The sequence below is a fragment of the Stomoxys calcitrans genome, chromosome 2, assembly GCF_963082655.1.
Source record: "Stomoxys calcitrans chromosome 2, idStoCalc2.1, whole genome shotgun sequence".
NCBI classification, from domain to species: domain Eukaryota; kingdom Metazoa; phylum Arthropoda; class Insecta; order Diptera; family Muscidae; genus Stomoxys; species Stomoxys calcitrans.
In genome coordinates, this window is record NC_081553.1 from 64,741,691 (window position 1) to 64,813,779 (window position 72,089).

General features: G+C 39.1%; 1 protein-coding gene across 1 annotated transcript; it reads left to right on the plus strand.

Annotated features, from left to right (window-relative positions):
* Positions 1 to 19,731: 19,731 nt before the first annotated feature.
* LOC106085424 (uncharacterized) lies at positions 19,732 to 58,626 on the plus strand. Its single transcript, XM_059361477.1, is given in 9 exon segments — positions 19,732 to 20,235; positions 32,444 to 32,908; positions 33,194 to 33,299; positions 33,379 to 33,946; positions 42,963 to 42,982; positions 43,199 to 43,782; positions 57,723 to 57,819; positions 57,904 to 58,202; positions 58,274 to 58,626. Coding segments are annotated over 9 exon segments (2,610 nt in total). The 5' UTR covers positions 19,732 to 20,117.
* Positions 58,627 to 72,089: the final 13,463 nt, after the last annotated feature.

Below are 72,089 nucleotides of genomic sequence, written 5' to 3' on the forward strand. Positions count from 1 at the left end.
GATATCGACAGACAGACGGACGGACGGACATGGCTAGTTCGACTTAGAATATAGAGAGGATAAAGAATATATATACTTTATGGGCCCTAGATCAATACTTCGAGGTGTTACAAACGGAATGACTATTAGTATACCCCTATCCTATGGTGGTGGGTATAAGAAGAATTAAGTTTGGCCGAGCCAGACCTTGGATACCCAACACCACGTATTTTTGTATTAACCACATTTCTCAAAGTCTGGTAATATGCACTATTTAGAAACAAATAGCAGCTACACCGAAATTAGTCTCGCTCAAGGCTAAACTCTGCACGAAAGTCGGGGGTTGTAACACAACTCACTGCTTCAAATTCAGCAAAAGCGGGTAGTAAATAGATCTTTTACGGGATCCAGACCGTGAGTTGGGAGATCGGTATTCAAGTAAGCTATATCCAAATAAGGTCCATATTCGTAAAGGATGTGGAAAGGTCTAATACAATTAAATGTGCAAGTTAGCATGCTCTTACTTGTTTTGTCCTTTGTACGGTTGAAATTGGATAGATGAAATAAAGGTTCGATTCTCAAATGCACACAAAAACGTTTCGCAATCTTTGTAGAAACTGTGCACTAGATGTTGTCAGAATGTGAACGGCTGTGTACAGTTTCGTTCGCAAACCAAATGGTGTTGATTTATGAACATTTGTGGTTGATCTTATAACATCTGTGTTTTGATTCACTTTTATGAACCAATGGGGTCGTAATAAACCCCTACTGCAAAAATCGGATAGCAATAGCGTTTTTCAGGGGCTCAAGAAGTAAAATCGGGGGATCGGTTTGTATGGGAGGTATATCTGGTTCTAGACCGATTTAAATCAAGTAAAAGCCAGCTTAGTTCGGCCGGGTCATTTTGGGAACTCACCACCGTGGATTCTACTACAATTTCAGGAACATAGTTAATGGTCATAAATGTACTTTAAGCACCAAATTTTTGCCAAATCAGGTTAAAATTTAAGCTACTATGGGCCGTAGAAGACTTATTGGGAAATCGGTTTATATGGGAGCTATATTAGGTTTTAAACCGATTTGTATAACTTTTACCCCCTGCCGAAGGTAGCAATCTTGACTCAATGCAGGGACTTAAACTCTATTCTTTCCACTTGGTATTCCATGGGTATTAAGGCATCAACAAGGCTCTGCAGTTTTTGCTGCAGTACGTGGGGCTATGCTGCGGTAGCCCTTTTTTCCTCTATACTCGTGGGACCAAAAATGAATGAAGACAAAAAAAACTACAACTGGATTGGTCGTGGGTCGAGTTTACGGAGGTAACTCCGTAAACTCGACTTCGAGTGGACGATCGGGGGTGTTCCGTCAGCCATAACGCACCGACAAGAAGGTTTCAACTCTCCCATTTTCGATGAAAGCAAATTGTGGTGGCTCGTCTAACAAGTGGCCTATCGAACGGTTAGGTGGAGGTGGTGCCTAAGCTGCGGACAGTGGTCTTTGACCAATCGCAGCAGCACCAGTGTTGGCAGGGTTAAATGAGAGGGAGTCTGCCAGCAGGCCAAAGACCACCTTCACTACTGATGTAGTAAAATTGGTTACGCATACAGTCTCGACCTGGAGGTGTACACTGCCACTTTCCTACCTAGCGGCAGGCTTTTTCTCTCTCGAAATCTACCTCTTCACAGACATCTGTGAAGAGAAATAGATCAACCGAGGTGAATCTGCCAGCGGCGAAGATGAGACAGAAAGAAGTCCCTGGAGGAATGATAGGGGTTACCGCGATCATCCGGCAGGTGTCAGGTGAAAAGGGCACTTCAGATGTCAATATTTCCAATGTGGATAGGCCACAAGGAAGACGCATGGTACCGGTTGGTCGACAGCCATTGTGGCATAGCGAAGGCGTAGGATAATGAGTTTTGACGCCCTAGTCATTCTAGACTTTCGTAAGATAGAGGGATGGGTGAAGGGGCGGCTTTTTAGTCGGTGAGATTTTTTACATCTCTACGCCAAATTTCAGCCAAATCTCTCGCTTTCTCTGCCTATTTTCGTCTCTCCCCTATTTAATTTCTTTTTACCCCTACGTGCAAATTTCAGCCGAATCGGAGCCGCAATTTTCGTCCGACTTGGCTAAAATGTTGCACATAGTATTCTGTTATGACTTCCAACAACGGTGCCAAGTACGAATGAAATCGGTCCATAGCCTGATATAGCCCCATACAAAGCGATCTCTCGATTATACGTCTGGATCCCCTGGGAGCCTCAATTTTTGTCCGATTTGGTCTAAACCTGATGTAGCTCCCATATAAATCAATCTATCGATTATCCTTGTTCGGTTGCTAGAAGCTTTCATTTTTGACTGGTTTGACAGAAACTTGGTAAGTAGAGTAAAATTATTTGTGTAAATTCTACGCAGAGTCCATGGTGGTGGGTTTCAAAGATTTGGCCCAGCGGAAATCGGGCGATATACTCCCTTAAGGCCCAAATTAGGGCGGCCACTCAGTGATTTGGCCCTGAAAATATATATCAGATTCGTGTTTCACTCTACAATACCTCTTCCTCCCCATATTGCAATGATCAGCAAATATGCCCTTTTTGGGTGGTGCTATGGGGGTGCCTTAGACACTTTTCCCGAATATTGATATTAGATTCGTGCTTTACTCCCAAAGGTCGTAAATTTGTACCCTTTGGGGGATGTTTTTGGGGAGAGGCGGCCACCAAACACTTGGTTCCATATTTAGATATCAGATTCGTATTCTACACTCAAATACCTTTTATTTAAGCCTCATATTCCCATGATCAGTAAATAAGTCCTGTTTGGGGGTATTTTAGGGAAGGGGTGGACGCCCAGAAACGTGGTCCCACATTTGGGTAATAGATCCGTATTCTACTCGCAAATATAATTGGATATCAGATACGTTTTTTTATCCTAAATACCTTTCATTTGAGTACCAGGTAGAGCCTTTCCGATCCGATTCTTCCCAATTTGACAAAAAATTTGCCTTGAAAAAGACCGCCATGCGTTTAGTTTTGACCAAACTTGCCCTAAAGAATATAACAAGGCCTGTCACAAGAAGAGTACCTTTACCCCCCTACTCCCTGTGAAAGCCCTGCCATTTCCATAGAGATCACTAATGGCCAGCGCAAGCGAGATAGATCTAGACTGCACGCAATTGTCTATCAGATCTCCACCCCTAATACGAGTGCGATCCTTGTGCATTGTGGCCATGATAAATGCTCAAGATGCAGTTGATCGTGATTCTTTCAAATTCCGTATATAATGATTTCTTCATCCTTACCTTGCAGACCTTTGCAATTGAATTAAAAAATTTATTTCCGCTGGCACTGGTACGGCAATTTTCGGGGCATGGTGTTGCTAAGCAACAGTGAAGACTAGCTTACTAAATTAGAGGATATGGAAATTTTGAAAGTAATTATGTTTTTCCATTATCATCACTTTGTTCTGAGAATCAACGTACAACCAAATTCATATCTCTGGGTGTGTCACTTTTATAAAAGATTGAAAAAGGTAATTCCAAATCTAAATGACATTTTGATTGACAGCACGCAATTCACAATAATCGATTAGCAATTGTTCTAAGCGTGTAATAATAGAGTGTCAACATACGATTTATCATTCATAGTCGTGTCTAGTGAACTAGTTCATATTGTTTTCATTATGCCAATACAAATTGCGATGACTGGCAACATAAATGACAACCCCACAAATTAGATCCGCAAAACTCCAACAGTGGCAATATTAATGCCGCTAAAAAACTTTATGACACCCAAGGGGGCGACAATAAAATGAATTGCATTAATTAAAGAACATTGTATTGCCCCAATATCCGTATAATGAGCCGCATGGTCACTCGGTCAATTAAGGAAGCGGACTAAGAGTAGACTGCCTAGCACCATGTACTCTTTCAAAATACCCCAAACAAAAAAAAAAGCCATTTAAGGAACCACATATCAAAGCAAACCAGTTCAATGTTGGATATAACACCTCACTCATCAGCATCATTGGTGGGGGAGAAAAATCCGTGGGGAATGCTAAGAAAATACAAAATTCCAAACAAGCTACAAATGGAACACGACAAACTAAAAATAGCTACGAGAATACTTTGAATATTCAATACAATTCTGTTTTGTTTTGGTTTTTTATTCGAAATTCTGCTTAAACGTCAGAAAGAAACGAAACGTTCAACTAAATGGGCAATGACTAAGCCTCACTTGGTAGTGGCATAAGCCACAATAGTTGGCTCAGGGCAAAGGTATTCCCCAATTATTTGAGCTGGAACTGATTGTTAATGGAGTGAAATCGTTTCAATGTGGAAGCGTCACTACAAAACGATTTCAAATGAAAAGCAAACAACGTCACAATTGAAAGCTTAACTTTTAACATAATAAAAATTAATGAACAAGATTGTCATTATAATTGAAATTTTTTTAATATTAACGATTAACTTTGAAGTCGCTAGTTGCTTCGTGTGAAGTCAATTAGAAATCAACTGGAACGCATGATTTTTTAAATTTCACGTCATTGATTTGTTATGATGACTCTGCTACATTGAAGCCAAAGTTCATTGAACTACAACACTTAACCACCATTCAATGATAAACAAATAAACCAAGATATCAATACCAAATCTATGAATAACTATTGATGGACGCATCTTTTTTGAAAGAATCTGACTGATGGGTGACACATTTTCCTACAATGTGGAATCTTCTACTGGATTAGAAGAAGGAAGTTATAGGAATTGCTGTGGGTTTTATTGAAAGTGAAAACCAAAACGGAATCATCAATGTGTTATGATCAATTAGATTTTGGAAAATTTTGTTAATATTTGTCATAGTCACTAAACATCACACAATCATTGAGGCATAGTTCATTGAACTTTAAGCTACTGAACCTAAGAAATTAAAAAGAAGTGTAAATGTTATGAACTACTTCCGAATGGTTGCCTTCAATGTTGAATGGCCAATGAGTAACTCACCAACAACAAATTAAACCACCTTAGGTTTGGCCGAACTGAACTGAACTTTTGATGTTCACAACAATGATGTACACGAACAATGCTTATTTTAAGCTGCATAATAAATTATGTCCACCTATAGATGACAGAGCTGACAAACTATCGATAGTTGCAACATTTGATATTTTCGATAGTTTTAATACTACATATCGATAGTATCGATACTATCGTTAATATCCCATCATCTTTATTTCAAACGAAAAGTCAAGATCAAGAAGTCAAGATCCTAGATCGGAAAGCTATACCAGATTATGAACCGATTTGAATCATATTTAACACAGTTATTGGAAGTGATACCAAAACACTACGTGCAAAATTTCAGTCAAATCGGACGAGAATTGCGCCCCTAGAGGTCAAGAAGTCAAGACCCAAGATCGGTTAATATGGCAGATTTATCAAAACATGGTCCGATTTGGCCGATTTACAATCTCAGCCAAAATTTCTAGCGGCTAGCTAAACTCCTTCGAAAGTTAGCGTTCTTTCGACAGACAGACGGACGGACGGACATGGCTAGATCGACTCAAAATGACATGACGATCAAGAATAATAATATAATTTATGGGGTCTCAGACGCATATTTCGAGGTGTTACAAACAGAATGACAAAATTTGTATACCCCCATTCTATGGTGAAGGGTAAAAAAATCAGGAGATCGATTTATAAAGACGCAATATGAATGCACAGACCAAATAAAACCAAGATTAATAAAGTCAGTTGGAAGTTATGAATCTGTAGGCGCAAAGTATTTTAAAGGATACATTCAGTGTCGAACCGCTTATTATACCTACCTATACCATAGGATGGGGGTATACTAATTACATCATTCTAATTGTAACTCCTCGAAATATTCCTCTGAGACCCCATAAAGTATTGTGTTGCCCAAAAAGTAATTGCAGATTTTAAAAAAGAAACTAAATGCATTTTTAATAAAACTTAGAATGAACTTTAATCAAATATACTTTCTTTACACTTTTTTTCTAAAGCGAGCTAAAAGTAACAGCTGATAACTGACAGAAGAAAGAATGCAATTACAAAATCACAAGCTGGGGAAAAATTTGTCAACGCCGACTATATGAAAAATCCGCAATTACTTTTTGGGCAACCCAATATATATATTCTTGATCGTCATGTCATTTTAAGTCGATCTAGCCATGTCCGCCCGTCAGTTTGTCTGTCGAAAGCACAATAACTTTCGAAGGAGTAAAGCTAGCCGCTTGAAATTTTGCGCAAATACTTCTTATCACGTGCTTAGTACGGTTGAAATCGGTTCATAACCAGATATAGCTGTCATATAAACCTATCTGGGGTCTTGGCTTCTTGAGCGTCTAGAGGGCTCTATTCCTATTCGATTTGGATGAAATTTTGCACTACGTGTTAAGTTAGGAATTCCAACAGTATAGCTGCCATATAAACCGATTTGAGATCTTGACTTCTTGAACCTCCAGAGGGCGTAATTATTATTCGATTTGGCTGAAATTTTGTACAACAGCTTCTTCCATGACCTTCAGCATACGTGTCAAATATGGTTTGAAACGGTCTTTAGCCTGATACAGCTCCCATATAAACTGATTTCTCTATTTAATTTCTTGAGCCCCTAAAGGGTGCAATTCCTACTCGAATTAGCTGAAATTTTACACAATGACTTCTACTATGGTCTCCAACATTCAATTCAATTATGGTCCGAATCGGACCATAACTTATATAGCTCCAATATTATAGCAATATTTTTCTTTTAACCTTTGTTTGCCTAAAAGAGATATCGGAAAAAGAACTCGACAAATGCGATCTATGGTGGAGGGTATATAAGATTCGACCCGGCCGAACTAAGCACGTTTTTATTTGTTTTTGTGTAATATTGCAAAAAATTTAACTTCCCGATACCTACACCATAACTGTGGTACAGGGTGTTTTAACTTGGTGCATTTGTTTGTAACACCCAAAAGGAAGGGTGATAGACCCATTGATATATTGTATATATACAGATAGACTCAGAATCACTTTCTGATTCGATTTAGCTATGTCCGTCTGTCTGTCCAAGTTATTTTTTAGTACAAACTACAGGTCGCAATTTTCATCTGATCGTCTCCATATTTGGTATAGGCATGTTTTTCGGCCTAGAGATGAAGTCTTTTGAAATTGGAAAAAATCGGTTCAGATTTGAATATAGCTCCATGTATATGTTCGTCCGATTTACAGTAATACTGCAAATGGAAATGGCCATTTGTTTACCGATTTTCTCGAAATTTGGCAGGAGGCATTTTCTAATGACTCTCGACATTACTCGTGAATTTCATAGAAATTGGTTCAGATTTGTATATAGCTTCCATTTATATGTTCGTCCGATTTGACGTAATAATGCAATGAAATGGTCATTTGTTACCCGATTCTCTCGAAATTAGGCAGGAGAGATTTTCTAATGACTCTCGACATTATTGGTGAATTTCGTGGAAATCGGTTCAAATTTGGATATAGCTCCCATATATATGTTCGTCCGATTTTCAGTAATACTGCAATAAAATGGTCATTTGTTAACCGATTCTCTCAAAATTTCACAGGAAAGATTTCCCCATGACTCCCGACATTAAAAGTGAATTTCATACAAATCGGTTCAGATTTGGATATAGTTTCCATATATATGTTCGTCCGATTTGCCGTAATACTGCAATAAAATGGTCACTTATAGACCAATTCTCTCGAAATTTGGCAGGTAGGATTTTCTCTCGACATTACTGGTGAATTTCGGGGAAATCGGTTCAGATTTAGATATAGCTGTCATATATGTATATCGCCCGATTTTCACTTCTAGAGCCATTGCAATCACATTTTTCGACCCATCTTCGCAAAATTTTGCACAACCCTTTTCTTGACGATTACCACATTATCTTAGAAGTTTGCCCGAAATCGGTTTATATATGTTCGTCAAATTTTGGATAATTTGCAATAATGTTGTCATTTGTGAACTGTAAATATTACAGTGTGAACATATTTGCTCGAAATGTGATACGGATTGTTTAACAACTCATCTGAAAACTGACTTTGTACCGATAGGGTATGTGTAGGGTATTATAAAATCGGCATCGCCCGACTTTTGCTTTTCTTTACTGGTTTTTTTATAGAAACCTTCAAATGCACCAAGACATTTAAACGAATTCCAGATATCTCACTCCTAAGAATTTTGAGAAATTTATTCGTTTGATTTTCAGGATATAAAAAATTTCTGACTTTTCACAAGCCATTTTTCCCCCAAAACATGACGGAAAACTTAAAAAAACGTAACTGGTTTCAGTTATCTACTTTACGCCAACCCAAATTTCATTACGACACCTCTTTTCTAACTCGAGCTAGAATTTTTCTAAGGCAGCTTGGGTATTTTTATTTTCGTTAATGCGAAGCTGGACACACAGAGCAGCAGAAAGTGCCGTTGCCGTTTTCTAGCGTTCGAAGCTATTAATACAACTTCCAAAAGGTAGTTGCACTGTGTTGGCAATCAGTATAAAATTCAACTCTGACTTTATGACCAAATGTCACCGCCGATGTGTCAGTTCATGCACCCAATAGCGACCACAATAAAAAAAAACAAGTAAAAAGGCGTTAAGTTCGGCTTCGCCGAACTTTGGATACCCACCACCTCGGGTATATATGTAAAACATTTTTCATCAAAATTCGGCGAAAATTTCATACCTTATGTCCCATATCAGTTATATCAAAATATATTCCGATTTGGACAAAATACTATTAAGTATACTAGCTATATCTAAAAATAAACCGATATGAACGATATGAAATAAAACGATATGAACGACACGGATGTCGAAAAGCTTAACATAAGTCACTGTGTCAAATTTCAGTGAAATCAGATTATAAATGCGCCTTTTATGGGGCCAAGACTTTAAATCGAGATATTGGTCTACATGGCATCTATATTCAAATCTGAACCGATTTGGACCAAGTTGCATAAAAATGTCGAAGAGCCTAACACAAAGCACTGTCCCAAATTTCGGCGAAATCGAACAATAAATGCCTCTTTTATGGTCCCCAAACCTTAAATCGAGAGATCGGTCTATATGGCAGCTATATTCACATCTGGACCGATCTGGGCAAAATTTAAGAAGGACATCGAAGAGCCTAACCAAACTCATTGTCTCAAATTTCAACGACATCGGACAATAAATGCGTCTTTTATGGCCCCAAAACCTAAAACCTAGATATCGGTCTATATGGCAGCTATATCCAAATCTGGACCGATCTGTGCGATATTGCAGAAGTATGTCAAGGGGCTTAACTTAACTCAATGTCCCAAATTTCGGTGACATTGGACAATAAATGAGCATTTTATGGGCCCAAAACCATAAATCAAGAAATCGGTCTATATGGCAGCTATATCCAAATCTGAACCGATGTGGACCAAATTCAAGAAAGATGTCGAAGGGCTTAACACAACTCACTGTCCCAAATTTCAGCAAAATCGGACAATGAATGTGGCTTTTATGGGCCTTAGACCCTAAATCGGAGGATCGGTCTATATGGCAGCTATATCCAAATCTGGACCGATCTGAGCCAAATTGACGAAGGATGTCGAAGAGCCTAACACAACTCACTGCCCCAAAAGTTCAGCAAAATCGGATAAAACATGTGGCTTTTATGGGCCTAAGACCCTAAATCGGCGGATCGGTCTATATGGGGGCTATATGAAGATATAGTCCGATATAGCCCATCTTCGAACTTAACCTGCTTATGGACAAAAAAAAGAATCTGTGCAAATTTCAGCTATTTTAAAGACTGTAGCGTGATTTCAACAGACAGACGGACGGACATGTCTAGATCGTCTTAGATTTTTACGCTGATCAATAATATATATACTTTATAGGGTCGGAAATGGATATTTCGATGTGTTGCAAACGGAATGACAAAATGAATCCTTCGGTGGTGGGTATAAAAATTGAGGTATCTTTACCAATTTCACAGTAACACGAAGTTTGGCAATTTCCGATTTTGAAAAAATTTGGGGGTATGAATTCTTGGCTACGTCGCTGTGGTGAAGGGTATATAATATTCGACCCGGCTGTACTTAGTACTTTCCCACTTGTTTTTCCACTCTATCCCACTGTGCATTGGTTCATTATTTGACATTTATTTTTGGCACGACACTATTTTTTCAAAATATTGAAAAGTGATAACTTAGTGTTCCTCAGCCTCAGCTAGCAAAATAGATATGAATTCAAGAAAACATTCAATATTTATGAAAATTCCCATAGTTGTCTTTTGTGGTTATTGTTGTGGCCACATGTTTATATGTGGAGTTGGCAATCTTCGTCTAGTTTCTATAGGTGAGCAAGCTCCGATTCAAAGGACCAAGCTCCAGCCTCCATTGTGGTGCTCATAGTTATCCCATACCTGGATCTTTTATGGTGTAGAGATGAAGTAACTTGACTTAGTTCCCACTTTAATATACAGCATATGTTGCAATCAGCAATCAATTTATCAATATTTCTGAAAAATTTTAATTTCTCTCTTTCTTTTCAAATGTTCTAATTCAGTACTTTATGCAATTCTTTGATCTGTTCCGATTTGTTTAGTCCAATTAAGTGATTTATCACTCTATTCCCCTAATGAATAAATCCCAAATTGTAATAAAAATGTTCATTATTTTAAACGATGTGGTTATCCTCCTACATGGAATTATATTTTGCTTGAGTAAATGTCAATTTTCATTTAAATTTGTGAAGTTTATTTTTAAAGAATACCTTTTGTTTATTGGATTTTGGCTTTGATCTTTATAATTAATCAGTTTTTATGAAGCGATATAAAAATTTATCAAAGTTAATAAATTTCAAGGCTATTTAAAGTCCATGCCATTTTAATTTTTATGATGGGAAAAAAGGCGTGTGAGTTAGAATAAATTAAACCTAATACAATAAGAAAAGAATTCTAATGTTTAATGGTAAACGGAAGTGCGTTTTAAAGTAAAAGAGCAAAGGAGTTTTCAAGAAATTTTTTTTGTTCTAACTTTTATTTGTAAAAATAGCAAAGAAAACATATAAGATAAATGAACGAATGACTATAAGGGTGATGACGTTTTTACAACCTCATATCCCTGTGTCATATTTTTATGAGTTTTTATTTAAGATTAAACAAAATCTTACATTTAAGGTGGTTTGATGAAACAAATCTCATGCTCAAAATGATTTTAAACTTTTTATTTCCGCATTTTGGGCAATTGTAACAATAATAATTTCAATTTTAGACCTGAGTTAGCAGATGTACGTTGGAAATTCCTTAAAACTTCCAAATAAATGTGGTTTCTGTAACAAACTTAACCCCAACAGGTAGCCAACGGAATAACACAGATCAGTAAAAAATGCACTTTACTTTTCCTCCATAAATTGAATGTAAACGGACTATAACAAAACGAACCCAAAGAGCAATTCTGCATAAATTTATCAGAGTTTATTAATCATAAATAGTAGCCAACGGCTTTTCCAAAGCTGATTCCAAAAAAGGTACCTCCACTTAATTGTTAAAAAAGCGAGGTATGCAAACCGATTTTTAGATCAATATCTCATTTTGTTCATAGGTTATGTGGCTTTTCGTGCAAGTTATAACAATTGACACATTTTTCCGTTATGGAGGCATCATTTTTTTTTTCCATAAGGGCATAACTTTATTATTTTACATACAAAACTTCAGACAAACTAGCAAAACATAAAGCTTCTAGGAAACGAACAAGGATGATCGAGAGACCGGTTTACATGGGAGTTATACCAGGTAATTTGTGGAAGTCATAACGCATTACTACATGCAAAATTTCAGCAAAATCGGACAAATAATGTGGCTTGTAAGGGCTCAAGAAGTCTAATAGGGAGATCGGTTTATATGGGAGCTATATCAAGTTCTTGACCGATTCGGATCGTACTTGGCACAGTCGTTAGAAGTCTTAGGAGAATACGACATATAAAATTTTAGGAAAATTGGTCAAAAATTGCGGCTTGTGTGGACTTAAGAAGTTAAATCGGGGGATCGGTTTATATGGGAGCTATATCGGGTTATATACCGAATCGGACCGCATTTGGCACAGTTATCGGAAGTCTTAGCAGAACACTACATTCAGAATTTCAGTCAAGTCAAATCGGGAGATCGGTTTATGCAAATTGCAAATTTTGCCCGTGAACATTCCACTAAGGAACAGGGGCAAACTACTCACATATCAATGAGTGCAGCCCAATGATAAGGGGCCTCCTTTTTATAGCCGAGTCCAAATGGCGTGCCGCAGTGCTACACCTCTTTGGAGAGAAGTTTTACATGGCATAGTACCTCACAAATGTCGCCAGCATCAGGAGGGGAAAACCACCGGTGAAATTTTTTTTCTGATGATATCGCCAGGATTCGAACCCAGGCGTTCAGCGTCATAGGCGGATATGCTAACCTCTGCGCAACGTTGGCCTCTATCGGTTTATATGGGAGCTATATCAGGTTATAAACCGATTCAAACCGTGCTTGGCATAGTTATGTGAAGTCATAATAGAACATTGCGTGCAAAATTTTAGCCAAATCGTAAGGGCTCAAGAAGTCAAACCGAGAGATTGGTTTATATGGGAGCTATATCAGGTTATAGACCGATTTTGACCGTACTAAGCACAATTGTTGAAAGTCATAACAAATTACTACATGCAAAATTGCAGCTAAATCGGACAAAAATGTCAAATCAAGATGTCAAATCGGGAGATTGGTGCTATAAACTGATTCAGACCGTATTTAACACAGTTGTTGGAAGTCATAGTGGAACACTGCATGCAAAATTTCAACTAAATCGGACAAAAATTGCAGCTTGTAGAGGTTCAAGATGTCAAATCGGGAGATAGGTTTATATGGGAGCTTTATCAGTTTATAGAACGATTTGGACTGTACTAGGCACAGTTATTAATAGTAATAACGGAACACTACATGCAAAATTACAGCCAAATCAAACAAAAATTGAGGCTTCCAGGGGCTAAAGAAGTCAAATCGGGAAATTGGTTTATATGGGAGCTATATAAAAATCTTTCTTTTAAAAAATCCGCAATTACTTTTTGGGCAACCCAATATATCTACATCTGATCGGATATGGACCATTTGCAATCCCCAGTGACCTACACCAATATTAAGTTTCTGTGCAAAATTTTAAGCGGCTAGCTCTACGCGTTCGACCGATATCGTTACAGACCGTATCATATATAGACCGATCCGCCTATTTGGGGTCTTAGACCCATAAAAGCCACGTTTATTATCCGAGTTTGCTAAAATTTGGTTCAGTGAGTTGTGTTAGACCACTCGACATTCTTCTTTAATTTGGCCTCGATCAGTCCAGATTTGGATATAGCTGCCATATAGACCGATCTCTCGATTTACGGTCTTGGGCCCATAAAAGGTGCATTTATTATCTGATTTTGCCAAAATTTGGGACAGTGAGTTGTGTTAGGCCAATCGAAATCCTTCTTCAATTTGCCCCCGATCGATTTAGATTTGTATATAGCTGCCATTTAGACCGATCTGCCGATTTAAGGCCTTAGGCCCAAAAAAGTTACACATATTACCCGATTTTGCTGAAATTTAAGACAGTGAGTTGTGTTAGGCCCCCATATAGACCGATCCACCGATTTAAGGTGTTTTTATATTACCCGATTTTGCTAAAATTTGGGGCAGTGAGTTTTGTCGGGCCCTTCGACATCCTTTTTCAATTTGACCTAGATCGGTGCAGATTTGGATATAGCTGCCATATAGACCGCCCTCGATTTAAGATCTTGGGCCCATAAAAGGCGCATTTATTGTCCGATTTCGCCGAAAGTTGGAATAGTAAGATTTGGATATACCTGCCAAATAGACCTATATCTCGATTTAAGGTCTTAGACCCATAAAAGGCGCATTTTTTGTCCAATTTCGCTGAGATTTGGGACAATGAGTTGTGTAAGGCCCTTCGACATCTTTTTTTATTTGGGCCAGATCGGTTCAGATTTTGATATAGTTGCCATATAGACCGACCTCTAGATTTAAGGTCTTGGCCCCATAAATGGCGCATTTATTATCCCATTTCGCTGAAATTTTTCACGGTGACTTATGTTAGGCTTTTCGAAATCCGTGTCGTATATGGTTCAGATCGGTCTACATTTAGATACAGCTGCCAAAAAGACCAATATTGAAAAAAAATTAAATAAATGGTGACTTGTATTTATTAGACCACTTAATGTCCCTGCCGAATTTGGTCCAAATCGGACCATATTTCGATATAGCTGCTATGGCGGCATAAATAATGCATTTTTCACCGGATTATGACGCAAGGGGGTTGTATATTTACCCGAGGTGGTGGGTTGCCACAGTTCGGCCCGGTCGATCTTAGTGCCTTTTTTTACTTTTTATATATTTTGGAGCAAGATGGACAATGTTAGAAAGCAGCGGTGGAAATTGCAGGGAAATCTGAAGAAAACTGGATGATAATCTACTATCATTACACTCTTTGGGAATCTTTTTAAGCTGATATTTTTCCAGATTTACAGCTTTACATTTATTAAGTAAGTGTAGGTGCTTAACTAAAAAAAATTCATTTAAATACGCTTAACTATACCCAGAGTAAGTGGTTTAAAAAGGCATGTCTTGCAAACATGTTCTTGTAAACAGCTTGTGGTGTAATAAGCTATTCGCATAATTTTAATCAAATTCTACTAATAACTACAATTTGATCGGGGACATTTCAAATATTTGCTATCAGGCGAATGCATGATTGAGTACTATTTCAAATGGGTTAAGAACACCTGTTACATGCTTAACATACTTTTCTGTAATATATTGGAATTTATGTGAACACAATCAAATCGTAATAAAACGAGTTAAAAGGCGTTAAGTTCGTCCGGGCCGAACTTTGGATACCCACCACCTCGGGTATATATGTAAACCACCTTTCGTCATAGTCCGGTGAAAAATGCATAATTTATGCCCCCATAGCAGCTATATCGAAATATGGTCCGATTTGGACCGAATTCGGCCCCTCATTGAGTGGTCTAATAAGTACAAGTCATTGTTCAATTTTGTAGAGCAAAATATTGGTCCTTTTGATAGCTAAACTCAAATATAGACCGATCTGAAGCATATACGACACGGAGGTCGAAAAGCCTTGCATAAGTCGCTGCCTCAAATTTCAGCGACATCGGATTATAAATGCGCCTTTTATGGGCCCAAAACTTGAAATCGAGAGATCGGTCTATATATCAGCTATATCCAAATCTGGACCGATCCGGGGCAAATTGAAGAAGAATGCCAAATGGCCTTACGTAACTCACTGTCCCAAATTTTGGTGATATTGGACAATAAATGCGCCTTTTATGGGCCCAAGACCTTAAAACGAGAGGTCGGTCTATATGCCAGCTATATCCAAATCTAGACCGATCTGGGCCAAATTGCAGAAAGATGTCGGGAGGCCTAACATAACTCGCTGTCCCAAATTTTAGCGAAATCGGACAATAAATGCGCTTTTTATGGGCCCAAGTCCTTAAATCAAGAGATCGGTCTATATCCAAATCTGAACCGATCTGGTCCAAAATGCAGAAAACTGTCAAAGGGCCAAACCCAACTCACGGTCCCGAATTTCGGCGACATCGGACAATAAATACGCTTTTTATTAGCTTAAAACTTGAAATCGACAGATCGGTCTATAATGCAGCTATATCCAAATCTGAACCGACCTGGGCCAAATTGAAGAAAGATGTCGAAGGGCCTGACACAACTCACTGTACCAAATTTCAGCAAAATCGGATAATAAATGTGGCTTTTATGGCCTTAAGATCTTAAATCGACTGTTCGGTCTATATGGGGGCTATATCAAGATATAGTCCAATATAGTCCATCTTCGATCTTAACCTGCCTATAGACAAAAAAGGAATCTGTGTAAAGTTTCAGCTCAATACCTCCAGTTTTAAAGACTGTAGCGTGATTTCAACAGACAAACGGACAGATTGTCAGACGGACAGACGGACGGACATGGCTAGATCGTCTTAGATTTTTACGACGATCAGGACTATATCTACTTTAAAGGGTCGGAAATGTATATTTCGATGTGTTGCAAACGGAATGACAAAATGAATATACCCCCATGCTTCGGTGGTGGGTATAAAAATAGACAAAAAGAAAGGCAGTTGATCTGGTTATTTGTATAGCTTATATGACATGAGATAGGCTTCATAGGCTATCCAGATAGGGCTGCACTATGACCGATGACATAATGTGCCTCAGGCAGAGAAGCCACATAGACATTGTTTGGGCGTACTTTCCGTCCCCCTACGCATAAGTTCCGGAATCGTTGTGCCTTAATCACGTCTGTTTTACCATAACTGCTAGAGTTTTTCCCTTTTCCCCAAACACAAGAACGGATAGATATTATGTCTCGCAGACAGGGAAGCCACATGATCAAAATGAGCTATGGTAGAACCCTTGACGTTCCTACCGACTTTGAGCCAAGGCGGGCTATATTTGGATATAACTGCCACATATCTTGCGTTTTAAGCTTTTCGGTCTATAAAAGGTGCATTTATTAACAGATTTCCCTGAAATTTGGCACGAAAAGCCGTGTTAGGCTCTTCGACATTCATGCACTGTATGGTCCAGGATCACTATATGATCCAGATTTAGTATCCCATTTTGATTTAATTTGCCACCATGAGTTGTTTACAACCCTTGATGTTTGTGCTGAATATTGCTAAGATCGGCCTATATTTGGATATATCTCCCGATATAAGGTCTTAGAGCCATAGATGGCGGATTTATTACCCGATTTCGCTGAATTTTGGTACTCTGAGTTGCACTAGACCTTTACACATCCTGAATATGGAGTAGATTGGACTATACCGTAGTCCAGATCGGACCATATTTCGATAAAGCTGCTAAGGGTTTACATATGTAGTATTTTTCTTGACATAATGATGTTAGTATATATTGGGTTGCCCAAAAAGTAATTGCGGATTTTTTAAAAGAAAGTAAATGCATTTTTAATAAAACTTAGAATGAACTTTAATCAAATATAATTATTTTACAATTTTTTCTAAAGCAAGCTAAAAGTAACAGCTGATATTTGACAGAAGAAAGATTGCAATTAAAGAGTCACAAGCTGTGAAAAAATTTGTCAACGCCGACTATATAAAAAATCCGCTATTACTTCTTGGGCAACCCAATATATCCGAGTTGGTGGGTATCCAAAGACCAACTAGCCATGTTCGTCCGTCCTCTGTCTTTCAGTCTGTTGAAATCACGCTACAGTCATTTAAAAATATATATTGAGCTGAAACTTTGCACAGATTCTGTTTTTGTCCATAGGCAGGTTAAGTTCGAAGATGGGTTATATCGGACGATATCTTGATATAGCCCCCATATAGACCGATCTGCCGATTTAAGGTCTTAGGCCCATAAAAGCCACAATTATCATCTGATTTTGCTGAAATTTGAGAAAGTGAGTTGTGTTAGGCCACTCGACACTATTCTTCAATTTGGCCCACATCGGCCCAGATTTGGGTGTAGCTGTCATATAGACCGATCTCTCGATTAAAGGTCTTGGCACAACAAAAGGGGTATTTTTTTTATCCCATTTCACTGAAATTTGGGACAGTGGGTTGTGTTAAGCTCTACGACATATTTTATACCCCCCACCGAAGGATGGGGGTATATTCATTTTGTCATTCCGTTTGCAACACATCGAAATATCCGTTTCCGACCATATCAAGTATATATATCTTGATCAGCGTAAAAATCTAAGACGATCTAGACATGTCCGTCCGTCTGTCTGTTGAAATCACACTACGGTCTTTAAAAATAGAGATATTGAGCTGAAATTTTGCACAGATTCTCTTTTTGTCCATAAGCAGGTCAAGTTCGAAGATGGGCTATATCGAACCATATCTTGATATAGCCCCCATGTAGACCGATCCTCCGATTTAGGGTCTTGGGTCCATAAAAACCTCATTTATTATCCGATTTTGCTGAAATTTGGGACAGTGAGTTGTATTAGGCCCTTCGACATCTTCCTCAATTTGGCTCAGATTGGTCCAGATTTGGATATAGCTGCCATATAGACCGATCCTCCGATTTAGGGTCTAAGGCCCATAAAAGCTACATTTATTATGCGATTTCGCTGAAATTTGGGACAGTGAGTTGTGTTAGGCCCTTCGACATGTTTCTTCAATTTGGCTCAGATTGGTTCAGATTTGGATATAGCTGCCATATAGACCGATTTCTTGATTTATGGCTTTGGGCCCATAAAATGCTTATTTATTGTCCGATGTTACCGAAATTTGGGACAGTGAGTTAAGTTAAACCCCTTGACATACTTCTGCAATATCGCACAGATCGGTTCAGATTTGGATATAGCTGCCATATAGACTGATATCTAGGTTTTAGGTTTTGGGGCCATAAAAGACGCATTTATTGTCCGATGTCCCTGAAATTTGAGACAGTGAGTTTGGTTAGGCTCCTCGAAGTCCTTCTTCAATTTTGCCCAGATCGGTCCAGATTTGGATATAGCTGGCATATAGATCGATATCGCGATTTAAGGTCTTGGCCCCATAAAAGGCGCATTTATAATTAGATTTCACTAAAATTTGACACAGTGACTTATGTTAGGCTTTTCGACATCCGTGTCGTATATGGTTCAGATCGGTTTATTTTTAGATATAGCTAGTGTACTTTTAGTATTTGGTCCAAATCGGAACATATTTTGATATAACTGATATGGGACATAAGGTATGAAATTTTCACCGAATTTTGATGAAAGGTGGTTTTTATATATACCCGAGGTGGTCAGCCGAACTTAACGCCTTTTTATTTGTTATATATAAGATGGGGTCCTAGATCAATATTACGAGGTGAATATATTAGTATATCCCCATCCTATGGTGGTGGGAATAAAAAACTTTTCAGCAAAGGGGATGTTTCCTAAAAAGGTTAGAAAATTTATAATCTTTGGTTTGCTCATCTTTCGCTCGAATATTTAAAATTGGGACAAACATTTTACAGTGCATGTATAGATCGATCCAACAGCAGCTGTAAACACTTGGTGTAAAGTTTGACCTCTAAGCCGAATCTTCTATTTATCAAATCACAATAGGAGTAGAGCGAATTCAGTCCCTTTTTGTCTCATTCCATGATGCTACTTTTCAAACTGAATCTTATCTGGCGAAGATCTGTTGGGAATACCCCCATGAGAAGGTTTCATAGAGTTTGGGCCTATCTTTGGAAGTGTTAGATATGGAATGGAATGGTTTTAAGCCCCATTTACTATTAGGCCAATAAAAAATTATGTATTACTGAAACATCAAAGAAGTTTAACGCTTGTTTCAAAAAAATACAACCCATAAACATGAACAACTGATTCACAAAGCGGTTATAGAACACACCAATAAATTTTAAATTTATGATGTCTTAAAAATTTCAAAAAATAAATTTGGAAATTTTGTATTTTACCTCAAACTTTCATTGTTTCGCCCTGCCTACTGCCTTATTTGTATTTTTCTTTTCTTTTATTTTGCTGTTCTGTTTATGTTCTTGCCATGCGACCATGTTTAGTAGAGAGTAGCAGCTTGGTTTAAATCTTTGATAGCCAGGTTTAAAGAAAAATATGTGAGAATATAAAAGCTGCTATGCAGTGCTACAGCGATTTCAGTTGGATCACAAGCATCAATGAATTGAGTTCGGTTAAGAGAGCAAAAAAGCAGTTTAAGAAGAAAGAAAAAAAAAAACAGTACAGACGCGTGTGCTGTGAAGTCATTAACAAGAAAATCTGGGCTTTGGCAAGGTCGTTTTAAATCTGGAAACAAAAAAACCAATACCAAAAAAAAAAAAAAATCATAATAATAAATATAACATATGATTTAAACTTTTGTTTAACAAAACAAAAGAGCTTTTAGCCCATAAATTTGAACCGAAAAAAAGCTTATTTTCCTGCTAAAATTTATCATCGAGCTAATTAAAAAATAATAACTACCTCTTTAAACAATTGTTATAATTTAAGTGTTTAAATTTAGTTTTGTAAGTAACGCGAGAAAAATTTTATTGAAAATTACCAAAAGTGAGTTGGCGTGACTAATTGCAACAATGAGAATGTGGTGTTTTCATGTTAACATGAGAGTGCCCAATTTGTTAGTTGTGGCTATGCTGCTACTGCTGGTCGCCGTTAAGGGTCAACGCCTTAATTATGGCGCCAATTCAAATGGTAAGTGAATTTTATCTCTGACTTCTAGCACCTGTTAAGTGTAAGGAAACTCCCTGCCTGGAGGTATAAACCACTGCTCGCAATTTACAATTATTTGGGGCGTTCCATATGTGGTTTCTATTATAGTCGTGCAGTAACATGAGCGATTGTGACTAATCTGTGCTGCAAACGGAAATTAGAACAAATATTTGAATTGTGCACGAAAATGAAATGACTGGAAAATTCCACAGTCTTGCAAAGGGAATTAAAAAACTTACGAGTATTGATAATTTTGGCGGGAAATGTTGAATTTTTCTGAAAAACAAAAGACATTAAAATCAGTAAGGAAAAGTAAAAATCGGACAGAGAGGACTATATAATAACCTACGCCACCGAATCTACGTACTACTTTTAAAACATGGAACCTTAATTGAAATCTAGTTAGACTTTAATTTCGCACACCTATAGAAATATTGTATAGAACCGTGTTAGATAGGACCTAAATTTTGTCTACTACAGGCTTAGCCCATATCGGATAAGAGACATATATATATATATAGGTGCCAAATCTAAATCTGATCCGACTTTTATGAAATTAAGCACACGTACAAAGACTTCAAATAAAACATTTCACTCCAATTTTATAAAGGCCATTTCGGATGAAAGATATATTGAGTTGCCCAAAAAGTAATTGCGGATTTTTTAAAAGAAAGTAAATGCATTTTTAATAAAACTTAGAATAAACTTTAATCAAATATACTTTTTTTACACTTTTTTTCTAAAGAAAGCTAAAAGTAACAGCTGATAACTGACAGAAGAAAGAATGCAATTACAGAGTCACAAGCTGTGAAAAAATTTGTCAACGCCGACTATATGAAAAATCCGCAATTACTTTTTGGGCAACCCAATATATAGGAGCTATAGGTTAATCTGATCCGATTTTAATGAAATTTTGCACACGTATTGGGATGTCAAATAAAACACATTTTGTAAAGATCGTACCAAAACTTTGGCTACTATAGCCTTAAAAGACCATATCGGATGAATGATATATGTGGGAGCTATATACAAAGCAGATCCAATTTTTATGAAATCTAGCTGAACCGGGCCCGCTCCACTGCGCTTTCTTTAACTCCCTAATATTGTTTTAGGGTTGGGACATTTCGTCCTGAATGTGTATATCGAATTCATGCCACTGTAGCCTATGTCCGCCTATAACGCTGAACGCCTGCGTTCACATCCTGGAGATAAAATCGGACAAAATTTAAAGCGGCTATACCCTTTTAATGTCGGCGACATTTGCCATCTATGGACATGTAAAAAATTCTCCCCAAAGAGGTGTAGCACTGTGGCACGCCATTCGGACTCGGCTATAAAAAAAAGTTCCTTATCATTGAGTTTAAACTTTAATCGGAAAGTTTTCATTGATGTGTGAAAGTGTGCCCCTTCTCGGTTCCTGGGTAAATTTTTACTCCACTCCCAAATACATTTCTTTTGGGTCCTATATCATCGTATTAGTAAATAATTCCGGTTTAGAGAGACACTTGCCCTATAAATTTTATATGATCCCCATTATGGCATGACCGGTTAATAATTCTGTTTGAGGGTGGGATGGACCCCAGGGACTTTGTCTCAAAAATGAGTATCAATTTCCCGAAAATCAGTCAACTTAAACATCAAACAGCTTTTATATAATAGGGAGATGTTTTCGGGTAGGACAGTTCCCCAAACGCATGGCTCCTCAATTGGATATCAAATCCGTTTTTATACCCACCACCGAAGGATGGGGGTATATTCATTTTGTCATTCCGTTGGCAACACATCGAATTATCCATTTCCGACCCTATAAATATATTCTTGATCAGCGTAAAAATCTAAGACGATATAGCCATATCCGTCCGTCTGTCTGTCTGTTGAAATCACGTTACAGTCTTTAAAAAAAGAGATATTGAGCTGAAACTTTGAACAGATTCTTTTTTTGTCCCTAAGCAGGTTAAGTTCGAAGATGGGCTATATCGGACTATATGTTGATATAGCCCCCATATAGACTGATCCGCCGATTTAGGGTCTTAGGCCGAAAAAACCACATTTATTATCCGGTTTTGCTGAAATTTGGGTCAGTGAGTTATGTTAGGCCATTCGACATCATTCTTCAATATGGCCCAGATCGGTCCAGATTTGGATATAGCTGCCAAATAGAGCGATCTCTCGATTTAAGGTCTTGGGGCCATAAAAGGCGCATTTGTTGTCCGATGTTGCCGAAATTTGGGACAGTGAGTTGTGTTAGGCTCTTCGATATTTTTCTTCAATTTGGCTCAGATCGGTTCAGATTTGAATATAGCTGCCGTATAGACCGATTTCTCTATTTAAGGTTTTGTGCACATAAAAGGCTCATTAGTTGTCCGATGGCGCCAAAATTTGGGACAGTGATTTGTGTTAGGCCCTTCAACATTCTTCTACAATTTGGCTCAGATCGGTCCAGATTTGAATATAGCTGCCATATAGACCGATCTCCTGAAGGTTTTGGGCCCATAAAAGGCGCATTTGTTGTCGGATTTCGCCGAAATTTGGAACAGTGAGTTGTGTTAGGCTCTTCGATATTTTTCTACAACATGGCCCAAATCGGTTCAGATTTGGATATAGCTGACATATAGACCGATATCTCGATTTAAAGACTTGGCCCCATAAAAGGCGCATTTATAATCCGATTTTGTTAAGCTTTTCGACATCCGTATCGTATATGGTTCAGATCGGTTTATTTTTAGATATAGCTACTAAAAAGACCAATATTTTGTTATCCACATTGGAACAATGACTTGTACTTATTAGTATTTGGTCCAAGTCGGAACATTTTTTTTTTTTACATATATACCCGAGATGGTGGGTATCCAAACTTCGGCGCGGCCGAACTTAACGCCTGTTTACTTGTTTAAGTACAAAATTTTTCTATTTTGAAGGTCTTATAGCTTCTATTTAGGTTGACATATTTTGTGTACATTTCATTTAAACAGCATCTATAAGACGTCCTCTTTACAAACGAAAAGGAAATAAGTAAAAGCGTGCTAAGTTCGACCGGGCCAAATCATATATACCCTTCATCATGTATAGCATTGTCAAGTTCTTCGAATGACTTTTTAAATATAAAGGGTGATTTTTTAGCTATTATCTTTTCGTTGGAAAATTTTCTTATTGCTCATAAAAAATCACCCTAAAAGAAGAAGTACTATGAATAAGAATTTTAGTTTATGTTAGATCAGGTTAGGTTGAAATGGGTCAAGACCCATGCCATTTTGGACATATACACCCAAGCCAGTAAGGAGCTTGCTGTGCATTCTCAATACTTACAAGTAAAAGCATGTTAAGTTCGGCTGAGTCGAATCTTGGGAACCCACCACCGTGGAATCCGCTAAAAGTTTACTCTTATTAACTGAGTTTGTATTTGAATTCTTTTGGTCTCAAGAAGTCATATCGGGATATGGGTACTCCAGGAGGCCTATATCACAATATTGACCGATTCCAGTAACACATATGTTATAAGTCATAAGATAGGGGTTTGGGCAAATCTCAGCAAATTTCAGCTAAATTTGGTGAAAATGTAAGCTTCTAAGGGCTGAAGAAGTTAAATCGGGGAATCGGCTTATATAGGAGCTATATCTGTTTATAGACTGTTTCGGATCATACTTGGGCGTGGATGGTGCCAACTTTATAAAATTCTAAACCTACCAAAGTGGGAGCTATATCTAATTCTGAACCAATTTCGATGGACGTCGGGGGATGTTTTCAGATGGGTTATTTATTATCCGTATGAAATTTAGAGCAAATATGTTCAAACTGTAATAACTACGGTTGACAAATGACAATTACCCAAAATCTGACGAACATATATGGGAACTAATCTAAATCTGAGCCGATTTCGACCAAACTCTTTAGATGTAGTGGTAGTAGTTTGGTAAAGAGTTGTGTGGACAATAAATGCGATTGCAGTGGCAGTAATAACTAAATCTAAACCGATTTCAATGAAATTCCCCAGTAATGTCGAGAGTTAAGAGAAAATCCTTCCTGCCAAATTTCGAGAGAAACTATTGAGAAATGACCAGTTTATTGTATTATTATAGCAAATTGGACGAACATATATATGGGAGCTATACTCAAATCTGAAACGATTTTATCTAAGTTCAATAGGCTTCGTATCCATGTCATATCAGAAACATTAAAAGCTTTGCTTTTTTAACTTTGGTTTTTGCAAAACTAAACTATTTAAAGATTTTCCTGCCTCTTTTGCGACCTTAAAATACAATGCACATTGTGGCTATGGCCCAATTTTGGCATTGCTTAAATTGAGTTCTTTAGTTTTGGCTTCCGTTTTGAAAATATTTTTTCATAATTATATAATTTAAAACGTATTAAAATTATTCTCAAGTTAACTGAACTAAAAAGGCACCTGCTGCATTTTTTGCCTTTCACAATGTGGCTTAGTTACCAGACATTCTGAAAGTTGAAAGGTATTAATTATTTAAAAATGACATTTTTATTTCAAGAGATTTGCAATTTGTGGTTTTAGGTGGCATGCTTGCATGGCAACGAAATGGTGGCCAGTGGGTACATTGGCTTTGTATGATTTTGGTTTTTTTTTTGAAAATAAAATAAATAAAAATATTATTCTGTATAAATTTTGGAAGATTTCAAAATGATATTTGCGGTTTCCAACAATGGGAGGCCACCGCAGCACCTCCTAATGCTGGCGACAGTTGTGGAGTACCGTGGAATGGGTGGACGTCAAGCCCAAAATTGATGTTGGGCCTTATGGACGTTATGACAGGTCACCGTAATAGGATCGTAAGATCCGACCCGGCCAAGCTTAGCTCGTTTTTACTTGCGTTTGAATCCAACACTAGCTGGCCCTGTGTGCTTCGCTACATCCTTACATATTTATGGGCCCATTTTGACATGGTCCAAATTTTATACTTTTTATTCGTCCCATTTGGGGGTTGGTCCCTAATTTTGATATCAGATTCTAGGTCTACTCCCAAATACCTTTCATTTGAGAACCATTCTTGGATTTGAAAATATATATTCGATTCCTGTTCTACTCTAAAAAACCTCTTATTTGAGCTTCATATTGAATGGTCAGCAAATACTTCCTATTTGGGTGAAGTTATGGGGGTGGGGTGGCCCCATAGACACTTTTCCTGAATATTGATATCAGATTTTGTGCTTTACTTCCAAAGACCTTTCATTTGAGCTTCATATTGCCATTGTCAGTAAATTTGTCCTCTTTGTCCCCCAAACACTTGGTCCCACATCTGGATATCAGATTGGTATTTTACTCGCAAATACCATTCATTTGAGTCCCATATTGCCATGGTCGGTAAATATGTCCGATTTAGGGGTGTTTTGGGGGTTGGGGTGGACCCCCAAACACTTAGTCCGACAATTGGATATCAGATACGTTTTGTAATCTTAAATACCTTTCATTTGAGTCCTATATTGTCGTGATTGGTCTATATATGTATTTGATAACTTTTGGGGGTGGGGCGGTCCTCCTAGGTACCCCATCCGAAATTTGGATACCAAATTTTTGTGTTCAGGTTACTATAAGAACACAAAATTTGGCTTAAATCGCTCCACCCATTGCCGAGATCTGGCGATTCTGAAAATTAGGGTAAGGGGGAGGGTCCGCCCCCCCCTACAGACATAAAAAAAATTAAGTATCCTATTTTCGCCACGGGATTATTATGCAGCATCTGTGAAAATTTCAAGAAAATCGGTTCAGCCGTTTCTGAGTCTATAAGGAACACACAAACAAACAAACAAACCTACAAACAAACACAAATTGATTTTTATATATAAGAAGAAAGAAGATTTAACTCCAAAATACCTTTCATTACAATCGCATATTTTTTCCGTTTGGTATAAATGTCCATTTCAGGCATTATTTTGGGGTGGGGCGACTCCCCAGATTTGACCCAATTTTTTATAAGTTTTCTTCTTCTCTCGTATAACTTTCATTTGAATATCATATTGTCCCGATCGGGCTTCATATCCATTTGGTGGTGGTGTTTGGAGTGGGATGGATCCTTGAGATTTTAAACCAATATTTATATAAGTTTTATATACTATTTGGAAATACCTTTAATTTGATACCCATATTGCCCCAATCGGTAAATATGTCATTTTTGGGGCACCCTATACTTGGTTAACCAGTTCGTACATTATTCTTAACTACCTTTCATTTGATACGTATGTTGTCTCAATCGGTAAATATGTCCGCTTGGGTGGGTTTTGGGATATGGCGGTTATTTTACCCCAAAAGTTTTAACCAATTTGGAATACCATAAGGTGGCATACAAAATTTTGTCTAATAAGATGCACCCATCCCCGGGATCTGTCGTTTATTGAAAATTAGGGTTAGGTGGAGGGTCCTCATCCCCTCGCGCCTTAAGAAGTAATGATCCAAGATCGGTTTATATGGCAGCTATATCAAAACATGGACCGATATGGCCCATTTACAATCCGAACCGATCTACAATAATAGGAAGTTTATGCAAAATTTCAAGCGTCTAGCTTTACTCCTTCGCATTTGTCGAGTTCTTTTCCCGGTGTCTCTTTTTTGGCAAATAGAGGATAAAAGAAAATAATTGCTATGCTACTGGAAATATATGAAGTTATGGACCGATTCGGACCATAATTGAATTGAATGTTGGAGACCATAGTAGAAGTCGTTGCGTACAATTTCAGCCAATTCGAATAAGAATTGAGCCCTTTAGGGGCTCACGAAGTAAAATATGGAGCTCGGTTTATATGGGAGCATTATCAGGCTTTAAGCCGCTTCAGACCAAACTTGACACATATGTTAAGGGTCATGGGAGAAGCGGTTGTACAAAATTTCAGGCAAGTCGGATAGGAATGGCGCCCTCTAGAGGCTCAAGAAATCAAGATTCAAGATTCGGTTTATATGGCAGTTATAACAGGCTATTGACCGATTTGAACCATACTTAGCACAGTTGCTTAAAGTCATAGCGAAATACGTCGCGCAAAGTTTCGGCCAAATTGGGAGAGAATTGTGCCCTCTAGAGGCTCCAGAAGTCAAGACCCCAGAGCGGTTTATATGACAGCTATAGCAGGTTATAGACCGATTTCAACCATACTTAACACAGTTCATGAATATCATAACAAAACACCTTATGCAAAATTTCATCCAAATCGGATGAGAATTGCGCCCTCTAGAGGCTCCAGAAGTCAAGACCCCATATCGGTTTATATGACAGCTATATCAGGTTATAGACCGATTTTAATCATAATTAGTGCAGTTGTTGGAAACCATAACAAAATAGCTCATGCTAAATTTCATCCAAATCGGATGAGGATTGCGCCCTCTAGTGACTCAAGAAATCAATTCAAGGTCGGTTTATATGGCAGCTATATTAGGTTATAGACCGATTTGGACCATATTCAGCACAGCTGTTTAAAGTCATGGCGAAACACGTCGTGCAAAATGTCAGCCAAATTGTATGACAATTGCGCCATCTAGAGGCTTCAGAAATGAAGACCCCAGATTGGTTTATTTGACAGTTATATCAGGTTATAGACCAACCATACTTAGCATAGTTGTTGGCAATCATAACAAAACATCTCATGCAAAATTTAATCCAAATCGGATAGGAGTTGCTCTCTCTAGTGGTTCAAGAAGTCAAGATCCAAGATCGGTTTATATGGCAGCTATATCAAAACATGGACCAATATGGCCCATTTACAATCGCAACCGACCTACTCTGTTAAGATGTATTTGCGCAAAATTTCAATCGTCTAGCCTAACTCCTTCGAAAATTAGCGCGCCATCGATAGACAGACGGACGGACATGGCTAGATCGACATAAAATGTCACGACGATCAAGTATATATTGCATATTCTTTATGGGGTCTCAGACGAATATTTCGAGTAGTTACAAGCAGAATGACGAAATTAGTATAACCCCATGGTGAAGGGTATAAAAATAAACTCTGTAATGCAAATTGTCTTCCAGTCATAACAAATGTCAGTTAAAAATATTTGAAATATTTCTTTCTACCAGTTGGTATACCATTATGAGAAAATTCTTTGCAAAGTCATTTGTCTCAACAATGTCAGACTTAATTGCAACATAAATGAATTGGTTATGAGGAATTTTTTTTTAAATGCTCTTAATTTTAAACGGAAATAGCAATAAATCAATTCACCATCATTTAGTCATAAATTAATTCAAACTCTTAAGAATGAATGTAAACATGACACTTTTGATTAGATCTTAACACCTCTCTGAAAAAAAGTACCATTAGACAAAAACAAATATAAGAGAATTTTCAAATGCAAAGACATATAAGAAATTCTTCTTAAACATCTAAATAAACAAAAGAACACTTTGTATAGATTTGTCTAATTTGTGGTCAAACACACCTGTCAATTAGAATTAGTGAAGACATGACGATGTAGTGGGGTATTTCACCAGAGTGACTTAGGCAGTTGCATGTGATGATCAAGTTAAAGTGTCTTACGACGTATGAAAAGGTAAAAAAATATATACAAATTTGATCGAATTGAAAAAAGGAGATGAGACATATCTCAGAAGTACCAAATTAAATATTGAGACTCTTAACTTTCATTATGGAGAATCGGTATATTTGGGGACCATATAAAAGAACCATGCTTGACATGGATGTACATTAGAGCGGATTAATTTTTGTTTTTTTAAATCCTGTACCAAAAAGTAAACTACATAAAACTCTAAGAACATTCTCCGAACAAATCAACTTGAAAATGTAAATGTCCGCCTTTGCTAAATAAATTAATGCTAGATCCATTGCTTCTTCGAAGAATTTTCTTAGATTTTATGTAGATTACGTTTTTGCTATACGATTTTAGTTTTTTTTATCCACCCTAATATACATAGTTTTAACTCACCCTAATATACATAGTTGAAGATGTTTTTTCGCACAAGTTATAAACAGTGTGCGCCAGAGAAACCTACTCATTTGAAAAAACCCCCTAGCGGTGAGTTGGGCGGGGAAAGGGTCGCAAGATGGCACATCTGGAAGGGTAAGTCCCCAAATTTATTTCTCTCTGCAGACAATTGTCATCATGCACTGGTCTGCGGAGCTGCGGGACTTCGCCGTCGAGAGCTTATTTTCTAACAATCGCTCGCTTTGAAATTCCTCTTCACAGATTCGTTCCTGACAGTAATTCGATTCTGTCGAAGGTTAATTCAGCTCGGGACTTGGTCAAAAGAACATTTTTACCGAACAGAGAAATATGGGTATCAAATGGAAGTTTAGAATACGGATAAACTAATTTGACCCCAAGTAATTTAGTGGATCGTCCCAACACCAAAAGATCCCCAGCAGAAGATGTTTACCGACTTGGGACATGTTTAAAACTGGTGATCAAGTTGTCAAGGATCAAGTGTATTGGGCCCAGACAGAAAAAAAAAAAAACAATTACCTACGGGACATTTAGACCGAAAGGGCCAATATGGGTCTCAATATGGGTCTTAAAAAAAGAATACGAATCCGATATTAATATTGTGGACCACCCCACACCAAAAATATACTAAATGGACGGAATGTGATAATACTACACCACTGCTAAATAAATGGCTCAATTTTTTATGCCGAATCCGAATAACATAGCGACGTCACTTGGTACAGAAGTTTTAATATGGCTGAATACCTTACAAATGTAGCCAGCGTTGTGCGCCACGGTGGCCACCTGGATAATACTTTACTTACTTTATTTGGCTATGAGACAACATTTGCCCCATTAGTCAAACGCAAAATTGCGTTTCAAGTGCCTTGATCTTCTGCGCTTCTTCTATAATCTCTGACACCAAGTTTCGAGGTGTGTCTCACCACTTGATCTTTCCATCGGACTTTTGTTCCTGCCGTTTTGCGTGTTAAATCGTGGTCGTTTTTAAAAGACTTCTTCGCTGGTGCTTGTTCATTAATTTTGACTACATCACCTAGCCAACGCAACCGTTGTATTTTGAAACGTTTAACTAGAAGAATCTTTCTCTCAAACACTCCAAGCATTGCCTTGCCTTCTTTCAGAACCATATAACAACACGGTTGGGTTAGGTTAGGTTGAATGGGTTGAGTTAACTCGGTACCCAAGAGAGAGAAAGAAAATCCGAAACCTCGGACTAGAGGTTATACACGAATAACAGAAAGACTGGAGGAGTGGAGAAACCCGAGCGGGAGGTGAAGAACCGCCCTACCCTACGCAAGCACGGATTTACCAACGCCGGAACTTGTGGCACCCGCCGTCGGAACCATTCTTTTCCCTCAACAAACCTCAGGAGATATACCAGAGGTACGTTCGCAAGTTCACCTAGATCACAGAAAAAACGGCTCCCCAGTAAGGAAAGCCTACGTCTCTGCAGACCCGGACAGGAACACAGCAAGTGCTCAATAGTCTCCTCCTTATCCTCATCGTGGCAATTCCTATAGAAGTCATTGTGCGGTATCCCCATGCGCGCCGCCATGCAGCCTTTGGCACAGTGTCCGGTTATGACCCCTGTCAAGGTACTCATAGACCTCTTGTCAAACGCCAGCAACTTCCTCATCCTCCTCTGATCGATGACTGGTCGTTGAACGCTTAAAGCTTGCAGCTTGCATATTTTGCACAGATAATTCATATTGATGTAGGTCGTTGGGGATTGAAAATGGTCCATATCGGTTCAGATTTGGATATAGCTCCCATATAAACCGTTTACGCGATTTGACTTCTTGAGCCCCTGGAAGCCGCAATTTGGCTGAAATTTTGCACGTAGTGTTCTGTTATAACTTCCAACAAATGTGTCAAGTATGGCCCAAATCGGTCTATAACCTGATATAGCTCCGATATAAACCGATCTCCCGATTTCATTTTTTGAGCTCTTACGAGCCGCGATTTTATTCGATATGATTCAACCAAGCCCAAAAACCCTCCATCAGGACATGTGACTCGATCAGCATAAAATGTGACACAGATGTATGGTTGTTGAGATTAAAGTACATATTTAGGACTTAGTGTCTAGGGGGGCCACCCATCCCAAAACAACCACCAGAAGGACAGTAAGACAGACCTGGTCAATATGGTATTCCAATGAATGGTTTATGGGGGCAGAGAACAAATCTAATATCCAAGTTTGCGCTATGTCCTACCGCCTAAGGAACATCTTAATTGGATATGTTGAGCGATGAGGATTAAACAGGACTCCAATAAAAGATTCTTTAGAGTACAGACAAATATGTCATCTCAAATTGGGGCATAAAGTAACCAAGAGTTAACGTTTGGGTATTTTGTAATATTGTATCAAATATTGGGTTGCCCAAAAAGTAATTGCGGATTTTTCATATAGTCGGCGTTGACAAATTTTTTCACAGCTTGTGACTCTGTAATTGCATTTTTATTTAATTTATTTTAAAAACCATATAACCGAAGCTCTATGCGCTTCGGTATAACCCGAATCTAGTAGAAGACATTATTCAAATGTTTATGGGCTCTAGATGTCAAATCGAGATATGGGATTATATGGTAGCTATAAATAAATATGGATTAATTTCACCAATTCATAACAACAACCGATCTGCAGCAATAGAAAATAATTGTCTAATATCTGGAATTTGCTTTGAATACGGGAGTACTTTCAACAGACAGACGGCCAACGAATATCAACCACAACTCGTTTAAAAGCCCAAGCTTTTATCTTTCAGAATTTCGAATTCTAGAACAAATTTTTTAAATTTTGGATACATTTGTTGGTATTTTAAACCCGGCTCATGTTAAAAAAAAACCACAAATTCTTAACTTAATTTTGATTGTATACTAAAATTTAATTCAATTCCATACCATTGTTTGCAAACTTAATAAGTAAACGACAAATTACTATAGCCAGAAAAAAAAACCTCAACCAAAACCAGTCCCTATGAAAGAGACAATTAAAAAGTCAATCAATAACAACCACAGCAAGAGCGACAAAAAACAAACCACAAGGTATATAAAACGCAAAGAAAACAAAAATTTAAAATGCTGGTGCAAAATTTAATACAACATCATTAGAGCAATCAACCACGCTTGGGTTTACTTCCTGTGCAGGGGGTTTCCCCAAGAACGCCATATCACCATACCTTAGGCTATGGCTTAATTATTGCACATTGGCTGTTAACTGATTTTTCTCATAATAATGTTTTTTCTTTGTTTTCTTGTCTCTTCTAGGCCAAGCCAACAGACGCTGTGAAAATCCCAACAAACGCTTGGGCACATGCGTGTCTATCCATGATTGCCAGGTGCTGCTAAATAGTCAAAGGGATTTTCTTGTAGCCTCCGCTTGCGGTGGAGGCTTCGGTAGAGTCCCCATGGTCTGCTGTTCCAGTGATACAGGTTTTGATGTAATTCCCAGAAATGATGGAAGTGAGAAGGAAACCGGCATGTTCTTAAGTGATGGACGAGAAAATACCAAGAGATCCTCATGGGGACTGCCATCACCGGTGAATTTTTTCCCATCTTCTGAGGCGACAGAGGATCGAACTGTTCTAAGGCCGGTGTCACCAGCAAAGAGCTCTCTATTGCCGGAGCCACCTACTTGTGGGGGAGAGTTTATTGATAATCGCATATATGGTGGCAGTGATACGGATGCTTATGAATTTCCTTGGATGGCTTTCTTGGAATACTCAAAGACAGGTGAGTTGCTAACAAAATAGTAAGAATTTTGTTATGGAAAGTGTCAAAAAAATGGACACCCTTCAACACAGGAGGACATTTTTAATTCGTCATTCCTTTATTAACACCTCGAAAACATAAAAAGTATATATCGATAATATCCTTTACATTTTAAGTCGCTCTATTCCTGTTCGTTAGTTTGTGAGACAAAATCAAGGAAACTTTTCAACGAGCCGAACATGTTTCGAAAAATCGTGTACAAATTTTTAGTTCTTGATAAAAATTTGGTTTCTATTTTTTTTACAGATGCCTCCAAAGAATCCGTTTGTGCTGGCTCCCTGATAAATGCTCGTTATGTGGTAACAGCAGCTCATTGCATAGTGGGACCTATTGTCAAACAAAAGGGAGAATTGTAAGTTCCAAATTGAAGTCCCCAACAACAATTGAACCTTGAACTAAGGACCTCCTATCTATATCCCTCTTAATTTCAGAATCGCTGTACGCATGGGCTTTATAGACTACACCAAATCTTCAATTTTTGGCGATGAGAATCAACGTTGGCGTGTTGAAGAGAAAATTGTCCATGAGAATTACAAACAACAAAAGACTCCCCTGCATGACATAGCCCTGGTGCGTTTGGAAAGCAATGTGCGATATTCCAAAACCATAAGACCCATATGCCTACCCTCAGCAATGGCTCCGTACAATCTTAAAGCCGATTCAAAGCTTACAGTTGTCGGTTGGGGTGCCACCGAAACCAGATCCAGTAGTCCGGTGAAACAAAAAGTCTCTTTGGCTTTAGCCGATCAAAAATTCTGTCGGCAACAATATGGCAAATTTGGCTTAAGTATAGAATCCACCCACATGTGTGCCGGAGGCACAGTGGCCAATGAAGACAGTTGTCGAGGTGACTCTGGGGCACCATTAATGTCCTATCGCGATGGTGTATGGATTCTAGAGGGAATTGTCTCATTTGGTCGGCGTTGTGGTCTTGAAGGTTGGCCAGGGGTTTATGCTCGTGTTGGTGTTTACACTGAATGGATTAGTAAGAAGATTAGAGCATAGAATTCGAAATGAGTTTAGTAACAAGGAACTGATTTTTAATATTAAGTATTAATTAGATCAACGATTTAGTATTAAGTATTATTAGATTACTTCATATGTTCCGGGAATATTGTGTGTTCCTAAAAATCCCCATTTAGTTTTAAGATAATCTCATTTGTTGTTACTCTTAAGTAATTTAAATTCATACTAATAATTATCCGTAACATGTAATAAAATTTTGTGATTAATTGTAATTTAAAACTTAAAATGATTGTAGCTCCTTAAACAAATGTTGATGTTCAACTTAGCCAGGCCTTGCAGGAATGGTAAATGCAAAGTTTTACGAATATGATCCCTTGTTAGGCTCACATTGTGGCAATAAATGCAATTAAGCCTTAATTAGTATGTTAAAAAAATACTATTGTGAAAACCACGCTATCCGTGAGATGCCTTCTATCTCGTTGTACTCCCGATGCTGGTTTGTCCTGCCTGAAGAGTCATTAACATGCACCAGATCACCCAGATATAAATCCATGGCCAGTATCTCCATAAGACCATGAAGGGAAGGACGACCTAGTCTGTGTTTCACTAGTATAGGGATTTCCATGATTTCCAAAACGCCAGTTGTCCTGTAAGGTTCCATCGATCAATGCTGATTAGGGACGCTGTGCGCTTAAGGCTTTATTGTGGCCATTTGTTACATGATATACAACATGTCTCAGTCTTATCCCACCTGGTCTTTGCTTGTCTAAGATAGTGTTTGAAGATGTCTGATTTAGCGACTCCCAGGAATATTGCGACTGGCAACTTTTGTAGTTCGCTGGAAAGGAACCCAGTTCTGGCTAGTTCGAAAATTCCCATAGACATCGACGGGTGACGATGCTGAAGTGCGATATAACTGCTTCACTGCAGTTTTCAGGAAGCTTTACAGATTTTGATATGCTCGTCTCCTCCGAGAAATCAACTGAACCGAAGCTTTACAGAGATTGATATGCTCGCCTCTTCCGAGAAATCACCGAACCGGCTCCATACCTCATCTTGTAGCCAGTTTAAAAGTTGACTCCGTGTCGCATCAGCAGAAGTCCAGCGATCCTGTTCGATATGAAATTTGACCTTGTGCAGTGGTTATAATGTCCTTTGGAAGATACTGAAGAATATGGGCATTTCCATATGTCCCATCTCTTTATCATCCGAGTGCGCTTAGTCCTGCGGCAGTGCATGCTGTGTTTCCCTTAAAGTGAAAATGTATCAGTAGGAAATGCAGTATCATACTGAGGCCTTCAGCAGGACAAGAGCGCATTGATTCTGTCACTCTAACGCATGGCGACCTCTGTATGTTTCAAAGTTCAAAGTTTTTGTTGCAGATATTAAAAGTGCCGGTCTGATATCTTAGATTTGAGTCCCCAGGGGCTACCAAACATTTTGCCGCTCGTGGAATATGCAACTTATAAAAAAGTCTGCTGAAAATAACAAACACTGTCTGCTGACTCTCAGTAGTTAATTTTGCTGCTATTATAGCTGTATTTTTGCAATTTCACAACAGCAGGCTTACTGCTGAAAAATCTGTTAATTGCTTAGAATGACTGCAGCTCAATAGATCGCATTTGTTGCGTTTTTTGCGCGGTATCTCATTTAAGGCAAACAAAGAGTAATGGATAGAATTGTTATGCTATTGGAGCTATATCAAGTTATAGTCCGATTTGGACCATAAACGAAAACCATAGTAGAAGTCATGAGGTAATATTTCAGTCCATTCGGATAAGAAACACATCATGCACAATTTCAGGAAAAATCTGATGAGAAATCGGCCTAAGAAAAACCCTGGATGACAGGGGAGATTCGCAATATTGGGAAAGTGGTCCGCAGACTTTTTAACATAACACGTCGTAACAAAGCGGAAGTATATTGGGATGTGTATTACACACGTCTCGGCAATAGGATTACCAGAGCGGCAAAACGTGCCTCCAGGAAGCTTTTCTGCGAAAAAGTCGATAGCGTTAATATCCGTCAAGATGAAAAAGTTCTCTCAAAAACCCATGTCCAAACTGAAACTGTAGTAGACGACATGGGAGTAAGAGCAGAGGCAACTGAGGACATGTTAAGGCTTTAAACCCATTTTCCACATAATATGACGGGACTCACGGAGACACCGGAAACTTGGAATAATGACGTTGATCGAAGGTTTATAATTACGGAATTTATGGTGAAAGAATCCATGAGGAGCTTCAAACCATTTAAGTCAGCCGGACCTGATGGAATATTTCCGGCGTTACTACAGACAGAGGCAGACTATCTGGAGCCTCATCTGGCCAATATTTTCACAACGTGCTTAGGACATGCATATACTCCGAAAGCCAGGCAAGAGGCATGGGTGGTATTTATACCCAAGCCCGACAAGGCAAGTTATGCGACACCAAAAGCCCACAGACTTATAAGCCTTACGTTTTTCTACTCAAAATTACGGAACGTATTGTGGACACCATAATAAAGAGTAGGACATCCAGCGAACTGCTCAGATATAAACAGCATGTCTATGTCAAGGGAAGGTCGGTGGAGACTGCTCTGTATGCGGTTGTGCATAAAATAAAAGAATCATTCGATGCCAAAACGTCCACACTGGCGATATCCATTGACATGTGCAAACGACACACTGATCCAATTCTTACACCAGTACCGGGTGAATCCGGTCCTTAGAGACTGGATAAACAATATGCTAAGGAAGAGGTGGCTAAATTGCGTGTCCCATGACATAAATTTAAGGGAGAAAGTGGCACAAGGCACGAAACAGGGATACATTTTATCGCCATTCCTCTGGTGACTACCATAATGACCTTTTACGGATGCTGACTGAGGAGGGATTTGAACCCATCTGCTACGCAGACGATAGATCCAAGCTAGAGGACATGGTGGGCCCGGGGGTCTACATTGAGAACCCAGGGACTAAGATCTGTTTTAGACTGCCGGGTCATAATGCGGTCCTGCAGGCGGAAATCCGGGTGATCACGGAATGGGTGAGGTGATGGGGTACTGACGCGAGGACGTCGAGTATGAACATCTTTACGGTCAATGTAGCTCTTAGCTGTGTTATATTTTTGTCCAAGCTAAAAAATAAATTGTCTTCCAAATCCTATTGAAATATCCTATAAAAAATTAAATGCTGTTGATTAACATAAAATGATTGTATCTCCTTAAAAAGGATGTAACTCTTCTTTGACATCCTTGTAGTAATTGGGACATTCTTTTATATTCTTTTATCAGCTGTGTAATATTTTTGTCCAAGCTAAATAAACCCATTTGGTTAAGACCTTTAAAATTTAGACCGTACAAAATTACTGTGATACCATGTTTTATAACATTGTGTCTTTGAATAACACGGTACAAAGGAAAAAAGCTAGCTTCATAGCTTAGTCCACCGGCCAACAAAGAATCAATTCCGTCTACCTATCCGATATGCACTTTTTGGTCCAATCTCTACAAAATTTGAAACAAAGTGTTCTATTCGATGTTGGTTTGAAAGTTCAAAATCAAAGGGGACGATAACTATGGACTTGTATCGTAGTCCATAGTCGTGCCCTTTGTTTGCCGATATATTTCCTTTAAAGTAGTAGGTAAACTCTGTAATGTAGGTTATTATTTAGTTAAATCAGTCTGACCTTTGTCTTTTTTTACTTGTGTTGTATCAAAATTTGGTCACCCGAATAGTTTTGACTTGTCTTTGGGTTAAATGAGGTGGCCTTGCCAGACTTTCATTTCGCATGACCTATTTAAACAGCATTTAATAAAATCTCCTAAAAATATGCCCACCTTTTTCATATCATATTTAGTCCAACGAAAGTGAAACCCCAACCCGTTAAGCTGATCGTACCTCCCGATCAGTAGACAACGAATGATTCATTATTCACATGTAATGCACAGTCTGATGTGTGATAGTTATTTTGTCATTTCAAGTACACACACGACGCTTTCAGTATTGGCTACTACTCGTTCCTATAGAAACTTGTATTGCATAATTTACCAGTTTGCAGAGCGACGCTGCAGTCGATTATCATATGCACTGAAGTGTAAATGACCGAATGTCTTAAGCTCTTCGCCGCCTCGGTTTAACGAACATTCAGTGAGACAGACGATCATGCAAATTCAAAGTTGAGATTAAATGTCTGCAGCGATCTCGTTAACAAACGACGAGCGTTTTAAGGTACTTTTCCGTGATTGCACTTTTAACACCTGTTGCAGCATGTGAGGGGTCAAGTGAGGCGGTGTTGATGTTGGTGTGTAGATCCATAGGTGTACTACTTGTCCCACACATTTGGTTTTTTTCGATTTTTGTTTTGATTTGCCATTCGTTGTTTTGTTTTTTAAACTTCAATGATGGCAAGGTGATCTTGATTGAATATAATGACTTGGTCATTGTTGTTGGTGCCTCAACCATCGTTGTCGGCAACGACGACGGCGTTGTAGTTTAAATGTCTGTCATATAATTTGTTTTTTTAAGTGGTACTGTGAACTGTTTTTGGCACCTATAGTTTTTTGGGCATTCATGCACAGTGGAAGAGTTTGAAGCAATTTTCTATGGAAGTTAGGAAGAGTTAAATAAGAGGATTCATAAGAAAATTATTGTTACAGCAAAAAGTTAAGACTAGGAGCCTTAGTTTTCAATGCATCCAGTTGTGTTAAAATAGAAATGGTTATGTTTTCAAGTGAAGTTGATCTAATTACGAACAAAATCTATCTGTAAGGTGATACAAGCATTTTAAGTTAATCAATCCACATTTAGACACTGAAATTAGAAAAAGTAGCTTCCACCGTATAGAGAAAAAATTACATGGCCTTGAAGTGATACAGGGTTGTCCAGAGATTCCACTAATCTTTAAAAACCCGAAGAGACTCACACCGATTAGGTCAATGTGGGACTTGAAGTATATGGGAGTAGATTGCGAAGCTGACATACAAATTTGCAAGCTACTTAATCTCAAAACTATCTGAACGGAAATGGACACGATCTAAGTAAACAAATGAAAAAATTGTCATGCATGTCGCATGTCGCCCAGTTAACTTGGGCGAGCATTGTGGCCAGGGCTGCGGTGTCTGACCCTCGACTACGACCTCGGGCCGGAGTCTACTCGAAACCGGAGAATCATGAGAGATTCCAGGAGCTACGTTCTGTAGCTCTAGTTTTCTGTTGTATTTCATGAGTCTGCTACAATCAGGGCTGCGGAGTCGAGGTTTTGAGGCCAGAGTGTGACTATTGAGCCGGAGTCTGACTATTTCGATTTAGCCATGTTCATCCGTCTGTCTGACAGTCCGTTTGTTATGACTTCCAAAAACTGGCCTAAATCATTTCATTACCTGGTATATCTGCCAAATAAACCGATCTAGTGATTACACTTCTTCAGTCCCAAGAGGTCGCAGTTCTTATCGAATTTGGCTAAAATTTTGCACACGTCATTTTGGTATGACTTGCAACAACTATGCCTAGTATGATCTAAAAGAGTTCATAACCTCATATAGGTGCCATATAAACCGATTTACAAATTTGTCTTTCTGAGCCTCTAGAGGGCGCAATTATTACTCGAATAGCCATAACAAGTACGGTCCATATCGGTCAAAGACTTGATGTAGCTGATATAATTTGATCAATTAAGGCGAGGATCACAGAAGAGAATCAAACTAAGACAAACAATGACCAGCGCAAAGTGCTGGCAGGATCAAATACTTTGGGATGAGGTTGGATTCTAAACTAAGGTTTTCGAATCTATATATACCACTAACTGTAACTATATGGCTACGAAATTTGGGTGCCAACCCTAGAAACGCAGTCAAAAGCGAAGAGACTACTTTCGGTTACAGAGAACATCAGCTCTTCGAGCCACAATAAAAAAAAATCGTTGTAATTGTTGGAATAAAAAATTTTAAGAGCCAAACTTCACGGCATGGATTAGATAGGGCACATATGGGCCATAGGAAAAAATAACATCGAAAGATGGCCACAAGGGCAATGAGACTCGTTAACATCGTCTTATCTCCGACATACATTTGTGTATATGTAGAAGGTATTTCAGTAGGTACTTGCATCTACTTTGGGATTGGACTCCTTGAACCCGCATGTTTGAAATTGCTGACGATGGCGAGCAGACATTCTTAGACTGTAGGCTCTTTACTGAGTGACGAAAGAGGAAAATAGCTGGAAATAGTGATTGGCAGAAACGTATCATCCAAGAAAATGAAGAGAAGTGGAAGGCAATTAACAGATACGCTAAACATGTACTGCCCAGAAAAAAATAGAAGGAGATATAGTTAAGCATCGCACATTCTATCCTTCTATATCTGTATATAATATATACAGCATTCCTATGACCAACGAATACACTAGAGCCCCGGAATGGTCTATATTGGAAACTAACTAATAAAAATCGAATATAGTTTTAACCGCTTAAATAAGAGAATAAAATTGAAATACCCTATTCTTCCCCTTATGTAAAAATGTAAATCGGAGTAAAAAGTAAGCAAAGTGGATTTCACTAAATGTGGAGAAAAAATAGACTTAGGAAGAGACTCTAGAGTGCTTCAAGGGATAAAGAAGTGCAAACGATTGTATTAAAATATCGTCTGCGTAGTAGTCGGGTTCAAATCCCTCCTCAGGCAGCAGCTATAATAGGTAATTTATGGTGTTCACTCCAAGAGTGGTGATACAATTCCCCCCAGTGGCGTGCCTTGTGCCACTTTCTACCTTGTATTTATGTTATGGGATCCGCAAATTATCCACCTGTTCGGTACCATATGAACCGAGTCCATCCGTTACTGATCTTAGGATTGGATCAGTGTTTCATTCCGCATATTGTTAAAATCCCCCTCTGTGTCAATGCAAACCGCCAGGATTCTACCGAAGGATTCTTCTAGTCTATGCACAACTTCGTGCAGGGCAGTCTCCACCGACCTTCCCTTGAGATAGACCTGCTGTTTGTATTTGACCAGTTTGTTTGATGTTCTACTCTTTATCATGGTGTCCACAATACGTTCCATGGTTTTGAGTAGAAAGGACGTAAGGCTTATAGGTCTGTGAGCCTTTGGTGTCGCATAACTTGCCTTGCCGGGCTTGGGTATAAATACCACCCATGCCTCTTGCCTGGCTTTCGGAGTATATGCAAGTCCTAAGCACGTTGTGAAAATATTGGCCAGGTGGGGCGCCAGATAGTCGGTCTCCTTCTGTAGTAACGCCGGAATTATTCCATTAGGTACGGGTGACTTAAATGGCTTGAAGCTCCTCAAGGATTCCTTCACCATAAATTCTGTCATGATAAGCCTTCGATCAGCATCATTATTCCAAGATTCCGGTGTCTCCGTGAGTCTCGCCGTATTCTGTGAAAAATGGGTTTTCATCAAAAGCCTCAACATGTCCTCCGTTGTCTCTTCTCTCATGTCGTCTACCAACATTTCAGTTTGGACATGGGTTTTAGAGAGAAACTTTGTCATCTTGGCGGCGTCATTAACGCTATCGACCTGTTCGCAGAAAAACTTCCAGGAGTAACGTTTTGCAGTTCTGGTAATGTTATTGTATTCCTCGAGCCGAGTGTAATACCCATCCCAATATACTTCCGTTTTTTACGACGTGCTCTGTTAAAAAGTCTGCGGACCTTTTTCCCAATATTGCGAATCTCCCAGGACTTTACGTAACAGGATGATGCCCCTGAAAGCCGCAATTTTTGATTCCGATTAGGCTGAAATTTTGCATGTTTTATTCCATTATGACTTCCAACAACTGGCAGATACCCACAAATGTAGCCAACATTAGTAAGTGGAAAACCACCGTTGAAAGATTTTTTTATGTTAACGCCGGAATTTCAACCCAGGCGTTTGGCGTCATAGGCGGAGATGCTAACCTTTGCGCCACAGTGGTCTTTTTCTTTAAACTTAATAATGTGTGGGGGGCCTCGAGCCCGATAGCTACCCCCCTGGCTACGTCCCTGTTTTCCTATAAACAGATATTGAATCTTGACTTCTTGAGCCTCTAGATGGCGCAATTCTTATCTGATTTGGTTGAAATTTTGCACAATGACCTGGTCCCTAACATCCAAAGCATGTATGGTCGGAACCGGAACGTTACCTGATATAGCTCCAATAGCATGGCAATTTTGTTTTCCATTATCCTTTGTTTGCCTATAAAGAGTTACCGGGCAAAAACTTGACAAATGTAATCCGTGATGGAGGGTACATAATATTTGGCCCGGTCGAACTTACCAATCTTTTACTTGTTATACCCATCACCATAGGATGGGGGTATACTAATTTCGTCATTCCGTCCGTAGCACCTTCAAATATTGATCTTGGACCTCATGAAGTATATATATAATTTTGATCGTCTGGACCTTTTGAGTAGATCTAGCCATGTCCGTTCGTCCGTCTGTCGAAATTACGATATCGGTCAAACGCTAGCCGCCTAAAATTTTGCACAGATAGTGACTATTGATGTAGGTCGTTGGGGATTGCAAATGGGCCGTAAGCATGGGTTCAGATTTAAATATAGATCCCATATAAACCGACTTGACTTCTTGAGCCTCAAGACGGCAAAAGTTTTGTCCAATTTGGCTGTAATTTTGCACAATGACGCCGAACATATCACGCTCTTTCTTCTTAAGTTTTATTTTCTCAAAAACCCCCCACTGTGGATTGACTACAGCCCAACCAAACAAATAAAAAAAAATCTGCTAAAGTGCGTGTGAGCATGTGTCTGGATTTGTTTTTGACATGGCTTAAACCGATCGTTGAGTGGGATTAACAAACAGCTGTTGGCTCAGTTGTTTCTTTGGGCCGGGGGTTCGTCATAGTTAAGCGGTACGTTGTCGCGTTATGTTGTCTCGACGGTGAAGTGAATTTTAATTTCAGTCTCAGTTTCAATTTCATTTTCATTTGTGCATTGGGTTAACAATTAAACAGCGGATATAAACAACAACAACAACAAGAACGCAGACAACATCAGCGGCAAAAATCGATCAACAATAACAAGTGCTCACATTATTTGTGTCAATTGCAATAGGCTTCAATCAAACCACAGACGTTCGTGTGTGTGTTTTTTTTTTTTTCTATTCGGTCTTTAACGGTTGTTACGAATACTAACTTCCTCCCACACGCGCACAATACCGCGTAACGTACGTACGAGCAGGAGCGAGGGAGCTCTTTCGAGCCAGTTGTCATGTGTCTTAAAAGTCGGCTGCGTTGTTATTTGGCAATATTATCGATAATCGTTAATTTAGTTGTAAACTGCCATTGCAGCGGTCAGTTTCAATTTCCAGTTATCGCGGATTATGATGACGATCTCATGTCATCATCGTCGCCGTTTCACTCCACCGCCACCATGTACACCAGCTCCTCTGGCGGCAGTGCGTTTGTCATAAACGATCCGCTGCATCGCGATCGCATACCATGTGACATACCGAACGAAGACAAAGCGGGTGTTTGTCTCGAAGTGAGCCGATGTAAGGCCTATTTGCTAGTGCGTAACTCCACCCATTTGCCGGCGGAGCGGGTGAATTTCCTAAAGAAGGTGCAGTGTGTTACCGACATCGGTTTCGATGATACCCGCAGCAGTTTAGAACCTTTGGTCTGCTGTACTGCCAATGGTCAGGATTATCGCTTTCCCAGTTTGCCTTTTACCAAATTCGAATATCGCCGTTTCCAGGATGCCACAGCGAGATTTAAGAAGAAAAAACTCAAACGACGTATTCAGACGGTTGAATCATCGGAGGGCTTCAATTTGTGGAATGAGTGCGGCAAACAAGTGACACATCGCATTTATGGCGGTGAAATAGCCGAATTGGATGAATTTCCATGGTTGGCTTTATTGGTGTATAATACAAGTGAGTGTTGGTGAAATGCAAAAAAACAAAACAAAAATTTAATAAATAAAAAAAAAACTTAAAAAAAAGTATGGTAAAAACAACGAATTTTTACCATTCATATGTGGAATTTCAAGTGTAAATATCCGTAGGCAAAACATCGTTCCATTAAAAAATCTATAATAAGAGAATGAAATGAGTGAACAGCAAATCGGAAGACAGTTTGGAAATTGCATCAAACTGGAACCATTTCTAATTCAAATAATAATTTATTTTCCACAAACTGCAGAAGTAGTCATCATAGGAGTACGTTTTCTATCCCATCCGTCCACCGAAAGACAAATTGGCAATAGGAAGTAATGTGAAATGTTTAGTACTACTGTAATCTCGGCCTAAAAAGGAGGTCACATGTCCTTAATGCAAAGTTCGAATTTGCTTCACATATTTTAGGGGTTAATCTGGGCTGTATTTAGCGTAGGCATTCATGGTCAATTTATATAGAGGAAGTTTTATACATACCAATCAACGGTTCCGATTGGCTTTAGCTTCGCAAAGATCAATTTTGGTCGCCCCTAGCTAGACCTGGTACATCCAAAATGCAAATTTGCCCATGAACATTCCATTAAGGAACAGGGGCAAACTTTTCAAATCAATGAGTGCTGTCCGATTTTAAACTCAATGATAAGGGACCTCCTTTTTATAGCTGAGTCCGAACGCAGTGCTTCGGAGCTACACCTCTTTGGAGAGAAGTTTTTATATGGCAAACTGCCTCACAAATGTCGCCAGCATTTGGAGGGGATAAACACCGCTGAAAAATTTTCTGATGTTTCTGCCGGGATTCGAACCCTGGTGATCAGCGACGTAGGCGGACAGGCTTAACTCTGCGCTACGGTGACCTGGTACATTCACTATAGTTATATAAAGGAAGTTTGATACATACCAATCAAAGAATGTGATTGGCTTTAGCTTGGCAAAAATCAATTTTGGTCCTCCGTAGACTTAAACAAGTAAAAAGGCGGTAAGTTCGGCCGGGTCGAACTTTGGATGCCCACCACCTCGGGTTTATATGTAAACCAGCTTTCATCAAAATTCGGTGAAAATTGCATACCTTATGTCCCATAGCTGTTATATCGAAATATGTTCAATTGTCAAAAAGCCTAACATAAAGCACTGTCTAAAATTTCCATGAAATCGGATTATAAATGCGCCTTTTATAGGGCCAAGATTTTTAATCAAGACATCGGTCTATATATTCAAATCTAGACCGATTTGGGTCAAGTTGCAGAAAAATGTCGAAGAGCCTAAGACAACGCACTGTCTCAAATTTCATCGAAATCGGACAATAAATGCGCCTTTTATGGCCCCAAAACCTAAAACCGAGAGATCGGTCTATATGGCAGCTATATCCATATCTGGACCGATGCCATATGGCAGAAGTATGTCAAGGGTCTTAACTTAACTCACTGTCCCAAATTTCAACGACATCGGAAAATAAATGCGACTTTTATGGGTTCAAAACTTTAAATCGAGAGATAGGTCTATATGGCAGCTATATTCAAATCTGGACCGATCTTGACTAAATTGACGAGGGATGTGGAAGGGCCTAAGACAACTCACCGTCCCTATTTTCAGCAAAATCGGATAATAAATGTGGCTTTTATGGGTCTAAGACCCTAAATCGGAGGATCGGTCTATATGGCAACTATAACCAAATCTGAACCGATCATGGCCAAATTGACTAGGGATGTCGAAGGGCCTAACACAACTCACTGTCCCAAATTTCGGTGACATCGGACAATAAATGCGCCTTTTATGGGCCCTAAACCTTAAATCGAAAGATCGGTCTATATGGCAGCTATATCCAAATCTGGACTGATTTGGGCCAAGTTGCAGAAAAATGTCGAAGGGCCTAAGACAACTCACCGTCCCAAATGTCAGCAAAATCGGATAATAAATGTGGCTTTTATGGCCCCAAAACCTAAAAACGAGAGATCGGTCTATATGGCAGCTATATCCAAATCTGAACCGATCTGGGCCAAATTGAAAAAGGATGTCGAAGAGCCTAACACAACTCACTGCCTCAAATTTGAGCAAAATCGGATAATAAATGTGGCTTTTATGGGCCTAAGACCCTAAATCGGAGGATCGGTCTATATGGGGGCTATATCAAGATATCCGATATAGCCCATCTTTTAACCTGCTTATAGACAAAAAACAAGAATCTGTGCAAATTTTCAGCTCAATATCTCTATTTTAAAGACTATCGCGGGATTTCAACAGACAGACGGATGTACATGTCTAGATCGTCTAAGATTTTTACGCTAATCAAGAATATATATACTTTATAGGGACGGAAATGGATATTTCCATGTGTTGCAAACGGAATGACAAAATGAGTATATCCCCATCCTTCGGTAGTGTGTATAAAAAGGATAATGGATAAGAATTGTTGTGCTATTGGAGCTATATCAGGTTATATACCGATTCGGAGCACACTTGGTTGGATGTTGGAGACCGTAGGAAAAGTCGTTGGAACAAATTTTAGCTAAATTGTATAAGAATTGCGCCCTCAAGAGGATCAAGTAATATAATCGGGATATCGGGAGCTAAATCAGGTTTTGGACCGATTCGATCAATTTATCTGTTGAACGTCAAAGGAAACGTCGTAGTACAAAATTTCAGCTAAATCGGATGAGATTGCGCTCTCTAGAGGCTCAAGAAGTTAAGATTAGAAATCGGTTTATATGGGAGCTATATCAAAATATTGACCGATATGGCCCATTTAGAATCCGAACCGATCACTCTGATAAGAAGTATTTGTGCAAAATTTCAAGTGCCTAGCTTTACTCCTTTTCAAGAACACCAGGCAAAATTTTCAGATGTGAGATACTATGCCATGTAAAAGCTTCTCCCTAAAGAGTTGTCGCAATGCGGCACGCCGTTCGGACTCCGCCAATAAAAACAGGTCCCTTGTCATTGAGTTTAAATTATCTAAGTTTCATTACATCTTTAATTGTTAGGATCTCCGCTTGATACACACTTCAGTGGTCGGGTATCCTTCTCCATATGCAAAGAGCACACCCCAAAGCCCTAATAGTCTTTGGGACTGGAACATTGGGCATTGTATTAAGGATAAAACAGTGCCCGTCATGACACGTAACAAAGAGAAAGTTCCCTTAGCCTTACAGCAGTGGATGCAGCTATTGTCCTAGCCACATTGTCCAGAGGCATTTGCTTTAGCATTAAATTTAATGCATTAGTTGGCATCCTCAGTGCGGCTGTGATGCACAAACAAATCCTCCTTTGGATCCCGCTGACTATTGTACAGAATGTGGACTTTTGAAGCGTCGTCCACCAGACTACATGGTGTTGTAGTCTGTTTCATTATAGGTCTGACAACAGCATCATAAACCCAGTGCACGACAGGCGGTTTAAACCCCAACTTTTACTAATTGCCGCAACTGCCACGGCACCTGTATACGCGATCATATTTACACCTTTTTCTTCCAGATACAATAATATATTGTTAATGGCTATGTTCCATAGTAGAGGAGATAGTAAGCCTCCTTGAGGTCCTCTGACCATTTTCTTTAGATCCATCTTTGTTCTGATCTTTTCTCAGCTCGCCCTTGTTTTTTCTTAGCTCAGCCTTATAAATATCATGTGGTGCTCTTGTGGCTTTCCCCCTGTTGAAGAGTTTTCTGCAGTCCTCTCTTAGACCCACCAGGTCTGGGGTTCACCATGGCCGTCGCTGTTTGCCCCATTGGCTTGGCACAAGCGAGTCATTCAGAGCCAAGACAATTATCTCTGTATCCTGCGCAGTTTCCACTTTCTTTTCTCGTCTAGAAGTGATAGACCCGCAGAGTTGGTGCCAAAATTTATCCCAATCCGCTTTTCTTCTGTTAAGTCGAGGGACCACTTCTACAGTATTTTCTCCAAGGCTGAAACTATGATAACGATGATCAGAGAAGCTGTGGTCATCCAACAGTTCACAGTTGCTTATTCTTGCGCTTATATCCTCCGATACAAAGGTAATATCAAGTATCTCCTGCCTGTTCCTGGTAATTAGGATCCGTTTATCCCCTTTATTACAAATCGCCAGACAGCACACCCCTTTCGTTTACATTCGAACTTCCCCATATCTGGTGATGTGCATTAGCATCACTTTCTATAATGAGGCTGTTCTTCCCAACAGAAGCAGCTTCAACCAGCAACTTGAGGTTTGAAGGCGGCATCTCTGAATCGTGTGCCATATATAGGGAAGACAGCCAGTAATGAAATTTGTTTATTTCAAGGCTAACTAAATCTTCAGTGCTTAGCGAAGGAAGAAGAAAAACATTTAAACTACTCTTTGCATGAGTACAGGCTCAGTGTCTCACTTTTTCCCCGTATTCTTGAGAAGTTAAAATCCAGGAATTTTTAGTCCACGAACCATTCCTCCACACACCCATGGTTCCTGGATAAGAATCACGTCAAATCCCCCTGCCATCAGGAGGACCTTTAGTGCCGCCGAAGCGGCTCTACAATGGTGGCAATTTATCTGTAGAAACCGGACCATAGTCAGGATTCAGCACTTCCACCTATGTTAGGTTAGCCTCGTCTTCTGATTCCACCACGAGTTCATCCTCATAAAATTCATGAACCACTCTTTCTCAAGATACTGGACACTTGCGGTGTGGACGATTCCTCCTTAGATGCTTCACTAGCTGCTGCTGTCGATGTACTTTTGAGTTCCGTGCTACCCCGCTGGCACACACCTTGAGCCCAGTTCAACTGGATGACCTACCCACACAGGTCTTTTCGGGTCACGCTTCGATGCCATCCCCTCCTGTCTCGATTGTGGCAGGAGGATTTTCAGTCTCCTGTAACCGCCACAATTTAGCGATGTGGTCGATAGTTCCTCAGGCAAGTGTTCAACTGCTGAGTCGTCTCCGTAGGATACAATCCCTTCAGACTTGTTGAGGTCTACGAGACAGCAGGAGTTAAGTACGAATACTACATGTCTCCGGTCACCATAAGCCTCATTCAATCTACCAATCTTCAAGTCGGTGGTTGAAAGAGTGGCATTACATTCCCTTGTCCCTTGTCCCATTCCCTGGTCGATAGTTCCTCAGGCAAGTGTTCAACTGCTGAGTCGTCTCCGTAGGATACAATCCCTTCAGACTTGCTGAGGTCTACGAGACAGCAGGAGTTAAGTACGAATACTACATGTCTCCGGTCACCATAAGCCTCATTCAATCTACCAATCTTCCAGTCGGTGGTTGAAAGATTGGCATTACATTCTCTTAGCCTTCAGGATTCTGAGGAAATCCTTGGTATCCAAGCATATCTTCCTTCTTGACTAAATCTAGTGCTGCACCTGGCCAGATCTCACCCATCTCTTAAGCGCACAACGATGCATTTCAATTGAGCGTTGATCTCCGAAAGCAATTAGTCCGTATCGGCACGAAACCAGCCTGCGTCGTCACAAATTGAAGAGGACCCGGGCAATTCGGCAAAGACATCGGCGCATACAGATGACAACCCATTGTCACTCCCACTCTTATTGTTCCTAGCTATGCAGCCATGTTCTTTTCCTTGTCGACAACTACCATCATCAAGCTGTCCTTAGCTATTATTGGTCGCCTTGGTTCTGTTGGGGTTGAAATGCCCTTCAAATGACCGCAGCATTTTGGCTGACTGCGGTGCCGTTTCCGAATCTAGACTTGTAGCCATTGTAGTAGCTTGTGCAGCGAATCTCCGAGCTCAATTAAGGGTGCCTCTATTCTTATCGGTGAGAGTTTTAGGATTATTCGCATCAAGCCTCCCTATAAACCTGAGAGCGATGCGTCCTCTAAAAGAGCGTTTTGGTTTGCCAGAAAGGCCGACGGCCTAGGCAAGTTATAGGAATGCGAAGATAAAATAGGTTCGACCTTGTCCTCAAAACTCGAATCAGTTGTCTTCGTCAAAAGCTCCAGCTGACCAGCTGTCCCACCAGTCGTAGTCTCAGTAGCACACAACATGCTACGGCCTAATACCACCAGCGAATTCCCAATTTCTAGGCGCATGCTAAGGTACTCCAAGACGAGCGTGATGGGGATTCATTGCACGGCTTCACTAACCCCAGAATCAGCGAGCTGAATCTGGAAATTAGGGTAGTCAACGAACATAATTTATGGTCGGTGCATTTGGAGCAATGAATCTTAGCTACCGTTTTAGACAAGCTGTGGTCAAACTTTTAGTTTTTCTCGAATCCAGGTCGACGGGATCGCTGTCACTATTGTCGACATAACTGTGACTGATCCGAGGAGATGTGCCACGTTGTTCAACCGTCAATTTATTATGTGCGTGAAGATAAATTCCAAATTTAACTAGCAGAGACACAAACCGCTTTGTTAACAGAGTGCGAGAGAGAGAGAGAGTAACAGAAGTATTAACAGAGATCCACTGAGGGGTTAGCAGAGCTCTGTAAATACTTAAAAAAACCAAAAAAAAAAAATTAATTAAATTTCTTACCTTTCATAAATTTTTGGAAATATTTGTAAAAAGAAAAATAAAACCATACCAAAATTTGAACTAAAATATCAAATATATAAAAATGATAAATTTATAAAAAAAAAATATTCTGGGCAGGATTATGACCAATGGTCCTGGAGGACATCTAAGAATTCTACAAGGTACTACCATACATCGTTGTCCAGATTTTTTTTCGAGAAATTCTTTAAAAAAGACAGGAATTTGAAAAAACCAACTGCTCGATTTTCTAATAACGACATGTTTTGGAAAGCACACATCGAGACCTTTCCAACAATGTATGGTAGTACCTTGTAGAATTCTTAGATGTCCTCCAGGAGCATTGGCCATATTCCTGTCTAGATTTTTTTTTCGAGAAATTCTTTAAAAAAGACAGGAATTTGAAAAAACCAACTGCTCGATTTTCTAATAAGAACATGTTTTGGAAAGCACTCATCGTGACCTTTCCAACGATGTATGGTAATACCTTGTAGAATTCTTAGATGTCCTCCAGGACCATTGGTCATAATGCTGCCCAGAATATCTTTTTTTTATAAATTTTTCATTTTTCTCAGTACTACGGTAATAGATATTTCATTTGGTGTTTTTGATTCAAAGCATTGATATTTTACTCCAAATTTTGTTATGGTTTTATTTTTCTTTTTACAAATATTTGCAAAAATTGATAAAAAGTAAGAAATTTAATTAATTTCTCTTGTTTTTTGGTTCTGTTAAGTATTTACAGAGCTCTGCTAACCCCTCAGTGGATCTCTGTTAATACTTCTGTTACTCTCTCTCGCACTCTGTTAACAAAGCGGTTTGTGTCTCTGCTAGTTAAATTCGGAATTTATCTTCACGCGCATCAATTTATTATGCTTTCCGAGAGTAACAGGGCAAGGAGGAGAGTGATTCGTCGTACCTGCGGTCTCCGAGCCGAAGGACAGCCATCAAAATATACCGTGGACGAAGTTACGAATGTCATCCCTGGAATCTCAAATCTCTGCACCGATGCAATTGTCTTTAACCTGTCTTCGAAAACGTTTGCAGTACCCGATGTCTGGATGATGTGCAGCCTCGGAAGAACCCGAGTAAGGGGGAGTCGTACAGGCCGATCTCCTTTCTCTTACCAGTAGCCAAGACACTTGAGGGATTACTCCTTCCGAGCCTCGTAGGAGAATTTCCATTCTCCTACAACTGCTTTGTATACCATCATCGCACACATATGTCAGGGCTTTTATCTGCCCAGGCCATATGATAGGACAGTCCTCGTGACACTAGACCTATCGAAGGCATTCGACACTGTCAGCCATGTCAAACGTACCTCGCCAGGCCTGAAACGATGGGTTGCAAATTATCTGTATGGTTGCCAGTCATTTGTGGAATTTAGAGATAAGAAGTCCGAGCACCGTAGAGTGAAGCAGGGAGTTCCCCAAGGCGCTGTGATATCTCCGGCACTGTTTAATCTCTACCTATAATCCATCCCACCCCGTCCCCCCAGGACGGAATAAAGATCGTATCATATGCGGGCGATTGTACGATCATGGCATCAGGCTACCCACCCATTGATAACATCTGCGATAGGTTAAACGTTTACCGCAACGAACTTGCCTCTTATTTCGCTGCAAGGGATCTGCATGCAAACTTTCAGCCAAATCGGAAAATAATTTCGTTCGCTAGTGGCTCAAGAAGTCAAGACCCCAGATCGGTTTATATGGCAGCTATATCAGGTTATGGACCGATTCGAATTATTCTTAACACAGTTATTGGAAGTCATAACAAAACATGTCGTGCAAAATTTCAGTCAAATCGGATAGGAATTGTGCCCTCTAGCGGTTCAAGAAGTCAAGATCCCAAATCGGTTTATATGGCAGGTATATCAAAACATGGACCTATATGGCCCATTTACAATCCCAACCGACCTTCACTAAAAAGAAGAATTTGTGCAAGATTTCAAGCGGCTAGCTTAACTCCTTCGAAAGACAGACAGACGGACAGACATGGCTAGTTCGACTTAAAATGTCAAGAATCAAGAATATATATACTTTATGGGGTCTTAGACGAATATTTCGAGGTGTTACAAACAGAATGACGAAATTAGTATACCCCCATCCTATGGTGTAGGGTAAAAAATTGAGGTAACTTTACCAATTTCACTGTAACAAGAATTTTGGCAATTTTCGATGTGGGGTGGTATATATTCATCCATTTAACAATATCAATGTAGGAACCACGTGCTTAATTTCAAAATGCTATAAATAAATAAAAGTCTTAATTTTTTTCTATTTGCTCCAACGTACAGCTGAAACGCCGTTTGATTGGAAAACGTGCGAAATGTCATGTCGCATAAAATACTACTGATAAGAACTCACATTCCTTTCAATGATCGCCAAATACATGCGAATTTTTGTGCATTAAACATGTCGGTAGGTTATTTATTTGATTTGAAGCGTCAAAACTACGCAAAGCGGCATATTAAATAAACATATGTAAATACATAAGCCTGTATGAATATGGCTTAAGGCTTATATTAGGTGCGTATGTCGGTGAAAAATAAGTTTAAGTTTGGGTTTTAAGTCAACATCAAGACTATTTGGCACATTTAAACAAATATTTGCACATCTGTGACATTTATGATATTAACCAAATAAAATGGCAAACAATTTTAGCACATGAATTGTTTCCGACAAAATGTATCCGTTTAGAAGACGTCATCAACATAACAATTGTATAACGTTTTTTTGTGGTAAATAATTTTTAATTGCCGAACACAGGGGCGAAACGATTTCCGGTTTGCAGAAATATGTTTGTTGGATCTAGTTCCGGTGCCAGAAAGATTTTGAAAAAACCCGCTTATTACAGGGCGGCCATCATGCAGTATAGACTCATTTAGGCGATGAGTAAAGCTCAAATTAACCTCACTAATGATAGTGACATTTTATTGGGTTGCCCAAAAAGTAATTGCGGATTTTTTTAAAAGAAAGTAAAGGCATTTTTAATAAATCTTAGAATGAACTTTAATCAAATACACTTTTTTTACACTTTTTTTTCTAAAGCAAGCTAAATGTAACAGCTGATAACTGACAGAAGAAAGAATGCAATTACAGAGTCACAAGCTGTGAAAAAATTTGTCAACGTGACTATATGAAAAATCCGCAATTACTTTTTGGGCAACCCAATACCTCTTTATGGTAAACTAGCTGAACCGGGCCCGCTCCGCTGCGCATTCTTTTACTTTATATGGAACAGAAGTATCCTTGGAATATTTATTTTCGACAATTAAAGATCTTTTAGTGAAATACCATGCTACGAAAATAGTATATCGCTTGACTAACAGTTTAACAATATAAGTGCCTTTATCTGAATCCCATATGATCTTTACTGGGCTACGTAAGGTGTACTCCATTCTTAAAATACTTCATTTCAGCCCGATATTCTCATGATGTCTGATTTAGTGGTGTTTTCGGAGGAGAGGTGGTCCCCCAGATACTTGGCCCTGAAAAAATATCAGCATCGTGCTCTTCTCTTAAATACCATTTTTTTAAACCCCACATTGCCATTGGCTTAAGAGGAGTTTACAGGATGAGGCGTCCCCCTAACACATGGCCCCAAAATAGGTAATCAAATCTTTTCTCAAATACCTTTCATTTGAGCCACATATTGGCATGTTTATCAAATAGGTTATAGAATTCGTTTTCTAATCTCAAATACCTTTCATTTGAACCACATATTGGAATGGTCGAAAAAATTGTTTTCTTTGGGGGTGTTTTGGGAAAGGGGTGATGTCCTAAATACATGGTCCCACATATGGATAACAAATTCGTATTCTACTCCCAAATACGTTTATTTGAGCCCCATATTTTCTAATCTCAAATACCTTTCATTTGAACCACATATTGGAATGGTCGAAAAATTTTTTCCCTTGGGGGGTGTTGCCCAAATACATGGTTCCACATATGGAACCAAATTCGTATTCTATTCCCAAATACCTTTATTTGAGCCCCATATTGCGATGGTCAGTAAAAAATTGCTGTTAGTGGGGTATTTTGGGAAAGGGGTAGACCCCTAGAAAATTGGTCCCGAAAATGGGTATCAATTCTTGCTCTACCCCCCAATAGCTTTCATTTAAGCTCCACATTGACATAGTCGGTAAAAATGCCCGATTTAGGGGTGTTTTGGGGATTGGGGTGGTCACCCAAACACTAAGCCCTGAAAATATATCAGCAACGTACTCTATTCTCATATATCTATATATCATTTATTTGAACCCCATATTGCCATTGGCCTCAAAATTGGATATCAAATTCGTTTTCTAATCTCATTTAAACTCCTTATTGCAAAAGTCGGCAAATATGTCCGGTTTGGGGTATTGGCCCTAAAAACTATAAATATTTAGTTCCACTCTCTTTAAGACCCAAATTGTCTTGGTGAGCAAATATTTCCTATTTGGGGGTTGTGGTGGGATGTGCGCTAGACAGTTGGCCCCTAATGTTGATATCCGATGCGTAGTCTACTCCCACATACCATTAATTTGAGCCCCATATTTCCATAGTCGGCAAACATGAGGGGGGGAGGGGTGTTTTGTGGGATGGGTGGGCACTCAGTGAGTTGGCCTTGAAAATATATATCGGATTCGTGTTCCACTTTAAAAACCCCTCTTATTTGAACCTCATATTGCAATAGTCGGCAAATATTTACTATTTGCGTGGTGCTGTGGGGGTGGCGTGGCCCCCATAGACACTTTTCCCGAATATTGATATCAAATTCGTGCTTTACTCCCAAAGACCTTTCATTTGAGCCCCATATTGCTATGGTCGTAAATTTGTCCCCTTTGGGGCATGTTTTTGGTGAGAGACGGCCCCCCAAACACTTGGTCCGATATTTGGATATCAGATTCGTATTCTACATTCAAATACCTTTTATTTAAGCCCCATATTCCTATGGTCAGTAAATAAGTCCCGTTTGGGGGGTGTTTTGGGAAAGGGGTGGACCCCCTCTGTGGACGTGCTCTCACATTTGGATATCAGATTCGTATCTACTCGCAAATACCTTTCATTTGAGTCCCATCTTGCCATGGTCGGTAAATATGTCAGATTTAGGGGTGTTTTGGGGCTTGGGCTGGTCCCCCTAGCACTTGGTCCGACAATTGGATATCAGAAAGGTTTCCTATTCTAAATACCTTTCATTTGAGTCCCATTTTGTCGTGATTGGTCTAAATATATCTTTGGTGGGTTTTAGGGTGGGGTAGCCCCCCTAGGTACCCCACCCGGTATTTGGATACCAAATTTTTATTTTTAGGGTACTATATGTGAGAGCACATAAAATACCGCTTAAATCGCATCACCCATCTCCGAGATCTGGCGTTTCTAAAAATTAGGGTAAGGGGGAGGGTCCGTCCCCCCTTCAGATATCAAAAAATGTAGTACCCTATTTTCACCACGGAGTCATTATGCACCATCTGTGAAAATTCAGCCTTTTCTCTCTATAGGAACACACAAACAAACAAACAAACCTACAAACAAACACAGATTGATTTTTATATAAAAGATATTCACCACATAGCTTATCCGCCAGGAAACGCTATATCTCTAGAAAGGCTCTATTTCTGCGTTTTTATACCTAACACCATAGGATGGGGGTATTCTAATTTCCTCATGCTGTTTGTAACTACTCGAAATATTCGTCTGAGACCCCATAAAGTATATATATTCTTGATCGTCATGACATTCTATGTCGATATAGCCATGTCCGTCCGTCCGTCTGTCTGTCGAGAGCACACTAACTTTTGAAGGAGTAAAGCTAGCCGCTTGAAATTTAGGACAACAACTTCCTATTAGTGTAGGTCGGTTGGGATTATAATGTGCAATATCGGTCCATGTTTTGATATAGCTGTCATATAAATCGATCTGGGGTCTTGACTTCTTGAGCGTCTAGAGGGCGCAATTCCTATTCGATTTGGCTCAAATTTTGCATACGATGTTTTGTTATACTTTTTAATAACTGTGCCAAATATGGTTCAAATCGGTCCATAACCTGATATAGCTGCCATATAAACCGATCTGGGATCTTGACATCTTCAGCCTCAAGACGGCGTAATTATTATCCGATTTGGCTGAAATTTTGTACAACGGCTTCTCCCATCTGAATATGGTCTGAATCGGTCTTTAGCCTGATACAGCTGAGGGTATATAAGATTCGACCCGGCCGAATTTACCACTCGTTTATTTGTTTATACCCAACGCCGAAGGATATAGGTATAAAGTCTATGTATTCTTGATCAGCGTAAAAATCTAAGACCTAAGATCTAGCCATGTCTGTCCGTCTGTCTGTTGAAATCACGCTACAGTCTTTAAAAATAGAGATATTGAGCTGAAACTTTACACAGATTCTTTTTTGTCCATAAGCAGGTTAAGTTCGAAGATGGGCTATATCGAGCTATATCTTGATATAGCCCCCATATAGACCGATTCACCGATTTAGGGTCTTAGGCCCTTAAAAGCCACATTTCGCCAATTCGAATAAGAATTGCGATTTTGCTGAAACTTGGGACAGTGAGTTGTGTAAGAACCTTTGACATCCTTCTTCAATTTGGCCCAGATCGGTCCAAATTTGGATATAGCTGTCATATAGACCGATCCGCCGATTTAGAGTCTTAGGCCCATAAAAGGCGCATTTGTTGTCGGATTTCGCCGAAATTTGAGACAGTTAGTTGTGTTAGGACCTTCGACATGCTTCTTTAATTTGGCTCCGATAGGGCCAGATTTGAATATAGCTGCCATATAGACCGATCTCTCGATTTAAGGTTTTGCGCCCATAAAAGGCGCATTGATTGTTCGATGTCGCCGAAATATGGGACAGTGAGTTGTGTTAGGACCTTCGACATCCTTCTTCAATTTGGTCCAGATCGATCCAGTTTGGATATAGCTGCCATATAGACCGATCTCTCGATTCAAGGTTTTGAGTCCATAAAAGGCGCATTTATTGTCCGATGTCGCCTAAATTAGGGACATTGAGTTGTGTTTGGCTCTTCGATATTTTTCTGCAACTTGGCCCAGATCGGTCTAGAGTAGGCTATAGCTGCCATATAGACCGATATCTCAATTTAAAGTCTTTGTCCCATAAAAAGCGCATTTATAATGCGATTTCACTGAAATTTTACACAGTGACTTATGTTAGACTTTTCGTCATCCGTGTCATATATGGTTCAGATCGGTTTATTTTTAGATATAGCTTCGAAAAAGATCAATATTTTGAACAATGACTTGTATTTATTAATATTTGGTCCAAATCGGAACATATTTCGATATATCTGCTATGGGGCTTAAGGTATCCATTTCCACCGAATTTCGACGAAAGGTGGTTTACGTATATACCCGAGCTGGTGGGTATCCAAAGTTCGGCCTGGCCGAACTTAACGCCTTTTTACTTGTTTAATTTTCTTCTCATATTAATATTCCCTTATTTTGTTACAGATGAATATGGCTGTAGTGGAGCCTTAATCGATGATCGTCACGTTCTAACTGCAGCCCATTGCGTCCATGGTGAAGCGTATCGTGAGAAAAAGGGATTGTAAGCGGTATAGTGTATTGCCAACATTAAGAGTCACTTCATCTAAAGAAATGATATTTTCCCCTAAAAAACATTTAAATGCAGGAAATATGTGCGTCTGGGCGAATTCAATGTCAAGACCGAGCCCGATTGTATAGAGGAACCGAACTATTTGAGTTGTGCCGATGCTGCCATAGACATGGGAGTGGAGAAAATTACCGTGCATCCAGACTACAAGGATTATTCGTTCAACAAATTGAACGATTTAGCAATAATAAGACTGAAACATCCGGTGTCCTTTACCCATTTTGTAATGCCCATATGCCTACCGAACAAAACCGAGCCGGCTCCCTTCAAAGAGGGTCAAATGTTTTCCGTATCGGGATGGGGGAAAACAGATTTGTGTAAGTTGAGAAAAATCTATATAAATACTACTTGGATATATTTTCCTTTGTTTGTTTGTTGTTTTTTATAGTTAACAAATATTTCAACAACATACCCAGTCCCATTAAATTGAAGTTGCGCATACCCATGATGTCAAGAGAGAATTGTACCAAGGTCTTGGATCTGTATGGTATACAATTGGGTCCCAAGCAGTTGTGTGCCGGCGGGGAACATGCCAAAGACACCTGTGCCGGTGACAGTGGAGGACCTCTTATGTATTTTGATCGTAAACACTCGCGTTGGGTGACCTATGGCATTGTTAGTTATGGTTTTACCCAATGTGGTTTAACCGGTCATCCCGCGGTCTATACCAATGTGGCCGACTATACCGACTGGATACGCAGTGTCATAGGCAAATAGCAAAAGTACCCGCAGCCTTTATGAATTTTATGAATGTTGTGAAATTCATAAAATGGGCTTTTATTTTTAGTTAACTAGACTGCTGTGTAGAAAAATTGGTACAATATTTTTATTAATTTTTATTTGTGTGTTTTTAGTGAAAGTACTATTTCATGGATATTTTTTTTTTGTAGATTTTTCTAAGTTCTCATGTTTTATTAATCAAAGAGGAGTCTCATCTTATTTGCCATGCATTTGTTAGTTAATTTGTCTTTGTAATTTATAGTCATTTTATAGTCATAGCGTATTCAAAGTTCCGGTTTTGTAATTTGTCACAGAACTATTGTTTTAATTGTACTCATATTTATATTTTGTATTGATCTGTGACAGATGTTTTCAATGATATATTTTTCTGAAATTGTTTTAAAGCTAATCCGGCTATATGTAAATATTTTACAGTCGCTGTAAATAAATTAATAATTATAAATAACTTAATATATTTTTTTTCTTTAATTTTCTAATGGGGAGGGATAGGGGCAGTTGACCGTGGGAATGAACATCACTAGAATGAAAGGTTTTTATTGATTACAGAAAAGAAATCGTCAGACATACAGGCAGAATGAACAGAGACAACACACCAGTGGTGGACGATTTGGGTGCATTGTTAGCACACTAACCTAGCGTTTCGGTGCCTTGTTATGACCCTAACCAAACCAGGCACTCGAAACGTTCGCCATAAGTGTGTTCTCTGTGTCCATTCCAACTGTATGTCTGGCGATTTCTTTTCTGTAATCAATACCAACCTTTCATTTTAATGATATTTATTCTCATGGTCAATAACCCGTATCTCTCCCCTTTGGGATATTAATAAAGAATATATGGAATCAATGTCCTCGCCGTAATAGACAACCATAACTATTGGGTTGCCCAAAAAGTAATTGCGGATTTTTCATATAGTCGGCGTTGACAAATTTTTTCACAACTTGTGACTCTGTAATTGGATTCTTTCTTCTGTCAGTTATCAGCTGTTACTTTTAGCTTGCTTTAGAAAAAAGTGTAAAAAAAAGTATATTTGATTAAAGTTCATTCTAAGTTTTATTAAAAATGCATTTACTTTCTTTTAAAAAATCCGCAATTACTTTTTGGGCAACCCAATATTTACTAATTTAATGACAACATTCATTTGATAGTTAAAAGAAGTGTTTTAAAAAAATAGACCAACAAAAATGTAAATATGGACTTAGTTGGACCAGAGTAAACCTTAAATATCCACTGTCGTGAATGCACCAAAAAAATTTCCAATTAAAAAAAAAAATTATAAAAAATAAAAAAAAATTAAAGAAACTAAAAAGTTAATAAAATAAAATAAATCAAACTAAAATAAAAATAAATAAATAAAATAAAACAAGTAAAACGGCTTAAAGTTCGGCTGGGCCGAAGTTTGGATACCCATGTAAACAACTTTCCGTCAAAATCCGGTGAAAAATGCATACCTTAGCATCTATATCGAAATATGTTCCGATTTGAACTAAATACTAATAAGTACAAGTCATTGTTCAATTGTGTATAACAAAAAATTGGTATTTTTGGTAGCTATATCTAAAAATAAACCGATCTGAACCATATACAACATGGAGTCGAAAAGCCTAGCATAATGCACTGTGTTATATTTCAGTCAAATCGGATCATAAATGCGCCTTTTATGGGACCAAGACTTTAAATTGAGATATCGGTCTATATGTCAGCTATATCCAAATCTAGACCGATGTGGGCCAAGTTGCAGACAAATTTCAAAGTGCCTAACATAACTCACTATCCGAAATTTCGGCGAAATCGGACAATAAATGCGCCTTTTATAGGCCTAAAACCTTAAATCGGCGGATCGGTCTATATGACAGCTATATCCAAATCTAAAACGATCTGAACCAAATTGAAGAAGGATTTCGAGGGGCTTAGCACAACTCACTGTCCCAAATTTTGGCTAAATCGGACAATAAATGCGCTTTTTATGGGCCTAAGACTCTAAATCGGCGGATGGGTCTGTATGACAGCTATATACAAATCTGAACCGATCTGGGCCAAATTGAAGAAGGATATCGAAGGGCCTCACACAACTCTCTGTCCCAAATTTCTGCGACATCTAACAATAAATGCCTTTTATGGGCCGCCTATATATCCAAATCTGAACCGATCTGGGGTAAATTGAAGAAGTATGTTGAGGGGTCTAACACAACCCTCTGTACCGAATTTCGGCGACATCAGACAATAATTGCGCCTTTTATGGGGCCAAAAGCTTAAATCGGCGGATCGGTCTATATGGCAGCTATATCCAAATCTGAACCGATCTGGTACAAAATCAAGAAAGATGTCGAAGGGCCCCACACAACTCTTTGTCCCAAATTTCTGCGACATCGGACAATAAATGCGCCTTTTACGGCCCCAAAACCATAAATCGACAGATCGGTCCATATGGCAGCTATATCCAAATCTGAACCGATCTATGCCATATTGCAGAAGTATGTTGAGGTCTTTAACTTAGCTCACTGTCTCAAATTTTGGAGATATCAGACAATAAATGCGCCTTTTATGGGACCAAAAGCTTAAATCGAGAGATCAGTCTATATGGCAGATATAACTAAATCTGAACAAATCTGGTCCAAATTGCAGAAGGATGTCGGAGGGCCTAACACAACTCTCTGTCCCAAATTTTGGCGACATCAGACAATAAATGCGCCTTTTATGGGTCCAAAAGCTTAAATCGAGGGATCGGTTTATATGGCAGCTATATCAAAATCTGCACCGATCCGATCCAAATTGCAGAAAGATGTCGGAGGGCCTAACACAACTCTCTGTCTCAAATTTTGGCCAAATCGGACAATAAATGCGCTTTTTATGGGCCTAAGACTCTAAATCGGCGGATGGGTCTGTATGACAGCTATATACAAATCTGAACCGATCTGGGCCAAATTAAAGAAGGATGTCGAAGGGTCTAACACAACTCACTGCCCAAATTTCAGCAAAATCGGATAATAAATGCGACTTTTATTTGCCTTAGACCTAAAATCGGCGAATCGGTCTATATGTGGGCTATATCAAGATATAGTCCGACAAAGCCCATCTTCCCAACTTAACCTGCTTATGGACAAAAAAGAACAAAGAATCTGTGCAATGTTTCAGCTCAATATCTCTATTTTTAAAGACTGTAGTATCCTTTCATGTCGAGATGCTACTGAAGGCACATCCTCCTGCAGAAACAAAGAAGGAAATCTGATAACTGACACACATAACATGCTGAGGATATGGAAAGAACATTTTACCCAACTGCTAGTGTCCAATGTTGGCGGCGAAGAGGATACCGCAGAACCAATCCCTGGTGATGGTATAAAATGTTTACCTCCTAGTCAGAATGAGGCCCAAGTGGTAGTGACCCGACTAAAGAACAACAAGGCAGCAGGAGCCGACGGCTTACCCGCTGAACTATTTAAGACCGGAGGCGACACACTGATAAGGCGTATGCATCAGCTTATCTGGCTAGAAGAACGCATACCCGATGATTGGAACCTCAGCATACTATGTCCCCTACACAAGAAAGGAAACAAGACGAAATGTGCCAACTACAGAGTAATAAGTCTCCTCCTCATCGCATACAAGATACTCTCGGGCGTACTGTGTGAAAGATTAAAACCTAAAGTCAATGAGATAATTGAGCCCTATCAATGCGGCTTTAGACCTAGTAAATCCACCCTGGACCAGATATTCACACTGCGCCAAATCCTGGAAAAGACCCGAGAAGGACAAATCAACACCAACCATCTCTTTGTTGATTACAAAGCCGCCTTAGACACTTCTTCACGTTTAAAGGTATTTCAAGCCATGTCTGAGTTTTGTATTAATAAGACTCTGCAGGATGACACTTGCCGATACGCGAATAGGAATAGAAAAGAATCTCTCCGAACCATTTAATACCAAACGAGGTTTCAGACAAGGAGACAGCCTATCGTGTGATCTCTTTACTATCCCGCCGGAGAAGATTATACGAGATGCAGATGTGAATAGATATGGCACACTAATCACAAGAGAGCACATGCTACTCGCCTATGACGATGACATCGATATCATCAGCCGGTCACCGGAAGTAGTAACTGCAGCCTTTGAAAGTATCGAAAGAGAGTCAGTGAAAATGGGTCTGGCAATAAAGGGAGATAAGACGAAGTGGATGGTTTCAACTCCCAAAAAGCCTTGCACAACCGAGCAGATACAGAAAATGGAGAAAGTTGGGAACCACAACTTTGAGATAGTCAGTAACGTAATCTACCTCGGCACCGCCGTAACCGAAACGAATGTTTTGAGATTAAGAGAAGAATAATACTGGCAAACAGATGCTACTTTGGACTAAGTAAGCAGTTTAGAAACAAGGCCACCTCTCGACAGACGAAGACTACACTATACAAGACACTGATACTACCCGTGCTGTTATATGGTTCTGAAGCATGGGTACTTGTGAAAGCAGATGAGGCAGTGCTTGGAGTATTTGAGAGAAAGATTCTTCGTAAAATATATGGACCAGTTTACGTTAATGGAGAATATAGGCGACGTATGAACCACGAGCTGTATGACGACGATAGCATAGTTACACGCATCAAAATACAAGGGCTGCGTTGGCTAGGTCATGTTGACAGAATGGATGAAGAAGCTCCAGCAAAGAAGTCTTTTGAAGGCAAACACGGTAGTACACGCAAACCGGGAAGACCAAATGCCCGATGGAAAGATCGAGTGGTGGGAGACTCCTCGAAACTTGGTGCCAGATAGAGGCGCTTGGAACGCTATTCTACGTTCGGCTAGAGGAACAAATATTCTGTCATAGCCAATTAAAGTAAGTAAATATCCAAAATTAGATCCATCTGGGCCAAATTAACCAAGGATGTGGAAGCGCTAAATGCAACTTTCTCTCCCAAAATGCGGGGAAATGGGACAATAAATGCCACTTTTATGGGCCCAAGTCCTTCAAAGGAGAGATCAACCTATATGACGGCTATATCTAAATCTGGACCAATCTGGGCCATATTGAACAGCGATGTTGAGAGCTTAGCACAACTCGCTGTCTCAAATTTCAACGAAATCGGATAATAAGTGTGACATTAATGGATACCTCAATATATGCAAAATCTAAATCTGAGTTTAATTCAGCATAGGTTCCATGCATCAAAAGTAGCACCCAGACTTAGCGGTGTAGGGTATTATATAGTCGTTTCCGCCCGACATTTGCCTTTCCATACTGGTTTTAATTTTGTTTGAAAGAGATGATGCCCTTCTACCTTTTGATATCACCTACGTCCTCGTTTATCAATTTACACTTTAAAATGTATTGATCTCTGTTTACCATTCATCATAACAAAGAAGACACATTAAGATCGACATTCACAAGATAATCAGTGGATTCAGGTCAAGGTTACCCCTATATCCACTCAAATGTTAAGATGTTAATTAAATGCAAATAATCAAAAAAAAAACACTTTGCATGGCCCATCATGCAGCGAGAAAACATCTGTGACAACTGTGACGATGATGATGATGTATGGCGTCAGAAAAATATAATCAGATTTGGATATCGTCATCGTTAAGTGCTGATTTCAGCTAAATGTTGGCGCCATTTAGTCTTCAAAGTGGTGACGACAACAGTTAAAAAAAAAAAAAAACAGCAAAAGAAATGAATAAATTTAGTAGACCAATCAATATGGTCGATGTGAACAAATACAAATTCCATATTGGCGTCATGGGTGTGAAATATAAATTAAGTCGCCCTCCGTTCCCATTAATGAATGCAAACAAATTGTTGACAGTCCCCTGTCAGATGGAATTGTAAGTCAAGTTCAAAAATGATTTGGCACTTTCACTTTTCATTTGGTTAACTTTTTCTAGACTACAACAATAAACTGGAGCTTGTATTGAATTTTGATTAAATGCAATTGCATAAAATGTCATACAATGTTGTTTGATTAAATTATATAAAAGAAATTACGGCACAATGTTGAAAGGTGGATTATATAAAAAAAAAATATATAAAGAAAATATTTTCTTCTTTCTTTCTTTAATTGGCTATGACAGAACATTTGTTCAACTAGCCGAACGAAGAATAGCGTTCCAAGCGCCTTGATCTTCTACGCTCATTCTAAAATCTCTGACACCAAGTTTCGAGGTGTCCCCCACCACTTGATCTTTCCATCCGGCTTTTGGTCTTCCCGGTTTGCGTGTACCATCGTATTTGCCTTCAAAAGACTTCTTTGCTGGAGGTTCTTCATCCATTCTGACAACATGACCTAGCCAACGCAGCCGTTGTATTTTGATGCGTGTCACTATGCTATCGTCGTCATACAGCTCATACAGCTCGTTGTTCAAACTTCGCCTATATTCTCCATTAACGCAAACTGGTCCATTTATTTTACGAAGAATCTTTCTCTCAAATACTCCAAGCACTGCCTCATCTGCTTTCACAAGTACCCATGCTTCAGAACCATATAACAGCAAAGGTAGTATCAGTGTCTTGTAAAGTGTAGTCTTCGTCTGTCGAGAGATGGCCTTGCTCTAAACTGCTTACATAGTTCAACGTAGCATCTGTTTGTCAGTATTATTCTTCGCTTTTTCTCAAAACTGGTGTCATTTGTTTCGGTTACGACGGTGCCGAGGTAGATAAAGTTGCTGACTATCTCAAAGTTGTGGTTCCCAACTTTCTCCATTTTCTGTATCTGCTCGGTTGTGCAAGGCCGTTTGGGAGTTGAAACCATCCATTTCGTCTTATCTCCAATTACTGCCAGATCTTTTTTCACTGACTCTCTTTCGATTCTTTCAAAGGCTGCAGTTACTACTTCCGGTGACCAACCTATGATGTCAAAGTCGTCGGTATAGGCGAGTAGCATGTGTTCTCTTGTGATTAGTGTGCCATATCTATTCACATCTGCATCTCGTATAATCTTCTCCAGCAGGATATTAAAGAGATCACACGATAGGCTGTCTCCTTGTCTGAAACCTCGTTTGGCATTAAATGGTTCGGAGAGATTCTTTCCTATTCTTACTGAAGAACCCGTGTCAGCAAGTGTCACTCTGCAGAGTCTTCTTAATTTTGTAGGGATACCAAACTCAGACATGGCTTGAAATACCTTTGAACGTAAAGGAGTATCGAAAGCGGCTTTGTAATCAACAAAGAGATGGTAGGTGTTGATTTGTCCTTTTCGGATCTTTTTCAGGATTTGACGCAGTGCGAATATCTGGTTCAAGGTGGATTTACCAGGTCCAAAGCCGTATTGATAGAGCCCAATTATCTCATTTACTTTAGATTTTAATCATTCACACAGTACGCTCGAGACAAACGCCAAAACACCAACCAAACTCAAAAGTGGGACGATTGGTACAATATGGATATCAGATAAGAGATATTGCAGAGTAGAATACGAATATGGCATTAAATTTTGAAGGTAGGAAGGTACTTCAGACATTCCGCTCAAATATGGATGTCAAATTCGTTCTCTACTTCCAAATACCTTTCTTTTTACTCCCAAAAACCTTCATTTGACCCCCATATATATACCCAGCGGGCCGCCCCAACCGAAAAACTCTCCAAGCCGACATATTGGACGTTCATATCAATATGGGACTCAAATGAAAGGTATTCGGGAGTAGATTACAAATATGACAAAAAAAAATGGGAGTTGTTCCCACCCAAAAAGCCACCAAATGGGCATATTAACTTAAAGCAATCTCGGAGTAGATTAAGATTAAATGAAAGCAATCTCGAAGTAGATTAAGAAAATGACTTTTAAAATTTCCTTAAAACACTTCAAATAGGTGATTACACCCATCATAACCATACGGAACTCAAATGAAAGCTATTTGAAGGTAGAAAAGGAAACCAGTTTTGGGGCCAAGTGTTTGTGGGTAAGTCTTAAAGCACTTATTTCCCAAATATATCAATATGGGGCTCAAATGAAGGTTTTTGGGAGTAAAAAGAGAATTTCATACCTATTTTTAGGACAAAGTGGCGGAGAGCAAAACCCAGACCCAAAAAAACCCGTCCATTCCAATTTATTGACCATGGCAATTCTGGGCTTAAATGAAAGGTATTTCGGAGTAAAGCACGAACTTGACATCCATATTTGAGCGGAATGTCTGAAGTACCTTCCTACCTTCAAAAGGCACTTCCCTTAAAATGGTTATATAGACTAAACATAACCATATAGACAGAAATGAAACAAGACTTTTTACCAACTATGGTAATATGGAGCTCATATAAAAAGTATTTGAGAGTATAGCACGAAGCTTATATTAAATTTAAGGCCTAAGTGTCTGGGTGGCCAACTCACTCCCAAAATACACCCCAAATCGATTTTTTTTTATTTTTTTATATTTTTTCAGAGCAAAAATTTGCCCATAACCATTTCATTAAAGAACAGAGGCCAACTTCTCACATATCAATGAGTCCTGCCCGATTCAAGTTGAAGCTCAATAATAAAGGACCTCCTTTTTACATAACTTCCATAGATGGCATAGTACCTCACAAATGTCGCCAACACTTAAAAGTTTTCCAATGTTGTCACCAGGATTTGAATTCAAGCTTTTAGCATCATTGGCGGATTTGCTTTCCTCTGTGCTTCAATGATACGAATTCGATATCCACTTTCGGGGCGAAATGTTCCCATCTTAAAACTCTACCAAAACCGAACTTATATCGACCATTGCAATATAGGGCTCATATAAAAGGTATAAGAGTGTTAAAGAAGGCACTGCGGATCGGGCCCGGTTCAGTAAGTACTTGTAGAAAACGTATAAAAAGTAGTATAGGTCATAAACCTCGCCAAAGTCTTGTACTTGTTGAGTTTCGACATCATATCATTGTTTCAGATTCGTTGTTGTTGCTATAGCTTCTTTATAAATAACTAGCCGAACCGGGCCCGCTCCGTTGCGCCTTCTTTAACTCTCTAATATCTTTTTTAGGGTGGGGACACTTCGCGCTGAATGCGGATATCGAATTTGTGCTATTGTGGCTTATGACGCTGAACGCGTTCGAATCCTGGCGAGAACATCGGACAAAGCGGTGTTTATCCCCTCTTAATGTTGGCGACATTTGCGAGGTACAATGCCATGCATGGTCATTTAAAAAATGTTCCCCAAAGAGGTGTCGCACTGCAGGACCCCATTCGGACTCTGCTATAAAAAGAGGTCCCTTATCTTTGGATTTAAACTCGAATCGGAAAGCACTCATTGATGTGTGAGAAGTTGCCCCTTCTCGATTCTTGGTGGTAATGTTCTTCCTTAGGCTAATGTTGTCATTACGGGAGGGATATCACCTCAAACATATCGACTCAAATATGGATATCAAATTCGTGCTGCACTTCCAAATCCCTTTAATTTGAGCCCCATATTGCCATGGCCGGTAAATATGGACCGTTTGGAGGGTGTTTTGGATCTGGGGCGGCCACCGCCATTTTGCAATGAAAATAGATATCAAATTCGTTATTTATTCACAACGGAAATGAAGTTCAGTTTAGGGGGTGCTTTAGGGCATACCCCAAACACATGGCTTCATAATTGGATATCAAATTCGTTTTCAACTCCCAAATACCTTTTATTTGAATCCCATATTGTCATAATGGGTCAAATAACCCATTTGACGCATATTTAGGAGGAAAAGCGCCACCTATACTTGAAGGCAAATTTTAATGTCATATTCATAATTTACTCCCTTATACCTTTCATTTGAGTTCCATATAGCCATGGTTGGCTTATATGCCCGTTTGGGGGTATTTGGGGATGGGCGACTTCATTTGAGCCCCATATTGAAATGAACGTCCAATGTGTCTGTTTGCTGGAGTTTTGGGGTTGAGGCGGGCCGATGGGTACTTAGGCTCCAGTACATTTTATTGATACCTTTATTGTCCCGATGGGTCCACTTTTGATTTTGAGTTGCCTTTTTGGCATAAGGGGGAGGGTCGGTCCCCCTTCCGACATCGAAAAATTATATAGCCTATGTTTCCTTGCAGACCAAACAACACATTATGCGACAATTTCGAGAAAATCGGTTCTGTCGTTTTTCAGTCTATACGGAACAAACAAACCGAGTCCCATATATCCGTGATTGGGGTTTTTAGGGCTGGGGCGGCCCCCAAGGTACTTGGACCCCACTAATATTATGAAATTTCGAACTCTACTCTTGAATACCTTTCATTTGAATCCCATATTGTCCCGATCGGTTTACTTTTATTTCTGGGTAGTACTTTTGGCGTAAGGGGAGGGTCCGCAGCAGGATGGCCATAATCATAATTTCAAAAAGTTTAAATCAGTTGTACGATTTCCTTGCTAATTTTTACCTTTGTCTAAATCTATAAATTTTTGGCTAGGTTTACGACGCTTTCGGCTTATGTATTATATGTCGAAAATGTATGTCAAAAAAGTCAGATCTTTTGACAGGCCATCATCACTGATCTTGAGTCCTTGGAAGCCACAATTTGTATACGATTTGGCTTCGCATTCTGTCACTGACTTTCAAGTATGGTCCACATCGGTCATTAACCTGATATAGCTCGCATATAAACCAATCTCTCAATTATCCTTATTCGGTTCTTAGAAGCTTTAATTGTTGCCTGGTTTGGCAGAAACTTGGCACGTAGGGTTAAATTATACCCTTCCACAAAATTTATTTTGTGTAAATTTTGAGCAGAACCCATGGTGGTGGGTTCCCAAGATTCGGTTCTGCCAAATTTAACACTTCTTACTTATTGATGATGAGAACACCTTCCTGACACGGTTACCGTTATTATTGCAGAGATTACCATAACTCTTTGTACAGTTAATAAAAAGTAAATAAGAACAAATTGAAAATAAACATTAAAGAAGGAAATGGAAAAGAAAATCGTGCATAAATACACACACAGCCATAGGAGAATCATTTTCCATAACAACCCCATTGATATAATTGTGCGAAAAATCTAAAGCCAAAGAATGACAATGAGGGTGTATGGCAATAATTATAATTCGCAAAGCCACTCTGACGACTGTGGAAAGGCAACACAGTGAAACATTCTCAGAGGCGACATGTTGCTTTTGTTGTTCCATTACATTTGTTAACCGTCAATATTTTTAATAAACATTTTGGGAAACATATGCAAATTTTGTAATGTTTAATCAAAATCATTTCCATAATTTCATGATGAGAAAATTAAAGTGGCGATGGCAATGATGATTCGTCATGTCCTATGATGATAATGAAAGTACTGTATTGTTATTGTAATTCATAATGATGGAGGCAAAAAAGAAACCCATCAACGAGAGAGAGAGGGCGGCATAATGCCAACGATTATAATGATTATTGGTTGGTTCCTACTCTAAGGAAGACCTTTGCATAAGACGGGTGTGTTGTTTATGAACACATATTTAGAAAATATTAAAATTATTATTTTTCAATCATCGTCATTTATTCGTTTTGCGAAAATCAGCAATTTTCCCTTTGTAAAATGGTGATGATTTGCATGTGGTGCCTGCTTTTGGTTGGGGGGTTTCAAGTGCGTGATTATGGGCCGAAAAGGAGACACGTGTCATAAGGCTCATCATCATTGGGAAAATAGAATAGATGAACAAAAAATCCATAATAAGAAAATTCTTATTATCCATAGTGTGTGTGAGAAATATGTGTGAGCAAGTGTGTTTGGCTGTGTGGGTATTTAATTTCAAGAGTTGTTGCTGTTCTGCACCCGCCTTAAGTCTTTACTCATTGGATAATGTAGCGTTAACATTGAAGCATATTTTTAGGGTGGTACTTAAATGCCAACCTTTAACAACTCACCCGCCCAGAGACACACACACACACACACAAAGTGGTGAGTTTCTTTGGCTATCGCATGCTAAAGAAAATGTACAGTTGCGTTCATTGATTTGATTCGAAAATTAATAAAGAAGCGCAAAGAAATTAATAGAAGCACGATCAGCACGTCGAGAAATATGTGGTTACTATGCACTTATTGAAAATTTATTCTATGGCAAGCGAAGTTTGTCTGGATAAAAAGTTTTTAGCTTTGTGTGTGTTGGTGATGTTAGATGTCTTTTTGAAGAGATGTTGGCTGTTAGAATTTAACTGCGCTATAAGAAAAGGTTGAATAACAAGACCCAACATTTCATTCAGAGGGCATGCTTCTACCATTCCACTGTTCCCTAATTAGTGAGTAGGTTGAAGCATGTGATCTTTTGGTGGCAGTCTGACGAGGCCCCTGGCAAAGGCCGAAATCGCGATCATTGCAGCCCGCCCCTTGATACATTTAATACACCACAAATGTTGAGACTCTTTAAAGTGTTTTTGTTGTTATGAAATAGATGCAATAAATAAAAACACATTGGTCTAAGCTGGTTAAACCAACAACAAAATGAAATATTTAAACTGTTAAAATATTTAGCCAAAATAAATGCAAAATTTCCCCATAAATGTTCAATTCAGGAACTGGGGCAAACTGCTCACATATCAAAGAGAGCGGCTATTCGAGCTATTGTGACTAAATGTCGCATCATTTTTTTTTGACTCAATGGGAACTTAAGTAAGCGAAATTGTCGATTTTGCAGAGAAGATCAGATAGAAGCATTGCAAGAGATACCAAAAAAAAAGACAGAAAAAGACACAGTTTGGTGCGGTTTATGAGCTGGTTGCATCATTGGACCGTACTTCTTCTCCTTAACTGTGAATGTTGAGCGCTATCGTGAGATGATATCCAACCTTGTTTGCCCAAAATACAAGAGCTTGACTTGCATGACATGTGGTTTCAACAAGATGGTGTCACAAGCCACACAGCATGGGTAACAATGAAAGGCAAGTTTGGTGAACATTCTATTTCACGTTCGGGACCGGTCAATTGGCGACCTAGATCGACCGATTAAACGCCTTAAGACTATTTTTTGTCGGGCTATGTTAAAGCTCATGTCTATACAGACAATCCCGCTTCAATTGACGCATTGAAGGACAACATTTATTTAAGCATTTATTCCTGAGATACCTGCCGAAATGTTGGAAAGAGTATGCCAAAATTGGACTTAGCGGATGGACCATTTGAAGCGCGATCAAAGTCAACATTTGCATGAAATAATCTTCAAACATTAAATTATAAGGACCGTACTTTCGATTCAAATAAAGATTTCATGCATTTTTCGGAACTTTTTTGTTTTTTATACCCACCACCGAGGGATGGGGGTATATTCATTTTGTCTTTCCGTTTGCTACACATCGAAATATCCATTTCCGACCCTATAGTATATATATTCTTGATCGTCGTAAAAATCTTAGACGGCCTAGCAATGTCCGTCTGTCTGTTAAAATCACGCTACAGTCTTTAAAATTTGAGATATTGAGCTGAAACTTTGCACAGATTCTTTTACTGGTCATATGCAGGTTAAGTTTGAAGATGGGCTATGTCAGACTTTATCTTGATATAGCCCTCATACAGACCGATCCTCCGATTTAGGGTCTTGGGTCTATAAAT